Source organism: Struthio camelus, chromosome 2, assembly GCF_040807025.1.
Source record: "Struthio camelus isolate bStrCam1 chromosome 2, bStrCam1.hap1, whole genome shotgun sequence".
NCBI lineage: Eukaryota > Metazoa > Chordata > Aves > Struthioniformes > Struthionidae > Struthio > Struthio camelus.
The window spans coordinates 68,811,537-68,883,625 of NC_090943.1; the positions used below are offsets into that span (position 1 = coordinate 68,811,537).

The 72,089-nt window shown below is 43.2% G+C and overlaps 1 long non-coding RNA gene across 2 annotated transcripts; it reads right to left on the reverse strand.

The window, feature by feature from the left end:
* Positions 1-14,105: 14,105 nt before the first annotated feature.
* LOC138066381 (uncharacterized) lies at positions 14,106-34,227 on the reverse strand. Of its 2 annotated transcripts, XR_011139807.1 has the most exons (6): positions 33,946-34,227; positions 32,115-33,507; positions 23,554-23,822; positions 22,729-22,812; positions 17,333-17,435; positions 14,106-14,963 (listed from the first exon to the last, which is right to left on the reverse strand). It is a non-coding gene; the product is annotated as an uncharacterized lncRNA (long non-coding RNA). The 2 variants fall into 2 exon arrangements; XR_011139808.1 differs by lacking the exon at positions 17,333-17,435.
* Between the last annotated feature and the right edge of the window lie 37,862 nt (positions 34,228-72,089).

The following is a 72,089-nucleotide window of genomic DNA, read 5'->3' on the forward strand; positions in this document are numbered from 1 at the left end:
GCTTTCAGTCAAGCTGCCACCTTCCTTTCACCGTCGTGCTGCTGGCAGCCTCTCCCAGACCATCAGCTTTTCCCTGTTTCCACTGGCCTTTTCTGGAGGCTCCAGGTCTTTCCTCAGGTCATGCTTTGGTGTAGAAGACTCCTTGGTGTGCCAGCCTTGGCGAAGCTGGTGAGCACTTTCCTCCACCAGAGGAGCACCAGCTGCTTTGGAAGAAGGCCCCTGAAAGCCCTTATTTGTGTCCCCTTTCTTGCTGATCTGCTGTTGATTGTTGCTTATAGCTCATCTTGCCTTAGCTGTGCGTTCAGGCAGGCAGCAAGACGCAGTCAAGAGAGGAAACAGCCAGGCGGGGCAGTACAGACATGTGCCTCCTTTATCACATTGGTCTATTTTTTGGCACCTTGGCTGCCCCATTCCTCCTGTTCTGCTTTGGACGTCATGCGGGTGCCTAACACAGCTGCTGTGATCTGCAGGAGCTATGTAGGGACGTACAAATTGCAGGATGTGGAAGAGAGCTGGGAGGTGACCTTGCCTAGAAACCTGGATATGTCAAAACCAGCGGCAACCCCCCTCTTCCTCAGTGGGGCTGGGATTTCCACCTGCGGGTTTCAAAGCACAGCAAGCATCAGCACTTCTACAAAGACTCACTCCTTAGCCTTTTTATTTAACGCAGGCTTCCTCCTTTGCATCTTTGTTTTTGAGGGCTTTTTGGTTGTTGCTTTGGAGCCACTCAAACTTCGGCACACAAAGCAGAACTCAGCAAAACCCCCTACATATAAGTACAAAAGCCCGACTAGAAACGATTGTGGTTGAAAGTGAGCTAGCTTTTACTCCCTCAATCTATAACCCTTTCAACCAAGCTGAGAAGTGTTCCTGGTTTGCAGGAAAATCCTGCAACCAGTCCGGCCTGATGCAGAGTCTTGACAAGTCAGACCAAAACACAGCATCAGGGGGCAGTAACCGCAGCCCCAGCCCCTGTGAGCAATGCTGTGCTCTTCGCTACAAAACATGCCTAATGGGTGCTGCTGGGAGTTTTGCCTGAATAAAAGCTAGAATTTGGACCACTACAAATACAGAGATGGCCCAGGGGAATTTGCATGGATCTGAGAGACGGCTGCACAGCTCGTGCTCTCTGTAATAGGCACCAGTGTACTGCAGGCCTGGCACTTAAAACATAATCAACATTCTAGACTATGAGCCCACACCATTTCATTTTAAAATTAAAGTCATTTCTGAGTAATAGGAGCACATTCACGCTTGGGAACCATAGAGCACTTAGCTTCTTTTTCAATTTCAGTGCTTAAAAAAAAAAAAGAGGGACAAAATGCCAAGAAATACTGTTTCTTGGCTGAACTCTTGTAGACCAAATTTCAGTCCAGAGTGAATTTTTTGCATGACTCAGTGGTAAATTTCTGAACAAAGAGCTTTATAATATAGAGGCAGTACTGTGAAAAGCATTTAACTCTAGCTATGCTGGGAGGCAGTGCTGCTGGCATCTTTCCTTTCCTCTTCGTGGCAGTGCTTGTAAATGGATTGAAACCTTCCTCAGGGATTTCCGTAACAACACAGGTAAAAATTTAAGTGCTTTGTAATCTCTGTGGGAAGACTTAGTATCAGGTAGAGTAGACAATTTGAATTACTTATAGCAATCATGCCTTTGAAAGCTTTACTCCCTTCTTGCGGAAACTAGTTTGTAGCCAAATTACCTTCCAAATGTTTCTTTGCATGATCTCCTAATGAACTTTTGATTTGCATGTCATTTGTAGATATGAGTTCTCTCTGGAAAATGCAGTTTCCTTCCATTTATTAAAGGCAGATTTGTGTTTTGGGGGGAAATATTATGTAGTGTGGATAACTGCTGTGAAGGAATTTACTGCAAATATCTCATTTATAACACTTTTGTTCTTCCACTCAGAACCCCCACATTTCACTCCTTCGTGGAGGAGAGGATATTTTTTCTAAAGTATTACCAAGCCTAAAGCATTCCCAGGATTGGCTGCAAATAATCACCAAAAAGTGCCATTTTATTTTACAACTCTTGTGAATCCCAGACAATCCCTACTTCAAAACCTATTTTCCTTCTGATTTGTTTTGTTTCAAAGGTTAGGCCCAGGCTCATATGCCTTGCTCATCAGTATGGCTATTAATGTCAGCAGGACTAAGCACGTGATGACGATGACACCCAACAGATACCCAACAGTGAAACAATCACAGTACAAGGTTTGAAATCAGAATTTATCAGACTTTAGGCAAATAATTATTGGGAAAGCAGTTCAGATCACCAGAGACTGTACCTGGGATTAGTCTCACAAAGGCAGATGTGAAGCTGTCTCACAGCTCAGCCTCTTTCCCCACCCTGCTCTAGGCTGAATGTTGCACCACAGCACATCCCATCTTTGCCTCTCCCGATAAGGGTAGGATAGCAGCATGTTAGCTGGGCAAATTTAGTTTTCTTTTGACAAATAGTAATTTTATTATTTTTTTTCCTTTTTTTTTTTGGTCATGACAGCAATGCCACTCTAATCTCCATAATACGATCTACTTATTTAGAGTCCTCAGATTATAGAGGACTATGAGTTGGAACGAATATTTTGCCAAAGGACAATACTGAAGAAAGGGACGTAAGATACTGTGCTGTGATTTAGAAAACTGCCCACTAATATGAATAACAAGCCATCTTGAGTTACATGATGGAATAAAAGTTGCGTTAAAAAAGTAGTGAATTAAACTTGTGCTTCAGGGCATGAACAAGCTCTGTAAAAGCTAGTGAGAGGAATAGGACCTTCATGAAATTCAACAAGGGCAAGTGCAAGGTCCTGCACCTAGGCAGGAATAATCCCAGGCACCAGTACAGGCTGGGGGTTGACCTGCTGGAAAGCAGCTCTGCTGAGAAGGACCTGGGAGTCCTGGTGGACAACAAGTTAAACATGAGCCAGCAGTGTGCCCCTGTGGCCAAGAAGGCCACTGGTCTCCTGGGGTGCATTAGGCAGAGTGTTGCCAGCAGGTGGAGGGAGGTGATCCTGCCCCTCTCCTCAGCCCTGGGGAGGCCTCACCTGGAGTCCTGTGTCCAGTTCTGGGCTCCCCAGTACAAGAGAGACATGGCACTCCTGGAGAGAGTCCAGCGGAGGGCTACAAAGAGGATGAGGGGACTGGAGCATCTCTCCTATGAAGAAAGCCTGCGAGAGCTGGGCCTGTTCAGTCTGGAGAAGAGAAGACTGAGAGGCGATCTCATCAACGTGTATAAGTATCTGAAGGGGGAGTGTCAAGAGGATGAGGCCAATCTCTTCTCCGTGGTGCCCAGCGACAGGACAAGAGGCAACGGGCAGAAACTGAACCACAGGCAGTTCCACCTAAACCTGAGGAAAAACTTCTTGACTGTGAGGGTGACAGAGCATTGGAACCGGTTGCCCAGAGAGGTAGTGGAGTCTCCTTCCCTGGAGATATTCAAAACCCATCTGGATGTGATCCTGGGCAATATGCTCTAGAGGTCCCTGCTTGAGCAGGGAGGTTGGACTAGATGATCTCCAGAGGTCCCTTCCAACCTAAACCATTCTGTCATTCTGTGATTCTGTGAATAATATCCCCTTCGGACACATTACTTCATAATTATGGAGTATGGGACTGCTTGCATCTTTCTCTGAATGCTCTAGTGCTGGCACTCTTAGAGACTAGGTAAGTGATTTATTTAATTCATAGAGCCTTGAACTTCTTTCAGTGGAAATACAGGATGTCAAGGACATTTTACACACATCAATTGCTACGTAGAGATCAACAACTTCATTTTCTCAATTACATTTTGTGACCACATTAGGTGGGCCACAGATGCCCATTCGTGGCTACATTAGAGGACGTCCACAGATGCTCAGGGACCAATGAATGACATGATGAAAATCACTAGACTACAGAGATCAGGAGAAGGATTCTGTCTGACAGTTTTCTGACACTTAATGTCTCTAAATGGAGGCTAGATTTTTTTTGCAGAAGACATGCAAAGATTTCTTGCGTTCAGTAAGAAATTATGAGCTTGGGGAAAGAGCTTAAAAATCTACAGCAAGTCTGTATGGACTATTATACAACACGATTATCATGTTTAATTCTAAGTGGAAAAACAGTGAATCTACAAAGTTATATATTTCTGTGAAAACAAAGATCTAAATCTACATCCATATTGATAAACAATGTGCAGACTTCTCCTGAAGAATATTTGCAAAGAAGACCAATATCTGCCGGAAGGGTGTTCTTAGGATGATGTCACCTACTTGTATCATGAAGGAATTTTCTCCTTCAGTGCATAGATAGGAGTTTTAACGATCACCTCCCATTTACTGCACAATAGTTTCATTGCTGAGTAATGCAAGACTTCTTCACACTATTTGAGCTTGATAGCATGTACAAGTAATGCAGAGACCTTTCTTTCCTGAGGGAAATCAAGAAAATAGTTCATTCTTTTACTCACTAATTCAACTGAATCCAATTTGGGTTCGTTGTTTTATGAAATACACTTAACTAACTCTATCAAATTAAAATATGAAAGGAAGAATGTCAGTAATATTGACCATCTTGACATCCTGATCCTTAGTTCTCTTGTATCGTTGTTTTTCCATTAACAGTTTTATTTTGCAGAAGGAGAAACTGGGATAAAGTCATGGAAGGATTAAAGCACATGTACAATTTTTGTATGTTACTAAACACTACCGTACATTTATATATACGTGAAACAAAGCCTCAGTGATGTACTTGTCATGCTGAGCTGGCTCTTTGGTTTCTTTTATTTTTAAGTTCTTTACTTATATTCGTGTTAGTGTCAAGTTGCTAGATCTGTTGTAAACACAGAAAAAGGTGTAATAACAGGACTGGAGTGTCAGCTGCACTCTGTGTCTTTAAGACACAAAAAATCAAATATTATTTGGAAATTCCTATGGTACAGGGGCTTCCCAGCAGGCGCTGAGCTCAGCAGATCCCATCTCTATGCCTCACTTGTAGTTATTAATACGGGGACACATAAGGGAACAGCAGAGAATTAGCAAGGCCAAGACCAAAGTGAATATTGATTCCCTCCTTCCTCAGTGTGATTGGCTACTTAGAAAACATTGATCATTAGTGCTGCCTCGAGAGAAGATAGGAGAAACTCATAGAAGAGAAATCCACTGAGGGTGACTAAACACCCAGAAAAAAGTCTGGCCAGGATGCATCTGGGCCACAGATGGCTGCAGGATAAGAGAGTGCTTGGAGGGGAGGAGAAATACTGCTTCTGCCTGTCTGGTCTCATACTCCTCCTTTAAACATGCACTTTCGGGTATTCTTATTAGCCATTCTTATTTTCTTATGCTTTTATTGACTGTTGGAATGAGATAAGAATTGGAAGCAAATTAGGGCAATGATTGCAGGTCTTGGAGAGACCCCTCTCTTTTCATAGACCTTGACTGAAGCACAGATTATTTACCATAGTTCCAGCTGTCTAGAAACTATACCTAATAAGAAGGAATTTTCCAAAGTGCCTAAATGGCTTGAAATCTGCAAATTCTCTTGGCCAAGCTCGAGTGAATTGCCTGTACCAGAAAAACTGCATTCAATTAGCTTTCTAGTTGAGTGTGCATGTGTCTGCATCCGTGTTCTCAAATATGCAGAAATACATCATTAAGCTCAGCTTCTTTGTATTTAAGCAAGTGAAAAATAGAGGGCTTCAAACTTCTGCAGAACTGCAGAATAACTTGAAATATTTTCACTCAAGCCATTCTCTCCCTGAAGGTAAAACATATATTTCCTTGCTAATTCTCAGAGGCACATTAAATGGTGCTCTCTTGTGCCCGTAAGCATAGCATGCTAGATGGATAGACTGCAGCAAAGCCAGCTGCACACTGCATGTTTGTATTTAGAGGCAAGCACCACCTTTAAAAATGTACCAGTCTGCTAAACTTGGCAAAGCAAACAGGTAAGTTCAGGTCAGTACACAGAGAAGCTCCTTACTGCCTTACACTGTTCCTGGCTGCAGGGGATGCCTGGTATTTCATGTAACAAGAGCTGAGCAAGAACCAAAAAGCACTCCTTGCATGTAAAAATTAAGCAGGCTCTATCCTGAAAAAACTATTTATGGGATACTGGAGCTGCAGCTAGCTCTCTAGCTGTGCTGTTCAGCCATCATACAGAGCTCAGGGACCTGAGAGAGGCCAGCTTTAACCAGTGTTAGCTGATATGTGCATAACATGGACCTCTGCAATACTGAAGAACCAGCTCCAGCTGCCCTGAGCCAGCATATCTTAGGATTACCTTTCCTCACATCTTCCTTACCCAAATAAACGAGAGTGACACTAAACAAGAATTAACAAAATGCACCTATGCAATTATTCATAGTCAATTATTCAGGAGAGCTGCTGGGATGTCCTCTGCAGTTTTGACCTCCAGTCCTCCACTGAGTCATCAGCAACTCTATTTTAATTTTGGTTGTGCCATGCTGGTAGCATCCACAGCATAAATATTGTTGTCTCCTATTTGAACTGCAGCTGACTACCCCTCATGAGAAAGAGTATTGATTTTTCAAGGCTGTGCTGATCTGGTGTTGCTCACACAGACATCTCTCATGCAGAGGATATTCTTGTCTGTTTGAGACCTTTCTTGCTGAATTTCTTGTAACCTTCTCTTCTGGGATATGGGAGCGGTGGCTCTTGCATTGGCTCTTTCTCATGACGTGATGGCTGGTACCATCAGGCTGATGCGGTGGGTTATAATGGTAGATGGGTTATAAGTTGGTTTTTTTTCCCCAGCAATCACTCTCTGCATTTTGACTGAAACTGGAGAGGTTTTAGAAGGATCAGATAGACATGCACATATCCTAGCTTTAGGCTTTGCATCATGGGACTTTGTGCACAACTACCAATTATCAATGATCCCCCAAAATTCACATCAAGCTGTTGTATCTCCTGCTTGCTAAAGTGTGACCTATAGTTGCATTGTCGCACACTACTTTACACAGCATATCATGTCTAACATGACTGTAATCTGTCTTCAGTCTTACCCAGATCCAACTCCATCCCTTGCTATTTTAACTCCCCTCCTAGGGATGCTGTTTCTGTTAGACAGACTTTTCATTCTATCATTCAGGCTCAAATCATATTTTGTCACTATTCTGCCCTGTATCGAAATAGCACCCTCACTTGCTTTACACCCATGGCTCCCTAAAACTAGAAGGCTGCTCCCAGAAAGCCCATCTCAGGGGAGCTGGGCTAGCGAGCTGCTGTGGCTGTGTAAATTCCTGTTATTAAAGCAAATAGACATGTCCAGAATTTTTTCCAAGGGTCAGGCTGGGCTGCCTCCCTGGCAGCTTGCTGGTGTCCCTGCCTGACATTATTCGCTATGAGCATTCATGCTTGGCTTGAGGTAATGCTCTGTGGCTTAGCTCAGGCAAGGCTGTCTCCTGCATGTTCATTGTATGCTGGATAGATAATGTCAGATCTTTGCTAGGACTACTGGGTGGCTATTTAAAAAACACCCTGGGAGCTAAGAGGAGCACCTCCTGGAGCATTCAAGCTTGCCTGTAGTACTCGTCTTGTGCAGCGAGTTACAGCAGCCACGGGAGCCTCCCTTTTGAGCGGTAAAGGTTTTGCTGACAGGCATCCGTGTGGTGGTGTGCTGCAAAATGTGCCCTGCTCACAGTGTGCGTCTGCTGTTACTGGAGACATTACCGGGCAGCACCTCATTCTCACCTGGTAGCTCTGGAGCCCCAATGACATGTGCTACTGTTGTCTGAGTGCACTCAGCAGCAACGTCTTTATGATGCCTGCTAATTTCTCCAGGGCAAGATCTGTTTCTCTCAACAATTTCACTTGCAGGCTGGAATCCCACAAGCAACGCTATTTTTAATTAGGGGCTCCGTAATGTCTCCGAAGTCACATGGAGTGTCAGAGTTCTTACATCTGAAACATAAGGCTCTTATTTTTCTACTTGGTTTTGATCACAACTACTGCCTCCCTCTTTTAATCTGTCCAGGTCAAGTCTTCAAATAACTTTCTCAAAGGTTCAATTGTTCCAAATATTATTCTGAAAATAATCTCTCTGAAGTCACTTCTTGCCCTCTCTGGCCAGTGAGACAATCAAAAGTTTTACCTCCATTTTTTATCACTCAGTTTCATGGCCAGCTCCATATATTGATTCAGCTCTTCTTCCGCTGAATCCATACTGTGTGACGACTTTGAACCACCTGTCAGAGCTACCAGTATCCCGAGTCCCTTCCGGCTGCTTGTCTACTCCACTTGCAAGCTGCCTTTCTTTGCCTGGACGGAGGGACAGTTCGTTAGCTGGACTGCTGCTGCGGCGATGTACGTACCATACTGCTTGATGACTTAAGCTCTAATCTAACCCCTCATAAAGGAACAATTTATTTCCAGCTGCAGGTCACCCTCTCACCGGATACTTCTGGATGCCACCTCCGAAGGTTCCCACTCAGACCTTGCGCTTGTCCCTTTGTGCTCCAGGACTGATCATATAGAGTAAAAATACTTAAAAGCAAATTCTACTGTCCCTAATGGAGCACAACTGCCCCAATGTTAATAAGCGGGATGGTCTCTTAGGGCCTGTGGCAAACATCCCTCAGTTGACTATGGCAAATAGGAAGCTTTTAAAGGTAGGCTCTGTCCTAATACTATCTGTTCGAAGGGACTTTACATTCCATAAATTTCATATTATTGCCCTGAAAGACTAAATGAGAGAGCACACTACTAATTGAAGCGCTTGTGGAAATTAAATGGGTTTAAAATTTGTAATGCAAAATTCAGTGGCTAGAAAATTTACACTGACTTCTACTTAATGAAAATTAATAAGGTTTCAAAGAGTGTAAGTTGGCATAGATCAGGATAGAATTTGGCCTTAAATATGTAATTAAAATATAATTACATCGGGAGGAAGTCATTACTGATGTTTTACCTCAAGAGCATACATAATATGCTATCAGGAGAAAAGGTTTTTGCACTTGGGACATCGACAGTATAAAATATAAAAGGATGTAGTCACTGAGAGAAAGAGATATTAGCAAGATCATTTAAGTAGATAATGATAGTAGTAGTTCTTTTAAGGTCAAATCCTCCTGGCTATATTCAGTGAGAGATCTGCTTTGTCTGAGGCTGGGATGCAGAAGACACTGCAGCAAGTTTTCCTCCTGACATATTTAGTTGTTTCAGAGCCCTCCCCCTAGTCTTGTGGGCAAAGGAAGCATCAGCACACATTTCTGGACAGGAGAAATGTTAACTCTGAAAGAACTCAGTTGCCCACATTTACAACCGCTGACAAAGGTGGATTCGAAGCGAAGGACCTAGTCCAGCTCTGATTAAAATCAGGGAAGCAGCTCTCCTCTCTGCCCCTCTTCCAGTTTGCATAAAGCCCATAACGCACAACCCAGAATTATTGTATTAGAGATATGCATGGTTTGGCATTTGCAGGTTTTGTTTTCACTTTATTCCTCTGGCACCCCTACAAAAAGAAGAGCTTAACAGAAATAAGACATTCCACACTATTCACAAGACTTGAAGCACAAGCAAGTTTCTCCAGTCCTACAGTCACTGAATGGACAGAGGGTGAGAATAGGGAAAATATTCTCAGAAGACCGTTCGGGAATAAGGTGAAAGTGTTAGCGTAAAACTGAAGCCTTTCTGAGCGATCTGAAGCTGGGACAACGCACTCATTGGGTGGGGTTTTTTTGTTTGTTTGATTTTTTGGCAGTGGTGCAAAGTCTGCTGAAGTCAGTGGTAAGGTTCCTGTTGAGAGCGTTGAGGTTTGAACTAGGTTCTTAATGTATTATCTTTTATAATAAACAATATAGGTAGGTCAAAGATGAAAAGTTCATAGTCCTATCGGGATCAGCTGTTTTTCAAAGGTTCAGATCATGGATTTGGTTTGGAGCATCTGAGATATCTGGATACACCCTTGAATTCAAATTGCGTCAAAAGGATTTACTTGTAAGTTTTTGATTTAACCTAATCTCTTCACATACCTTTTTGAGCTTTTGCAGCTGTGATTTTCACAAGTACAGTGAGTCTTGTCAAAGAAGTGTGGAAGAGGAAGGGTGAACGCTAGACTGCTCAGCGTCCCACTTTGTGCAGGACGAAACCCAGTGTTGCCTAATGTTTTAATGAGCAGAAATATGTTCCTGGCAAAAGAAGTGAATTTAATGCTAAGTGAAAAACACTGTATTGAACTGGTGACATTCAGCTCATAATCAAACTTTCATTGTTACAGAGAAATCGCGGTCACACCTTTCATACTGAAGATTTAGTTTAATAAAATAAAATTCCGCAATAGTAATTTCTCTCTATTCCTAGATTCCCGAAGGCAGTGCTTGTTAAATGGGTAGGAGTCATGTAGAGCTTGACCTAACCTTTCCCACACCAAAGCCTAATTTTTTCAGTGTCTAATTCTCAACGAAGAGGTTCTCAAGCATCTTTTTTTCATTTTTAATACAATAGTGGAGATGCGCAATTATCAGCGTAGTGGTACTTTACTTCATCATCTAAAATGTTTCCCATATCAGAGTACTCAAAGGAACATATGAAGGGGTGATTCTTCAACAACAGTAGCAATATTTGTCAACAGGGCAGGACTGAGTGAAGTCAGCCTTCTGTGACTAACAGCATAAGCATTTCCTTACGTTAAATAGTTTCTCTTTTTTCCCCCCAGGGTCTTGTAGCAACTTACACCTGAAGACGCAGCCTTTATATCTTCCTCAAGCTAATTAAAATACAGAATCAAGTAGATGAGCAATGCAATATTGCTAAAGTAGATGAGCAATGCAATATTGCTAAAGTGTCCATTTGTTAACTTGTCAGTCTCTGAAGAGTTTTCCGTTTCAGTCGTGACTGAAATAAGTGGCACCAGATTACTCAGCCATAGAAAACACAGCTGAAAAAAAGCCTTCGAAACCACAGAACTCATGGGAATTATACAGTCCATGGGATGATATTAACAAATAGAAACAAATAAATGGAGAGAAATCATATTCCTAATTAGGAAGGTCACTGGAAAGCCAGAGAAATTTAGCTTATGGTCAATTTTGCCTTTTTTTCCCTAAACACAACATTTGTTTATGCTTTGAGGGGTAGATGGCGGGATTTAGCAAAGAAAATAATGGGCTGCAGCATGTAGCTGAGATAGGTAAGTGGCATCACCATACACGGTAAGCCTCCAACAAGTCGTCAGTGTGGTTTTTTGCTGCAGATCACTACCGTTGCTCCATTTTATGAGCAGGCACTGGCTGAGCAGGTGCCATCACACAGAAGTCATCATGATAATTGAGTCCAATGAGACACAGATAGAGGCAGGACAGAGGCCAGCAAACTCATTTCACTTGTATTTTACACCAACCTGGGAGCTACACAGGCATTCAGGAACTGGAGTGTATGGTATTTGATCCACAGGATTGTCCACCTCCTTTTGATTTATATTTTATGTCCTGTACACAGCTTAAAAGATACAGCTTCTGCCTAGGGTTGTAAGCTGTATAACTGGAGCGCACAAGCGTTTTATGTCCAAGAATTTCACAATTTGCTGTCAGTTTCAGATATGGACATGGGGTAACGTCTACCTCCTTTCTTCTTTCTTTCTTTTACTCATTAAAGGCAAAACACAAACCCATGCATTTTAAAGCCGCTCTCTGAAATTGCAAGGCCATATAATCGCAATCTATCAGACTAAAAATTACATCTAAAATTAGACATAAAAGTCACAATATTACCAGCCCTGGATTTAAGGCTTATGTTGCTGCAAATTTCAAGGAAAATATTTAAGAACCGATTTAAATGCTAATGAACTGGTTTGCCATAAAACTAGATAACAGTCGTACTCCATAGCTGCATCACAGCCATAGTACTGGTCTTTCCTGTGCTGGACTTCACTTGTGACATTATATACACAAATTAACAAGTCGTGCTGTGTACCGCAAGCCCTTTACCGTGAAAAAAAAAGATTTCCCTGAAACCATATGGGAACCAAGTTATCAAAAGCCAAAATTGTCCACATGGTCTTTGGCAACCTGACAGTAGAGCCAGTGCTGGACTTGTGGAAAGCTGAAGAAGAAGTAAAGGTGGGACCATGTTTCTCTCTCCCCGTTGTGTGCTTGGTGGCTTGCTGGGCTCCCGGCTCAGCCTACGGGCAAGCCCCTAAAGTTTGGAGGCCTTGGAACAGCCCTACGGGGATTCCCCCATCAGCTCCATGCAGCCCCTTTGAATTGCCCTTCTTTGGGGTCCATAGGCTTTTCCAGCTGTGGGGGACAGTAGGATTATACTGTGTTAGAGCCTGTTTTCGTTTAAATCTGGACCAATTGCATCATTGCCTTCAAAAGGCACCACAGCCGGGTCCTAGAGGCTGCAATATAGGTGCCTACGAGGTGAGTCCTTCCTGCAGCATGCAGCAGTCACCGCACAGAGGCTGAGTCATTACACATGTGGCCTAGGCACAGCACTTTGCCAAACACTATCTGAAGCAACAAGGAGCAGTAATGTGCAGGCAAATGACCCTGGGTGAGGCCATCCACGCAAACCTAGAGTATATGCCCAGCACACCCAGTCAGTCCTGAGCTAATGAAATCTGGCTTGTTGTGGGGTCACTTCTTGCAGCTGGGCACTCCAGTATCTGGAGAAGGTTGTACGCAGTGTGGATTCCTGCCTGGCTTCTGTCCGGCTGCCCGTTTTGATCAGATTTTTAGGCATTTCCATTTGGCCACTTCTATACTAGGAAACTAAGCAATGTCAGAGAACGTTTTAGGCACGGGCACTCTGTCATCTACACAGCTGTAACAATTGCTGTAGTGGTCCCTGGCCCTGTTTTGGCCTGCTCCAAGCAGCACCCTCCCAGCAATTGCTGGGCATGATCTGGGAGTTAGCATAGGCCCTGAAACCTTCCCAGGATGTAGTGCGAATGATGGTCTGTAGTCTGGAGGGGAAATGAACTGAATAATGCAGACAAGAACAGTTCTGCGCCAGAGAACAGCTCCAGGCATGTTTCATTTATTGCTGTAGCTGTAGCTTTTAAGGACACTTCCAGGTCTGTCAAATTTGTTTGGAAACAACCTAGCTAATCCAAAAGTTATTTGGGGAACTGGCAGGGAAGAAAAGGAGGAATGAGGAAGCAAACAGACACATCCGCCAGTAGTAGTATTTTGTTAAGAAACTGAGGGATGGGGTTGTACCATGCCATATGCAGTGAGGGAGAACAGAAAGCTTCCCTCCTTGCACTTGTGCTTTGGGTCAAAACCAGGCATCTACAAGCGTGTGCATGAGATGCGAAGTGCATGAATGAAGGGAGGGAAGGCCCAGGACTAACAAGTCAAAGGAGAGTCAGAAAATTGCCACGGTGGAGCTGCTGGTGGAGGAAGGCTGCTTATGATGTGTCCTAATACAGCAGAGTGCGCTTACTGAATCTGCTGAAATGTTACCTGGACTTTCTGCTGCAAGAGGAAACACGATTCTGAGATGCAGTCCAACCTCAAAGAGAGTGGAGGGGAAGGATAAATAGCCCTTTTGGAAACCTGATTGGAATATAATCCATAAGATAGATAAGACAGAGCAGTTCTGGAGAACCTGACACTTCCAGATCACCATAGCCGTACAAGACTGTCTGATTCATCATTTATTTCTACTGAAGTAGCGCCCAAGAGAGTTAAGTCATGGACGGAGCCGTGCTAAGCATTACACAACTAAAGTGCAGAAATATGGTCCCTGCATTTATACTGGGAGCAGCAAGGCCTCTTCCCTCCTCGTGTTGACAGGGAGAAGGCTGGGGCACTGCGGCACTTGCTGTTTCTGAGAGCTCAACTGCTCAAAGCAGGGCTGCAGTGAAGCAAAGCCTGCCCTGTACGGCTTCCAAACAATTGGAGGCTCATTCTCATCATGTTGATTGTTAGTGGATTTAGAATTTAAATATTAAAGGAGAGTCTCAGAATGGCAGGTGGAAAATCTTAGTCCTCATTCATTAAGAAAATGTCTGGGGTCTTTCCCCCCCTCCCCTTCCCTGATCAAGGTTTGAAAAGACAAGTTACCCTTCTAAAATCTTATAAACGCCCACAAGACAATTTTGCTCTGAAGTATCAATGTGACAGGGCAAAAGCAGAGCAATTTGATACTAATGACTTCAGTCACCATCCTAATGCTTCATGTTTTAAAGATCATTTTGCAATAAAGACATCATGATTTTGCAGTCACATTGGAACAATAAACCGCAGCACTTACGGAGTACTTTTCCTCTAAAGCACAAAATAAATGGGAACAATGAATGTTCTTCCCATTTTAGCGGGAGATATTGATGCCCAGTGACCTGACCTCATCACAGCACGACCCGGGATAAACTCGCTTGACTCCTAGTTCTGGGACTGCCCTTTGGGGCAAGCTATCCCTTACTGGCAGAAATACTGATGACAACTACCCACAGCAGACAACGGATGCTCTAGCCTCCTTCCATGTCACTTTAGGCACTTCACTACGACATCTAGAATAGGAGTGTTGAAACTCCAGATAGGAAAAAAAGTGGGAAGAAGAAGTGGCAAGACCTGTTCACCAAACTGGCAGTAGACCTGCTGATAATCTTTGGAAGGAGGAGGGTGGCCACAGATTCACCTTTTCCTCTCAGTTTTGCTGGCACATTCTCCATCTCTTGATCCAGGAGAGAAAAGCAGTGCTATTGTCCTGGGTGGCTGCTGCGTACTCGGATCAGGCAAGAGGCTCCACTGCTGGTGTTACCGAGAGGCACCGAGAGGTGGGTGCTGCACAGACACAGAGCATCCCTGCGAGAGCGGGGCAGGAGGCTGCTGTTATGTCAGGTTTCTAATTAAGATTCACCAGCCGCCAGCCTGCTTTGATTCATTATTCATCTTGAAATTTTCTTCCATAACTTTCTTCTTTTCTTTTGCTGTCACCCGCTAAGCAAAGGTAGGCATTTCCCTCCCAGAATTTGCAGCGACATCTCTGCTACTGTAAAACATGGCTTTCAGGCTACAAAAGAAAAGAAACAAACGGTTACAAACCCAAGTCCTGGAGCACTCATCAATATTTATAGACATCTGACAATGACTTATTTTAGACCATCCTCATTTAAACCACGGCAATGCAAATGAGGCTATGACTCCATTGTGAGTATTAACAATGGGATATTCTTACGTATGTTTGCTTCTGCACTGGTAGAAGGATGTTTCTCCTGCAAGAATATTTCCTTTTTGTGCAGGTCTGGCAAATTACTGTAACATATAGTCAGGAAGCCAGTCAGAAAAGGTAATATAAAAGACAGAGTAGGTTTCCTAGCTCAGAAACAGGTGTACCTCACTTAAAATTCTGGCAGAGGAAAGTGGTGAGGAAAAACTCTTTGCAGTTCACTGTCAGCGACTTCTCTGTTCTGTTTCATGGCCGTCACCCAGTGAGGTTTAAGTGCTGAACTGATTTAAAGATTGATCTTGATAAAATATTTAAGGATTCACTTGATTAAATATTCAGCATGTGAAATGCACATTTTTCCTTCCAGCCTGCCTCCTCAAAACAGAGTCTTTGGTGTTGAATACTGTGCAGAGGAGTTGGGGAGGGGGGTGGGGGAAACAGCAACAGAAGACAGAAGGAAAACCCCTAAACTGAAGCAATCACCGGAGGCCTGTGAATTGTCAGCTCTCGTGGTGAAACTTAAGAGGAAAGAAAACTCATCCTGACACGGATGCGACTGCTGAGATGAACTGAAGTTTCATTAAAGGGTGCGTGCTGCGGGCAGGGTGCAGCCGGAGGGGAAGAGTCCTCGTGCGACTGAGGAGCACGGTCAGGGCTGCTTTGGGAGTAGCGTGTGCTCTCATGAATAAGGAGAAGTCCCGTGAGCATAGGGATCATATCACTACCCTTTGGATGTGTAAGATGTGGTAGGCCAGCCCCCTTCGTTTTTTCTGCTTGCTCATGTTGCTATGTATGAAGAGATACTTCCAAATGATGAAGGCGTTTGCCGGCAGTAGATAGGTTGTTATGAATGGCATTGCTTTGGAGTTCTGTCTAGAATTAGCCTCCTTCCTTGTGCACTTTTTCCTCTTTCTGTTTTTTATTTTTAGGGCCTGTATCTAGTACATTTCTCTTCTTTCTATGAAAGACTTAACAGTCTGTTGCTTGATTTCCATGTTAATTAGGCACATGACTTCTCTAAATACCGGCCACATACCCACTTACTTAATATGTACTTTTGCACCCTTGTCAATGATCTGATAAAGAACATTACCAGAACAAAATACATAGAACAAGAAACCATGGGGATTGGATATCAAGGAGGACACTGTAGGGACCATGTTAACTGAGCTGATCAGCAGGATTAAGATAAGTCTTGCTGCTTTCTCTTATTGGTCTTAATGACACAATGCAGAGCCCAAAGCACTTTACCTGCCGTACAGTGTATTTAAGTTACTTTCTTCCCTGGGGTGAGTAATCTAATCTTTTAGATAAAACACTTAGCTAAGTGAAACCAGCTGGTGTTAAAAGCTGCATTTCTAAGATACAGCACCTGTGTAAGATTTTTAAAACTACTAAAAGTAGTGAAGGCCATATATAATAATGTGTATATGTGTACATGTATAGAGAGAGAGAGACAGTAAGTGTGTGTGCACACGCACGTACGTGTAAACACAACGGCTGGCCTGATGTCGTGTCGATGCTGGGCCAGCTTCGAGAGGGCTGACTAGGTGACTGCCAGACGTCTCTCCTAAACCACAGCTCTCTAATTCCACAGTACAAATCCATGGGAGTAGGAGAGTACACAGGGACACGAGGAGCCACAGTTTGACATTATTGCTTCAAAAAAATGATTCCCACTTTAAGATTATTGGCTTTTTCCTTACAATGGCTGCCATCAGCAATGAAAATGAAGATATGATTTTGCACAAATGGATTTTGAATAATGGAGCTATTTTCAAGGAAAAAAAAAAAAATTAGCCCCTGCCCAGACCTTTCTCAAATCAATTCCTGATGGAGTTCTTCCAACAGGGATACGCATTGCTAGTGTAATGATTTGCCACATGACCTTGCACTTGAAATGCTAAGCAAAGTGAAAACCAGCACATCCAAACATAAAAAAGTGCTGATTTTGATTCTCAAAATATTATTTTTCTAGTCCAGTCATGTTATAGGCTGGCATGTACACAAAGAAAGAAAGTTAAGACTTTTTCTGCAGCAATATGTGACATTTCCCACTCAACTAGATAACTGAGAGGCTATTCGGGCTTGCTAAAAACAGTTCTGTGCATCTGGGAGCAATATAGCTCAAAAGGAATTCAAGGGAAAGAGAGTTTTTCACCATTGAGGCAAAGGAGGACTGAGAATCAGTGTTCAGCTTGACTCTGCCTTACCTGACCTCTGAGCCCGCCTCTTCGTCTTGCAGAGCCTCCGTTTCCCACGGGGTTATGTCAACCAAGTGCGCCCTGGGCCAGAGACCTTGTCCGACTTAGTGTGCTACGAACACAACAAATCAGTGCCACAGGCTGTGAGGAGCACTTGTTTCCCAAGTGTTTACAGGCCAACATGAGGAGTTTAGGTAGCAAGCAGGAGGAACTGAAAATAATCACTGAGGGGAAAAAAACTGATATAATTGGCAAACTGAAACTGGGTGGAAAGCTTTGTGTTTGAAATGTTAAAAATCCCTGGACAGCACCTGCCTAGGCAGGGCACAATCTGTAAAAACAGAGGTGGCACATTATCTGCTGAAGCCACTGCTACTTATTTGGGAATGACTGGCATCTCAGAGGCAGCAAATCTCGCCTGTGTGTGGATCAGTGAGCTAGTTTATAAACTGCACTGAATTATGAAACCAAATTGGTGCACTTTAGAGAGGTGAGCTCTTTAGCAGCCCAGGCCTGGTACAGACTGATGATTTCCTTAAGCGTTGGTCTGCGGGGCGAGGAAAACTGTGTTATTCTGTTTGTCGGAAACCGAAAGTGCAGGTTGCCTAAGGATGGATATCATTACCTGACAACTTCTGTAAGTAAAAGTAACATATATATGTTGTACTTAAAAGTGCTGTTTTTCCAAACTAAGGAAAGTTACAAGAGAACTGAATGTGAAGGCAGAGGCAACTAGACAAATGTACATGGGAAAAAAAATGATCGTGAAGAAGCATAAATTAAATGGCCAAAAAGCCATTATTTCACAATGAAAGAGCTGAATAATATTGGTGAGAAGCTCATTTTCTTTTAGTGGAAGAATGGAGGCAGGAATAACAAATTAAAAAGCAATATGCAACATATGGGGAAAAGGGGAAAGAAATAAAAAAATGCATATAAATAAGAGCTTATGAAGTGTAGGAAATTGATAAAGGATACTAAAGATATCAGAAAAACATCCATGGCTGGTAAAGCTATGTATAAGAAGGGTTTTTTTCAGACCATATTAGCAACAGCAGAAAAACTATCAAAGCTATAGTGTCAGTACTAGGAGACAGCCAAGTCATTAATAATGATGAAGAAAAAAGCAAAATTGTTCAACAATTGTTTCTGTTCTCAATTCGGGGTAAAGTATTTTCTGGTATATTAATAATTAAGAAAGATATTGAACTACTTGTACTAGGGCTAAACATTTTTTTAAATCATAAGGCCTACAAAAGGGCCCTCTCCTCCCCCTTCTCTCCCCAAGAGTCATGAAAGAATTGGCTTGGGATATTATTAGCCTTTGAATGTGAATTTTTAATAAATCATGAAATAGAGGGGAAATTCTCAAAGGCCAATATTAATATTGTGCAAAAATTTCAAGACAAATGAAACCACCTAGGTAAATATGGTCCAATTAACTTGATATCAATCCCAGGCAGAATAATGGAGAAGTTGCCATAGGATTTAATTAATGAAGAATTAAAAGATAGGAAGTGTAATTAATATGGCCTTACCAAGAGGTGTTTTGTGATTTCAGACTGATCACTTGAGATCAGATGTTTGGTTGATAAAGGGCAACTGGCAGGTGTCCTCCGTTCAAAGCCCGAGGCACAGGCGTGCCAGACGCCCAAGACCTAGACACTGAAGACCAAAGCACCTCTTTCCCTGGGCGACCAAGCCGGATGCTGTAATTTCCACCCCCTCCAGCCTCCCTGACCCCTGCAGCTGAGGCCACGCAATGACCAAAGGCAACACCCTGAAATGGAAAAGCTGTGAGAACCAGGAATAGAGAGCCTGAAACATCGCGGGGTCGGTGCCCGGGCTTAAGGTCCGTGGGAGACGGAGGCGGCTGAGGAGCCTGGTGAAGTGGCAGAGGCCACAGCCTGGCCAATTTTGACCACTGACTTCTGCGAGCGTAGAGAGATTTTGAATGGCTTTTCTGTTTTGATTTATGGTTCTTTAACGCAGCAAATACAGTTGGATGGATAAATAAGGCAATTATATGATAGCCTGCATGAGACATGAATACATGAAAGTGGGGGGAAATGAGGCAGTACAGGCTGCTTCAGGAAGTGAGGGGAACAGCTAGACTGTGGGATGTTCGGCTAGCAAAGAAATAAAAGGTAAAAGGGAGAGACAGAAAGGGGCAAATGGTATAGACTTTAGAGGCTTCATCAAATGTCCTTAACAGGCTTTCATGAAATGATGAGTGTGTGACTGAACCACCCTCCTAAAGAAGTGCTCCAGCAGATTAGCAGGGAATACAATGAAGAGTCATTTTTCTCTTGGAGCTATTGAATTCCTTCTTTTCATTTTATCGGTGAATTACAGATTTTGCTTATCAAAGGTGCCTGTTCCTTTGGAGCTGTTTGATGATGAGCCATATTCTGCCTTGACTTCTGCTCCAGCCATCCCCACCAAGTTCAGTGACATCTCATGGAGAGAAAAGTGGGGCAGATGTTAGTCTGGTGTTTTTAATGGTGTTGTGGCTGCTAATGAAGCACTATCTGATTTAGTACATGTTCAGAGACGGTCACCAGCTTCTGCAGTGGCATAGACTGTCTTTAATGTGAATATGGAATTGATTCATCAGTAAGTTGTGTATATAGGAAAGTAGAACAAGTATTCTCATTTGTTTGGCTTTGTTCCCATTGAGGAGACATTCAGATAAAGGGTGCAAAACATCATAGCTTAATAATTTTTGGCAATGAAAATTTCCTCTCTCCTCCAGCCTCACCGCACCCCCACCCCCCAAATAATGGAGCTGTCTTATTTATTAGATAGCAAAGGCAAGTTTAAAGACTCCCATTATAAAATAAAGGATGAGAATGTCGCTTTTATAGGGAAGAATTGTAGAACTGGAAGTGATCCATGTTTGGGACATAAATGCAAGCTGTTATGCAGATCAAAGTATCTATTTGGAGCCGAATTACTCAACAGCATCTATCTATGGCTCTTCAACACCTGCGGATTAGCAATGCAATCTTGTGGAGGTTGCTATAGCTACATCTCCAGAGCAGGTGGAGTTCTTCGTGTCTTGGAGCACCATTATGTTCATTCCTTGCAAATAAACCATGTAAGAATATATTTAAAATGTCACCCTAGTGGTGTCAGCACCTATTTCTAGCTGATACTGTCATGTCAAACCTGTCCTTATCCTATTAGCCCTTATTGTTTTCTCTAGAAACAACGCTACTTCCATTTTAGCATGCTGCCTACCCTGTAAGTACACGCAAATGGGCTTCGGGGCCTTGCAAACCCCGATCTAGTAAGGTGCTTGAGTTTAAGCTGAGGAGGCCTGTTCAAGTTTATCTTGCAGATATGTAGGCTTGCTTCAGGGCTGAAGGCACACAGGACTGAGCTGGGGCTAGGTACCATATCTCACAGAAATACCAGCCTTTGGCAACAGCAGCGGTCAGGGTCTAAACGGCTGCTCAGATTGTGCTCAGGCAGGAGGAGTGCTGGCTGTGATGGTTTTCAGCTAGTTGTATGTCTAAATCTCTTCCTGAATAGGAGTTTCACTCAGTTTTGTATCAAATACTTCAGCCTTCCTGTTTGGGCTCCCCTGCTATTTACTATACCAAAGGGTTGTCAAGAAGACCTTCCCTTCTGGCTGTCTCGCCGCAGTGACTAGCACAAGCTGTTATCCTTAACCCTTTGCCAGTCAAACTCACAACATGCTAGCCCATGCGAAAACTTAGTAACAATCCCTACATGAAAAGCTGATAGTCTAAAAGAAGAGCCCTGACGAGTCAAAAAAAAAAAAAAAAGAAAAAAGAAAAAACAAAATAAAACAAGAAGCTAAGAGGAGCAAGTACCAAAGAGTAGACAATAAACAAATCAGGACACTTTGACTTGTCTAATTTTGTCATCCTCTTTGTTTGTCTTTCCCTTTTCTTCTACATCAAGTGCAAGCTTTTCATTCCTGCACTAAAGGTAGGCAAGGAGAGATTTCCTGCTAAAACTTGTCAGCAACAGCAATGACAACAGTAGAGGATTTGTTTCCCTTCCTGGCAAATTTTGATTTCTTCAGTAGAAAGATGAATATCAGAAAATGGTCCAAACCCAGCAACACTTCAGTATTCTCTTCAATAGAAAGCTCCAGTTTTCCCCAGAAAGCAGATAATTTTGGAAAAGAAAGGCATTTAACAAAAAAGTAGAAATTTCTGCCACGCAGTGGAATGACCAGCTTTAACCTCAGCATCTCTGTTTTCCCATATTCCCTTTTCCTTCGGTCTGTTTTTGTCCCTTAAGTAGTGTTCCTGCTGCGCTGGCTCTTTACTGTAACTTCTTCCAAGTCCCTGAAATGCGTGTGCTCCTCAGAGCCTACTAACTTTTGCCCACTCCAGAAAGCAGTGCCGTTAAATTTATCTCCAAAAGTTGGGCAAATAAAAAATATGCCATGCTGCTTTGAGACAAATCCATCTGCAGGTCAGCTGGTGCGTTACATGTCATAACTGTATTTCTCTCCCTCGCTCTTTTTAGACAGTTATCCTTGAGGCGGTCTCTCTTTATGTTCTCCAGACTGCTACTACCAATGAAAATAGTGAAGCGGCTACTTTTTATGAGACAGGCTGTTTAGTGACTGGTCTGTCCACTTATTTCAGAAAGGGCTGTTGAAGAGAAAGGTGAGTCAGACAAAGGCAGTCTAGAGGAAATCATGTCAGTCCTGCCTTTCCTTTCATCTGATGCGGTTGTAGTCCATAATCAAAACGGTGCCAAAAGCAGTAACGTACGTTCTGCCTTTGAAAAGGGCATGAGCTTAAAACACAAAAATGAAGGCAGCCACGTGTTGCAAGAAAAGGTTGCTCTTCTTTAGATGCAGAGCTCCCATTAGCACCAAGCCAGAATGGGGTGAGAATTAAGCTGCGGAAAACATAGTGGAAGACGTGCCCAGTTGATAGCTATGAAAACGGATGCGCTTTGTTTTTTCAGGTTTTGAGTCCAGAGTGAAGGGTTTCGCTCTGTGTGCTGCTTTTTTTTTTTTTTTTCCCTCCACAGGGCCATTATAATTTGCAAATTGTTAATTTTGTAGTACACCAAATTAACAGTAACATTTGTTCATAATTTAGCTGCCAGGAGCTGGAGTTTGCTCTTTGTGGTCTGCCAAACAAACAAACAACAAGCAACAAAAGGTACATACAAATTTACTGTATACCCACATACATAAACAAGGTTTTCAAAAAAGCAGCTAGCAGCTTGGGAGACCGTAGGCTGCCATGCTGAGACACCTTTGCTGGGCCTGCTTTGCTGAGGGCAAGTCTTCCTTACCACTCCTCCAATCAGATAAATAAAATTTGAAATACACTCCGTATCACTAGTCACTTTTGCAACGATTAACCTTAAACATCAAAAATGAAGAACGTTATTGTAATAATTACCAGTGTGTCCTTATTATCTATACTGCTTGCAGAGGTTTTCTGAAGGCGAGAAACTCTTGCCTGGAAGTCTCCTGGATGATTTTGCTATGGAGAAAATAAAAGAAAGTCACTCTGTTTGAAGTGATCGCAATCAGTTCTTACGCTGAGGTGTAATCTTGTTTCTTACCTACAAGAAAAGACACATGGAGAGAAGAGAAAAAAACCCTACAAAATAGGGTATCTTTTTAACTCTTTTTTGGAGGGGGGGAGAGGAAGTTCATCTGCACGGCTCAGTACAGCACTGTGCTAGCAACCCCTCAGTCTGGCTGAGCCGTTCACATAGCTCATGCAGTGCCCCGCAGAGCAGTGGGCCTGGTCAGCCAGAAAAAAATCCCGTCCTAACCAGGCACATCCGCTCCCTGCTGTGGGAGCGAGCCCTGGGCAGGCTGGCCGGCACCTTGCTGCAGGCGCCAACGTGCCCGGCCATTCCCACAGCTCTCCAAGGCTGGAGCAGCAGGCCAGGTCCTCCACAATTCACGGCACACATGCTGTCCCCTGCTCTCTCTATTCCCATTGCTATGGAAATTGTTTCTCTAGGCAGCTCTAATTTTCCTTTCATCAATCAATTAGGGGCAGGCTTTGGGTGGGTTGCTTTGTTTGTTTGCCCAGCACTGCTCTGTGTGATATTATTTTCTCCATGACAAATTAACCACAGCTGGACTTATCTTGAATTGCTAAGGATGCTCTTAGGTAAAGTGAAGAAAAAAAGCAAAAAAAGAGATAGGAGAAATGAGAAACAGAGAGAAATTGCTATTTCGAAGGGGCAGGAGTGGAAATCGCAGACACCTGAGTTGCTTCCTCTGACAGTTGCCCTAGGGGAGGGGATGTCCTCTCATTACACATCATCTCTCAGGATCAGGCAGGTTAGCAGTGTGCTACAAAACCAATAGCTCCTGGGTATATTAGTGGTGACACTCTGAAACTCCTTGTTACATCGAGCTGTGTAATCAGACAAGGGCTTTCTGGAAAAGTCCAGTAATGAGGCTCTTCCTTGTCCCGTTGCCACAGCCTCACTCAAGCCGAGACTTCCAGTGATCTATGTAGGAACATGTCATCTTAGGGAATAAAAAATGGAAAAAAAAATTAAAATGATTATTTTATGCGACTATAACAATCCTGTACCAGGACCTTTGAAATTCTCACATCATGTGCTCTTTTAGATCAAATAAACTTATTTTATGTTTTTTCTCTGCCTTCCCCCACCTTCTATGCTTCACTGCAGCAACAGTCTCCCATAACACATTGGCAGATTAAAAATAACCTTCTGCCACCCTTCATCTACTCTGGCCAATTTAAAACTAGACAAACTACCCCAGGCATAGCAGAGTAGAGGAAGCAATGTGTGCATGTGCAAGTGCATACGAGCTCTGACCTAAAGGAAACAATTCTGCTGGCAAGAGGCAAGAGGTTATTTGTATTTCCAAGATGAGTCTGATTCTGCACCCGTCTCCTCCTTTTTCTTTTTCCCTTTCTGCTAAGAAATCACCCAAAAGTCCAGCAAAGCAATAATTACAGTTACTGTGTAATGGGAACAATGATCCCTGAACAACAGGCCAAAAAAAAAGTCAATGCATTCATCTTTCCTGAAGCGATTGGATCCTAATGATTAGAGCTGAAGGAGCAGCAGGGAGAGTTATGCATGGAGAGCCAGACCTGTGTTTCGAATTGGCCCTGGGTGCAGATGTGTCTTGAAGACCTGTGTGAGAAAGGCTATTAACTGCTGACTTGCACCCGCTCCACCTCTGTATGCAGTGCTCTGAGAAGACCTTTGATTCATAGGCATCAGCAAGTGAGCTAGCACAGCAGCGTGTGCAGAAGCAGGTATGGCCCTGGAGCAACTGCAAGCTGTACCCTGGCTGTACGTGTGTGCGGGAAAAAATATAAGGAAACAGAGGAACACGGTGGCAGGGAAATACATCTTGGGAGTTCTTCAAAAGACAAAATAACTAGAAAGCCTATATGAGCAGGAGGAGGTAGAATTGGAGCAGAAACCTGCGGGGAAGTGGGGAAAGAGGAGCTGCCAACATCAGCAGTGGCCCAGCCTCACTACTGCCTGGTGAAGGGCTCAGGCTGCCTGAGGTCTGGCCATGAGAGCTGAGGAGGAAAACTGGGCACGAGCATCCCCAGAGCCCGCCCTGGCACAAGGCCCTCACTGACCTATAGAAAGAGCCGTGTAGATGGGCAGCTGCCATCCCACCTGATGGTCAGCGGAGAAGAGGAAGAGCTGCCGTGTCTCCACCACAGTGGAAGACCAGGAGTGCCGCGAGTGGCCGCGCTGCAGAAAAGGAGGAGGAGGAGGGAGAGCTGCAGCTGCGCTGCAGAGCCTCTGGCCCATGCCTCAGCTGCTGGGTGCTGGCTGTTTTTATTTTGTTTCTGCCACGGATGGGAGAACACTCAGAGGACAGGACACTCAGAGAGCTGCACAGAGGTGACGCCTGCCCTACCTGACTGAGGCAACGAAGGGCATATCTGCACAATGCTTATGTTACATCAAAGAAGAAAGCACATCTCCATGGAGGAGAGGGCCAACTTGGGAGAGAAGATGACCCTGACTTTTATCAGGGCTTAAATCCTTTGATTTCTCCCTTTGGATTTGTCCCCTCCAGTTTGGGGCAGCATCACTCTCCCACACCTCTGCCCAAGGCCACAGAGCAGGGGTGGAGGTGGTCTGCAGGCTCCAGAAATTCTCACTGAGAAATTCCTAGCTGTTTTGCAACTTTTCTTACGCTTAAACACAAATGTCTTTTTTCCAAGACCTTTTGGCAGTCCATCAGAATGTATTTACTGACCTGCTAATTCTTTTCTGCCGTCTCAAAAGCCTCTGTCCCCGATTTCCTAGCTGTTTTACTCCTGTGAGGTATCTCAGAAGCAACAGCGCTCAGATAAAATGTTTTGTGTAGTGACTTAATCTATGAACACCTTCACCAATGATTTGTAGCTGTTTTTCAAAGTTTTAATAATTTACTTCAAATAATATCTGTGCTCATTATTAGGCAGTGTTAAAGCAGACTCAGTCAGTCTGGGTTGGGACCTGGGCTGGATGGTAAATGACAGACATTTCTGCATAACCTGATCTGACCCCAAAAATCTGTTTCTCCATAGTGCTTCCTTGAATACATGTGAAAATCAATAGCTCAGAAAGCTCTTCATTACCTCTGTCCCTGCACAAACTCCCTTTTTTTCCAGCTGCTGTTCACTTACCTACCAAGGCAGTTGGATACTTTTCTGAGGATGACTCCCAATGGTGCACTGTCAGAGGTAGCTAAATTAATGCCAAGGCATTACAGAGTAAATGCTGAGAGACTGAGCTTGTTGGGGAGCCATGCTTTATTTCCCCAGATCTTCACGTACGTGTACACATATTTGCCCATGCGCACAATGCTGAAAGAGCCGCTTTTATGGGGAGAACCATCTCCTCAAACTACTACAAATCCTGAAATCTGTCTCAGTTTCACAACCTGTTTGCATCCTCGCCACACTCCACACTTTCTGCCTTCCTCCCTCTTTTGAGTTGCACCAAATTTCAGGGCAGACCAAGTAACCCTATTACACTGGACCTACCCAAGAGCTGAACTTGATCACAAAGGCATCCCACCCCAACCAGTAAAGCCAGGAGGGTTTGATAGGAGAAAACCAGGAGAAGGCTTACCTTCTCCTCTGACTTGGTAGGTAGCTGTTCTTAGCCCATGGAAAAATGTAACATCCTGTTAGACTTGTCCTGGAGCATCTACTCGCTCTCACCACTTCAGTGCTGCATCTCTGTCATAAATTAGGGAGCCTAAGCCAATCTAATATCCTTTTTATTTATTAAGCAGAGCTTTTAATGGTTTATTTAGTATTGTCATTATTTTTTCCCCTCATCTGAATTTGAAAACAGTTCCTGGCAACAGAGTACTGAACAAAAACTTTGAAGTTGATGGATTTGGTTGGTTTTGTTTAGGGAAGTAAAGGACGTTTCAGTTCTGACAATTGTGCTTTAGAATCCTTACTTAGTAAGCCAGTAATTTTCTATAAGATTTAAGTACTCTCCAGAATGGAAATACAATTGTACTTTTCAAATTTAGTGTACATTAGGACTTGTAAACTCTCCAGTGATATACTAGCTTACAGAAAATGTTCATTAATATCTGTTATTTTCTTACTATCAATAATTCTTAAGCCTTTCTCCGCAAATACTTTGGGTAAAAAGCTTAGCGGCAATTTCTTCAGAGCACTTAGGATCATTAAGGTGGCAACATAAATTAGTTATAGCTTTGGCTTTTTTTTCTTATCTACTCTGCCAAATGATTTAGCAAAAAATATCAGCATCAACATGGGAGCAGTCATCTCCCGTTCCCCTGCTTTCCAGTTCTGAACCAATAACCTGTTTCCTCTGTGTAGGAACCAATTATTTTGTGTTACTATATATTCTTTCAAAATTAAGCCTTTCGCTAAAAAAAAAAACAAAACAAAAACCACATCCAGCCTTTTGTGCACAAAAGTTTTGGCACGACATTTCTCAGTTTTCTGCATTACTGAGCAACACTACAGTTTGCAGCAATACCACTTCGCAGAGCCATAAGCGGGGACAGAACCAGGTGAGGGAGCTCACTCTTCAGCACTGCGGGGTGGAGGGGGAGCCGCGGTCACAGATGAGGGGACTGGAGAAGAAATGCCCGGGCTCCCCCAGCAGGGCTCCTTTCCTGAGGCCGACTCTCTGTGCGCAGGCAAATCCCTCAGCTTCACCTGAGATGGTGGGAACCGCATCTCCACGTCCACACAGATCATTCCACAGCTCTGTAGTTTAATTTTCTTGGGGAAAAAAAAACAAGGTTTTTCCTACTGTGCAGTGCCATGTTCTCTTTCCCCAGCAAATATGGGCACAGTCTCAACTCAGTAAACTTTTCCCACTGCTTGGATATCAGCCCACCCCAGGTACTAAAGAGCTGGATGGTGAGAAGTCTGACCTGTGGCTGTCCACAATGTGGTTATCTCTCTGAAATAATGCTCCAGCACTGACTTTCACTTACTTATAAAATCACGGGCTAACTTTTTATCTGTTTTCTCTAAGCTGCTGTGAGTTTTGTTTCCAGTAGGCGTATTACTTGATTAATGATCTTTTATGTTTCACTTGCTCATATTCCATATGGGATCTTCTTGTGTTATCTGAAGGCACAAATTACTTAAAACAATCTTCTTTCTCAATTCAGCTCTGTTTTTAATAGCACAATATCTTTTTTTTTAATTTTTGAAAAATGAGCATTTTTTAGCTTATCCAAACTTTACAGCTTGAATATTACTTGTGATTCAGGTTATCACCTTGTGCAGTATTCCAGGAAAACAGACCATGGACAGGCTCTGACAGGAAGGGTTTTATAATGTATTTGTTATTTCTCTTCTGCCTAAATTAAGGGCTAAATTCTGTGGAAGTAGATGAATTTGTAGACCCCATCTCTCTGAAATCACACCAGCTGTTCAAAAGACGGAGGCTGCTTTTCTTTCAGCCAATGATAATAGCACTTTCGTGGATGCAGGTCGAAAAATATTTACATCAGTATAAACAAGCCGTGTGTAACTATAAATAAAGAACATGGATAATATGTTATCATTGAAGTTGAAATTCAAGTTGAATCCTGCCAAACCCTAAACATAGATCATGACAGAAAAATCCAATACACCTTTTTCTTAGAGACACTGTAATTATAGACTAAGTAAAGAAAAAAAAGATTATACAGCAGACAATTTGTAATGAGCAGACAATTTGTAATGATTTCAGTGCCATTTCTGATGTAAGGCTGTAAAAAAGAGTGACTATTTGTGCATGCAACTCCATGTGCACCTACATCCCCGCACCAAGCAGTGCTATCTGCAACACACTGACCTTTTAATCAGAACTATTGCCATAGACTGTATAATGATGGGCCTATTTACAGAGAGGATGAAACGATGCCCTGTTGGGTGACTTCAGCCCAGGCTCTCTCCCATCCTCACCACTTGCAGCCCAATCCCCCTGCCCAGGGGAGCCCCTGATGTAAGACTCAGAGACAAATTGCAAAGAAGACCCACAACTGGAAAGAAGTTCTACATGGCTGGAAAATGGGTTGCAGACCACAGCCCGTGACAACGTGGGGACAGGAGATGTTGCACAGCAGGGAGAGGAGCGTGTGGACGTCCGCCGCCAATACCAGGGATGGTTACAGGGAAAGTTCCTATCTCATTTTTAGCTGTTCTGGGAGGAAAAGAGGATCAGTTTTTGAGGCTGCTAAACCTTTGACTAGAACTGAATTCCCTCCATATTCTCAGCCGCTCCAGAAAACATACTGCAAGTGCCATGCGGATGGAAACCGGAGGTTCTGTTAGCAAAAAAGAGCACCAACAGGAAGTAATCGTGTGGACACCAGAACAGCTGACTGCCCTCCTCTCCTTTCTTGCAGGCCGTTTCTCCATAACATAACTAACTGCTTGCTGGATAGCGATTTTCCTGAGAGAGATAAATAAAGAAGCCCTAAGATGGAGGGATATATTGACTGTGCCTAAAATCAAACCTTGAATCTCCAAGGAAGTTGCTTTATTGCTAGGGCTTGGTCTTAGTGCGATGTCTTCCACTAGCAGAACAGGAAACGGATTTGCATTTATTAGGAGTATGGATCGGTGCAGAAAAGAGCAGGTGGGCTGAGAAACACCCTCAAAGCCATTCATGTTGAAGTGGAAAACATTTCTTTTAAGTTACCAGGAGGAGAATCTCAAGTTGCCTTTCCGGAAAGCAGGGCTTCAGGCCAAAAGCAATTTCTTCTAGTTCGATGGCAGAAAATAAAGCGTTAGAAAATAAGAAGAACATGCCAGAAGATTAAATGAGAACCACAAATTTAGCAGGGCTAGTGATAGCCCAAGAGAATATTGAGAAGCAATGTATAGAAAAGAGCTTTTCTGAGACATAGTTAAGTGAATTACTGGTCCCTTCCATAACATCTGTTACACTCCTGGCTGCTGGGTATTTACTTTCAAAGAAATCTACTTCCACTACTGTCTCCTGAAGAATCCTAAATCAAGTGGGCAGATACAATTACTGAAAATGAATCTGTCAGAGAAAATCTCATGCAATCATGGAGCTCTGTTTGGGCTCTTCTCCTGACCCCACCTTTACCTGAGAGACAGTCTAAGTCAACACTCTTCAAATTCAATGGGAATGAGCAAGTTAGGCACAAGGAAGACTTACTAAGGTGGTGACTGAAACTCCAAAGTATTAACCACAAGCTGGTAATGGTGTTTGGGAGTCAACCAGCCAGAGGGAAAATCATAGGGCGTTGCTTTTGGATCCCCATGAAAAAGTCAGGACTACTTCAGCACCCGACAGAAGGCACAGCCAGGTGCCATTTCAGAAGCTCCAGCAGCCCCTGATGGATGGTGGCAAATTTCCAGAGTTTCCTGCTCCTCCATGCACTCATGGGTGCTTGTCGGTACAGGGTCTCAGTGCATAGTGCGTCACAAATGGTCTCTGAAGTGAGCACAGCTGGGAAACGGCCATGGGATTCTCATTTTGCTTCTCTGAGCCGAGCCCACTGACTTGGGTCTGACTCAAAGCAATGAGATCTGTCTTCCTTTAAGTAGACCTCTGTGTAATTGTATCTCCTTTTCGTAACACATGGGATCTCCCCCCTGCCTCCAGCCCCACTCTTGTCCTTTCTTTTCGATCAGTGCAAATTTCTGTAAAGAGTTACACACAAATATATCAAAGGTTATTGACAATACCAAGAACTGTGTGCTAATATTTCTGTTTATTGACACACAGTGTATACATAAATATACATATGGGTTTTTTTTTCTGAGGTAAAATTTCCAGAAGGCTCGAAGTTAGAAACCAGGGGGCTGAAACACAGGGACCAATGAAGTCAATTGCAAAATTCCCTTTGATATGTATGAGATGAGAGTTTCAGCCAGAATTCTGCATTCAGTTTCCACCTCTTCAGCACACTTTTACTGCGCTTTGAGTAAGTCACTTATAGCCAGGTACCCAGGTGCCTAAATTCAATAGCTTGAACATTTTGCTCAGGGGACTGCTATTCATTGAAACTCTGCAGCATATGCTTCTTCAGTCCCTATTCAGCACAGCAAAAACACGCCGAAGCCCACTGAACTGTGGCACACGATTAACTTTAGGCAAATGTTTCAGAGCTTTTCTGAAAGGGGATGAACCACTAATCAGAGCAATGTTTTGTCTACTATCCCATCTGCGAAACAGGCAGGAACTACACTATTGCCCTCTCACTGCCTGTGCCAGAATTACTCAGAATACTTTTGCCCCTAAAAGGCTATAGGGTTCAAATGAAAATGCTCACACAAAGGTTTAGGTTCATCAAAGATTTCCAACTCTTTTTTTTTTTTTAAGAAAATATTTGGGTTTCTTTCTTTACCTTTTTTCTCTTCCTTCAGGGTGGGGTAAGGAGGAAATTTAAAATATAGGATTTGAATTTTGAGAAAAGTTGTATTTTTCTTGCTTCTCTAAAAATCATACTTTCAACTTTCTAATTATTAATCCAACTATTTTTATTCCCCACTGTATTCTGAACATTTGGTTGGCATGAGACAACACTATGTTTAACCTTACTAGTACTGAAAACAATAAAATGTAAAATAGATAGGTGGAAAGGGGTAGTAAATCCCCACTGGAGAACTGTCTGGCAAGTTCTGAGTTATGGGAAGATATCAACAGAATGAAATTTATTTAATATTGATGAATGTGACAGTAGTGCATCTAGGGAGAAATAATAACAATCAACACAGACATAAAATGGGAGATTGCTATTTAGAAAGCAGTAATATAGAAAAAGACCTTGGGGTTGTAATGGATAATAAAGTGCACAGGAGCTCATGTTGCAAAACAAGCAATTGCTATCCCAGGGTGTACAGCGTAAAGAGGGATCCATCGTATGACCAAGGAAGCGATAAGTGCAGCACTATGCAGTCGGGGTAAGGCCTGAGCGGGAGCACTGCATGCATTTTTGAGCAGCGCGTTCTAAAAAGGACGTTGAAGAGTGGCAGAGAACTTAGAGAAGGGCAGTCAAAATGGTAAAGGGAATTGCGGGTGCAGCATGTGAAGAGAGTGATGGAATGCGATTTATACAGCGGGAGGGAAAGGAAGCTGATGTTAGGAAGAGCACTGCTATTTGTGTGGTATTAGAACGGACTTCCCCTGCAGCAGAAATGGTAAAAGGCTCTCAAATTAAAAGTGAAACAATACACTCAAGACACAAGAGAAATGACTTAATAATAAGGGCTATTACACAGGCAATAGAATAAGCTGTCTGGTGAGTAACTGAACACGAGTCACTATCGATAGAAGGTTTCCAACACAAGACTGGAAAAAGTACCAGTGGGATCACCGTGGAAGAGGCTTCTTGGCATCATTTGAGGAAGGCTGATCCAAAAGGTCCTTTGCCGTCATTTTCACCTGCGATTCTGGGATCTCAAAAGCTGTAAGAAAATGACTTTACGCACAGCAGAACAGATGATACATCCAGTTTATTAATTAAATCCATCTGCCGCACTCCATAAGCCTACAATGTGATTGGGACAAAAGGTCCAGCCCTGCAAGCCTCACCCCAGCTGTCCCATCTGCTTTATAAGCATTTGCAAGATCAGGTCCAGAAGCCGAAGGTGCTGCATTCTGAATCATCTGCAGAGGTGGGTTTTACCATGCGCATTTTCAAAGGAAGCTGGCACAGCTCCTGTCCATTTTGAAACGTTTGCTTCTGGAATTTGCAATGCTTGTACCAGTTAAATACTAAATTACCATAAATGTAATTTACATGTTTCCCAAATAAGGAAATGCAAGTGGAGAAGAGGATTTCGGAACATTCATATTTCCAAATTAAAGGAATGTAAATGAGCCTGCTGTTCAATTCAGTGTGTAATGTGCTATTTCACGGTTGTCTCTTTGATATTGCAGGCCCCTTTTACGTTAGGCAATGTCACATCCCGCCCAAATCACCATGAGATAAAGACGTTCCCCCATAACGTAATAAAGGACAATGACAATATTCCAACAGAGAAAAGAGCATGCATACTGATTTGTTACAAATACACCATCCCTTCCTGGAAATATTCTGTTATGTTCCCTCCGTCACACCATGTAGCATCTTTCACGAAAACGCACTTCATGGAACAGCTCCTGTTCACTCCTTGTCCCTCCTTCCAACAGCCCACACCTTCCTCAGGAAGCTGCCGCTTCAGCTTCCCGCACAGCGATCTGCCTCCTTACAGCGCACGCTCAACGCTCAGCAGCCCAGCTCAGCCCACTTCCTTCCGGAGGACTTCTGCTGTACTTGTTTGCCACGTGTCCTTATAACCACGTAGAGGAAAATTATAGGATGGTTCAAATTTCATTCATCAGGTGCTTTTGACAGCTGTCCCCTCCCACCCTTGTTATTTTTAAAGGAAAAGCGAACACTGTGCGTAGTGTGGTTAAAAGGCCAGTGGGAGGAGAGGAAAGGAATGATTTGTTAGACTTTAAGTCAATCATAGCTCAGTCCGGACAACCATAAAACATCTTTACTTCTACCAGTAGACAAAATTTATAGTGCTGCTCACTGGAAAGTGAAATGCTCCCACAGGGCGAAAGGAAGTCTTGAAAGTTTCCTATTCATTTAGAGGGAAATGTGTTGCTCCTTGCTCTTCTCTCTCCAGCTGAACTTTCCAGCAGACAGCTCCATAAATTTGTTTTGGTGACAGCCTTTCAGTGATATATTGAAGTACACAGCAATCCTAAAGACACAGTGCTTTTAGGGACCAGGCAGGAGAGCACTCATTGCTGTTAGTGCCAGCATCAGTACTGCAGGGCTGACGTGACCTTGATGGCTCTGCCATCCCTGTTGGAGTCTAAGGGTTTTGCGAGGGTTGCTGAGGGTGGCCCAGTCGACCTCTCTGGGCAGGGCGCACGCAGTTAGAGGCCATTTCTTTACCTCTGCTCTGAGCTGCCTGGATCTCTCGGGGTGTCTGCACACAACTCTAACATGATGCCCTCAGCACCAAGAGCATTGCAGCTGCCCCCCCTCCCCGCCTGTCCCCGGGTACTCCCCAGCTGGCTCTCTGCTGCGGTTACCAAGAGAGGCTCCCACAGAAAGCTTTTTTCCCTGAGAAAAGTGAGAGAGGAGCCTCAAGGGGCATCTGCGTTACGGTGAACGTCTCCCTCCCCCTACTCACATGGTCCTGATGGAAAAGATTTCTTCCTCCTGGATTCACCAGCTTCCTCGCACCCCTCCGCTGCCATACACCAGGCAAAAGCCAGACAAGCGGGCGTGCATATCCTCCTTGAAGAGACTGAGTTAGTGCGTTGGGCCCCTCTGCACTCCCACGGCCTCCGTAAGAGGCAGCATTTCAGGGAGGAGCATGGCTTCCCTGCCCAGCAAGTCAGGAAGCATGACGCTTTCACCCCAGCGGGCAGAGCAAACCCCTGAATTATTTCCTTCAGCCGTCAACACAAGAGGTAAGCTGAATAGGGTCTTTCCCTGGGAGGAAAGAGGTGGCATCCTGGCAGCTTCCAGGTGCTCCCTAGAGCTCTTAAATTGAGCTGGTGGAGAGTCATCCACCCGGCTTGTGGGAGCCAGGACTCCCTCACTTCTCAGCAGGCACCACCTATGAATGAAGCATTCCTATTACTGGGGATCCCTTCCAATTTCTAACACTTGCTTTTAACTGCATAAATAAAACTGTGCAAGGATACCATTCCTGCATGTGATCTTCCTTTGACCATATCTCCAGGGCATATAGCTAAATGGCAGGGAGGTGCTCAGAGGGCACAGCCTGTGGAGATGTGAAACTATACCACACACAAGTCAAACTCTGACCAGGTGACCCTTGTGTAAATGCAGCCCCATGACATCTATGTTCACATAGTCTTCACAGCATTATCTCTGAAAATGCTCACTGCTTTTAATAGTGCTATTGCTCTCCAGAGGCAAGGGTCAGGCAATACACTGAGGGGCTGAGCACTTACATCTTACTCCCAGTTCTGTCACTGGTTTATAACCTTGGACAAACCACTGGAGCTTATTGTGTCTTGGCCTTCCCGTCTGAGAAAATGTTGCTAAGATGCTGATTTGGGAGTTGACTGGTTCATACAATAATTTCCTCTGGATGTAATAAGGTGATATGGCAAAACTGAAGCCTTTCCTAGGAATGCTTCAGTCATAACAATTCTTCTCTGGCAGGCAAGTTTTCTTGGTCCAGAGAGAGATGTCCCATCTCATCACAGTGTGCTCTACCTCAGTAGCAGAGAGGTAAACTGAACAGAGCTGGGTGGACTCACCTGTTTGCTGCTCCATGCAAGGCAACAGGAAGTTGGTAAGTCTTCTAATTCACAAAGTAGAAGCTGCTAGACAGCATCTACCCTGCACAAGATCATTGTGATGGACAGATCGGGAGCATGTCCTCTTGCAAAACATGACAGGCCCAGCTCAAACCTGTATGAGCCAAAACAGGGATTTGGAATTGCACCTTCCACGTTCCAGCCAACTGTTCAGTCACAAACCCATAGAGCCCATCTCGTCCCGCTTGCTGCAAACAGCTAAACCTCCCTAGGCAAGAGCAAAATGACTGCATGTAATTCAGTAGTTAGGGCGCTCAGGTAGAACTTGATACATTCAAATACGTGACCTACTCTGGGCTTGAGGGCAAATTTCCCTCATCCTGGATGGGTTTAACACATAGTGCACTAATGGTCTCTGTCTGTTTTTATTAGCATTTTTGAAAGGGCACAATTTCTTCTGCTTCAAAATGGAAACATTAAAAAAAAAAAAAGAAACTTTTTAAATGAACCCTTATCTGGCTAACCCTCATTCTCATCAGAATGAAATGTTTTGCAATCTATTGATAAAGAGCATTATATAAGAAGTAGGCACTATTATTCCTCTGGCATCCTGGATGTTTTAAGGTTTACTCTGTGTACTCTACATTGCTGTTAGTTTGCAAATTTTAAATCCAAACTACTTCAGACAGAGCAAAGGCAGTTCTCCTCAGCAAGTACTAATTTCACAGGAAGTTTTAACTTTCAAGATTTATCCATATTTTAGCATAAGTCTCATTTGCAGTTATTTCATGCAGTTTTCTGCATGAAAAAACAGTCTTAGCTTTAGGAGATAGTATATCTTGCCATCCTTCATAACGCAAAAAATGGTTAAAACTATTACTTGGCTTAAATGCCTGGGCAGAAAATTTCTCCCCAAAGAAGAAGTTTCATGAAACTTAACAGAAAAATGGAAACTGAAGCTCAAAATAGAATAATTTTGTAACCTGAATTGCAATGGAGGTGAACGATATTTGGTGGAACATAAAATCCTTATTTCCGCTATTACAATGTTGGGAGACAGATGTTACTCACCAGAAAAGACAAACAACATAAGCTCCAGCTAGTTTAAAAAAAAAAAAAAAGGAGGGCTGATTTCTAAAAGGAGGTTCACTTTTATGAACAGTACTATCATGGATAAGTTATTCTGTTGCACTGATTCACTGAAGCGCTCAATTGCTCCGTTCCCTATGGCAGCATGAATGCCATTGGACAATCAGGTTAAAGTGAGCAATTGTTAGTCTAACCCATGAGCTGCAGTTAGCTGAAGCATTTTCCCACTGCAACAGAACCACCTGGAGAGCTGTGCCTCTGAATCCTATATGGGGGAGCAGGCCAAATCTGATTGAATCTGCTGGCCTTCATTCTTTTAACAAAATGGAAATAAAGATATCTAAATGGGAGAGTGTCCCAGGATTAATGCCTCTTGCTTTGAAAATAAACATTCCAGCTTTCCTTCTGTATTTACTGCATTTCCCATTCATGCAGCAGCAGGAGACCATTATCCTGTGACAATGTTCTGCTCCACTGACATTACCTCTTAATTATATCTTCATTAAAACCAAATTAGAAAGCGGTCAGGAAAGTTAAGCCAACTGAATTGCTCATTTGGCTGAACATTCTGACACCTTTTTTTTTTTTTTTTTTTTTAAGAAAAGTGATGCTGGCTCATGCAACAAAATGTTTAATGATCTACCTCACTGCTGGGAAGAGTTGATTTTCTTTCTAAATGGTGAACTTGGTGCTCAGTCACACTGCATTCATTCTGAGGGGCCCTGCTCAGCTAAATACTGGTATCATGGTATAACTTTTTTGGCTCGGACATTTAGGGTGATGACACTATACTGGGTTTGCCACTGCTGTCTCTTGCCTTCATTTCTTCATTAAAGCCAAAGGCAGAAATAATCTGCACCTGGTCAGTGCTGCCGGGCCAGCTGCAGTGCCATTTCCCACAGCCCCGGCTGCAGCCTCTGCTGCTTGCTACCCGTTGAGAGCTCTTCAGTCCCCAGAGAGAAGGTGCGATATGCTGCCTCTATTGCCCAGCAACACGCGACTCAGGACTGCCCGGACTGCCTGCACGCTCCCTGCACGCACACTGGAGCGGGCGAAGGGGCAGCCCGGCCTCTGTGACGTCCCTTTGGGCACCCACCATCTTCTGCACACGTGGGGAACCTCTCATGCTCGTCAGATACTGTGGGAGTCGAATAAAGGAGGTTCACGCTTCATGCTGAGACCGGACGGGTCTGTGCCATCAGCATTGGGCTCAGGCCTTGGGCCGCCAGTCCTTCAGCATTAATAATTTCTTGAGTACAGCCCCTCTCCTCCCACCTGCAGCGGCCTCTAATAAAGATTTCTCCATAGCCTACAACGGTCAGATCCTTTGGGTATGTGTGGCCAGATCCAAACATGTTAGCTCAGGGACTACCTGACAAGGGCGCTCACAAGCCATCTAACAAATATCAACAGCCAGATGAACCTCTCTTCCACCAAGATGCGAGTTCGACAGAGATAACACACATGAATCTACAGACACTGGGAAAAGTGTGAAGATAAGAAAAGATACTAAGTGACAAGATACTAACATTTAACAGTGAGGACACAGTCCCTATTATCCAGTGTTCTTGCCATCACAGTTAGTTAACTTCTACAGAACAGTTAATTAACGTTAGTTAAAACGTAAGGGAAAATGTTTAGGGAACAATGTACTTTTTTTTTTAAGAGCTATTCCACATGAAGGTAGATAGGAGAGAAAAATAAACAGTCCCCCTTAAGCAGACGGTAGAGGTTAGATTCCTTGCAGTAAGTTTTGCAAGTGAAGAGTTTGCAGAGTTTCAATTATGAAAGTCAGAGGCCAAGTCCATCTGCAAACCTGGACGGCTCAACATAGTTCATGCTTAGCAGCTTCAATAGCCAGAGGCACTCAGGGAAATGGAAATACTGGAATCACGGTTTCCTCCGTTCCAGTGATCTGGTATATATTTGCAGCTGGAGTTTAAATAGGGAAAAGATACTTTTTCACGTGTAAAAATTGCAATTGAAAGGAGGAAGGAGAAGTTAAGCACATGCCTAGCTCTGCCTCATTAAGATTTTAGAGTAGGGGAATTAGCAATGGTATTGCATAGATGCTACAAGGCAGACTATACAGGTGAAGAAACCTTGCTTAAAAAAAAAAAATCCAGCTCCCATTACACCTCTGAAAGGCTATTTAACACGGAACTTGTTAGAGACGATCAATGCTGGTGCTAACACTGGTAGTTAACAAAAGCACTTATGTCTGATGTAAGCAGAAATCTCTGCAGTTTGGAGCACCTGGCCCAGTCCCGTGTGGTCCCTCTGCTCCCAAGACACGCAGCTGCAAGGAAGCAGCTCTGGCTATTGCCGAGCACGGCAGGGGAAGTCATCTTTGAAAGCTGATGATCTGGCGTCTGCCTAGGATGCAGTGAATGGATTGCGCTGCATCTGGTGGGGGGAAATAACCAGAATTAAAATGAGCAAATGGAGGACAAACCTACCAATTAAGGGGTTATAATGACTCTCTTTGGTTTGGGTACACTAAAGTAGAGGAGAAACACTTTGCGTACAGCCAGGCTGCTCTTTCTGTACAGGTTGTACCTTATGTTTAGTAGCTGGGTTTTTATAGACAATCTATGATGCTTCCTTTTCAGTTCAAAATAAACATAAATTAGAAGGAAAAAAAGAGAGCAAGACAGAGAGAGAGAACATGCAGCAGAAAGGAAGCTGATGTAATCATTTCCAGTTCTAAAGCAGGACAAGTAGGACGAGGATGCGTCTGGTTTAGCGATCACTGCAATCAGCACAATTGACTGCTTACAGATGACTAATCTTTAAGTTCGAGGGAGGTAAATTGAGACTTGTATTTCGCCTTTATCCTAGCACTATAGGTAATATAAGACAAATGGCCTGTGAATTCCTAATACCAAAGAGATTTGTGGATTATAAAAGAGCACAGGACATAGGCATGGGGTAAAGTTACAGAAATACAGATTTAGATTCAGACATCATTTTAAAAAAGCCTTGAGGTGTGTTCTCTTTCAAGTTCATTATTCCTCAACTCCATTCAGGCCCACCTATATTTTAATCAAAAGTGATCATGGCAGTTTCACGGGTAAACAGCAAATGGATCTTGATAGATGCTCATTATACCTCATTTTGTTAACAGCTGAAGAACCAATGAGAGGAATGAACTTAATACAGCAAGAAATGAGGTTCTGAAAAAGAGAAATGAAGAGCAAGATAACAGATGATTAAATTAAAGGAACTAAAGCTGTGCCGGACGTCCTAATTAAAACATACAGAGGAACGATACAGCAGGGGAGGCATGAGTAGCAACAGACCTGGATAAATAGTACAGAGGAGGAGGAGAGCGTGAGAAGATCTGAAGGTATCTGAGGAAACTGAGGAAAAGAGAGGTAAGGCACAACACAGAGAGGAGGTGCCTGGACAGAACCTATTTCCCCTGTTTAACAGGAACAATGATGCAGAGAGCAGAAAGACACAGGAAGGGAAGCAAGCCCCACTTACGTGACCCTCAGAATGAAAGGGTAGGTGGCCCCTTTTCAGTCAAAATGAGGCAGGTTGGAGATAGGTCTACCGGCAGCTTGCAGAGTCCTCTGACTGAAATAGAACAATATAGCTATTTTGCTGTCGTTCCACACCTGACTTCACAACCATCTAACAAGGAGAGGTTGCCACAGATTCATCCTAGTGAAAGGAAGAAATTCAGCTCCGTGTTTTGCGGAAGTACTTCACAGGAAAATACACCAATGCATTTTTGTATACCTTTCCAGAGAAACCACACTGTCGCAGAGCCAAACGCAATTCTGCTAACAAAGAGAAACGTGACCCTCCCTGCTGGACGATAAAGGCCCCAGTCACTAGGCATCTACATTGCGTTTCTAGGTGGCCTCTGCATAAGCACATGTCAAAGAAAATTACATACGTATAGTGTCATTTACAGTCTCTCCCTCACTAAGGCAATGTCTCGCCTTAAACAACAACACTTCTAGGCCGAGGTGAGGCTACATGAAAAAGGACCCACCACTTCAGCCCTTACCGGTTGCTGTGACTGCTCGCTGACAACAGACAGTCGGCTAGGCTTAGGCACCAGGGAGCTGCAGAGGCACACAAAATATGGCATTTCTGAGCTCAGAAACTCACTTCCAAAGAGGAAGGGTGTCATGTGCTACAACAGTAGCGGCAGAAAGGGCCACAATACTAACCCTGTGCCAGAAAAACACAGGCCAGCATGGAGCTGGGGGCAGGAGGAAATGGGCATTTGCCTTACAATTGCCATCCTTACTTTGAGATCCTGGGGGAAAAGAGCGATTCTAGCTGAGAGGAGAATCCGTATCAGGCAGCGCTGAACTTTCAATACGATGGGGAACGCTTCAGAAATAGAGACAAAATCCACAGAAGAGACAGGATGCAGAGAAGCGGCAAAGCAATGAAAATGACACATAGCAGTTACAGACAAAAGAAAAATTAAAACAACTAAGTAAAATTGTTGCAAAGTGGTGTTTAACGAGTTCATCTTTTGAGTCGAAAAGGAAACAGTCTATGTGCAGCTAGTAAGAAATACATGGATGAATAAACTTGAACTATCAGCACATCTTTAGCAGGATGGCTCTGTGAAACCCTTTTTTCCGCCCTTTCTGTCTTCCCCAGAGTCATAAGAATACCGCTAAATTCCTAGCCCCCAGGAAAAATAATTAGGCTGCACTGCTAAAGCACATGCCTAGATTTCAGCTGTTGTTAGCACTGATGTCACTGAAGTCAAAGTAGTTATTCTCACAAAGCATCTGGCTCTTGAGGCTGAGCAGCTTACTTCCTACACTGATTCTCTCCTGTTTTCAGGTGAGGTGTTCGAAATATTGAAGATTTAAATCAAAACCATTAGTATATTAGTACCTTTAGCAGTGATAAATGTCTACATTATCCTCTCTCCTGAGGAAAGCATTGCAGACATGAATTTTTCATGTCAAAGCTAGTATAGTCATCCATGGATTACATTACACTGTTGACAAAAAAACAGATTAAAGGAAAAAAAATTTTCTTTTTTTTTCTTTTTCTTTTTTTTTTTTTTTTAAATAAAGCTACCTTCAAAATCATGGTGGTGCTGAGTGTTGGACTGCCATTACAAACAGTTCTCCACACACTGGACGACTGAGATAACCACTGCTACTATTATTGTCTTTATTTACATGGAGTATTTAACCTATAAAGAACTTCATAGAGAAGAAAGTGGTGGCAATACCATGACCATCATCCTCTGTGGCTGGCACGTAACAGCTCTATCATCTGCCTTGGGTGCTGTGCAAGATGAGGAGAGAAAGGATTTCCTCTCAGTAGGCTCCCCTCTGCCTTCAAACCCAGGAGGGTGGTCCACAGTACTTGGGGAGTTGAGGGCTGGGGCAGAAAAGGGACTGTCTTTGGTATTGTCCTTGCTTCAAGCCTGCGAACAAACCCTGTTTCAGCGGGGAGGAAAGCCAGGGCTCACAGCAGGTTCATAAGGAAACTCTGTGAGCCTTGCTCTACGTCAGCTTTGCTTAACTCACGTGGGCAGAGCGGACCTGAGTTAATAACTGAGTGGACCTGATGGTCACAATACATGTGTGAAGGAGATGCAGTCCTCATTTCTTGGCTCATGACTGCAAGCGCAAGGGAAGAAGTAGCACCCCACAACCTGCCCGCAAAGAGGGACAGTGTAAGTTGTCTTTTCTCAGCCCTATACTATTCTCCTCACAAAGCCTGCCTGCCTAAAGTTTGGGGCAAGGTTGACAGAGCAACTCCTTTTTGATTTTTGTCCAAAATAGATCAGTTTAAGAGTAGAAAGTTATAATTTGTATATATGGCACTTCTGTGCCCTCTTCTTCCCGTTTCCCACCAACCTACCACTGCCTCTTCAAACCAGAGCCCTGGGCCTCTGCAGCGCCATCAGTCTTGGGACAGGCCCATCCAAGGCTTCCTATTTTTCAAGCCTACTCCACCTCGACCTCATTCTTTGCTCCTTCATCACATAATAAGAACTCTCTTCCTACTGAGTTCCTACAGGCTTATTGGTAAAAGAGTCTTTGCACTATCTGGAGGCAAGATACCACCAAACAAGTAATCAGTGCCAGCTTTTTTCATTTGACACTATTCCACAGGGCCTGAAGGAATTCAGCAGGACCTAGCTATTCAGACTGCATCTTTTTTTCTGTATTAGGCAGAGGCCCCTGACTGTTCACAAACATACTTGCAAGTTAATCCATTGCTTTATATTTCAGTAAATATGTTGCATTTTTAGCCATGCTGCAACCTAACGTTGTTGCTTGCAGACAGCAGGTGCTGTCATATTTCTGCACACATTTTATTCCTACAGAATTAATTATAGCATCAAATCAAATTAGACTCTCCTTTGACACCTAATTTGAACCCATAATTCAGCAGTGACACATGACAGCCCAAGTGAAGGGACAAAAAGCCCAACTAAAGCTTGAGCTGACAAACAGGAACCTGCATTTTTGACGCGGCGTATCGCAGCCAACAGCGCTGCGCTCCCTTTGGCGAAAGAAAGTCCTGAGAAAGAATTTCTCTAGTGATTGACAGGCAGCAGTGTGCTATGAGCCTAGAAGATAATATTTTGGCTGCATCAGTTTCTTCTTCTCAGAAAGTCTCTTCCCAACAGCTCTGTGCTGCACAGCACTTACAAAGGTAACCAGTAATGAGGTTGCATTTTGATCTTATTTATACTTTGTAGAGTTCTTGCCTGTAAATAAACCTACTTTTACAGGCTACAGAAGGCTACCGCTCTCTGATCATTCAGCTCAGAGGATTTTCTTGTGAAAACTGAGCCTTCCTGTGGTGCTCACACCACATCTGGCCAAGACCCAAATCTGACTCCGTATCCGGTTGCCTCAGAATATTCATGCCTTAAAAATTACCACATCTGTATGTTTGTTAATCCTGCAGTTCTTAAGAGGTTTTGTTTGTTAACCTAGTTATAACGGTGGGAAAACTGAGGCTTACCCAGATAGCGACAGCGGATATCTTCATATGAGCTTATTTTGAAACACTCGCATTAGAGATTCAGATGTGGTGACTGTTCACCAAAGCCTGCTGACGAGCCAAGAGGAAGGCGTCACAAAGGGAAGGGAACCAAAGCAGGACTTCTGACAGCAAAGCGCACACCTCTGCCAAATGACATACCCTTTAATAAGAAACGAAGCTGTGCGTGATTGGTTAGATGCCAGTAACGTCATATGGGCATGACTTTCTCTGGGCTCATGACTGGTTGCTGACCTGGACAGCAGCAACCGTCTATTGAAAAAACACTGTAAGTTATAACTGTCTGCCCAGTTTCTAACCAAAATATCGCAGAAGTTTAGTGAAAACAAAGAGCTGGGAGTAGGTATTCTTTTACTGACTCATTGCTTAGATCTGAGCTGAGGGGAAAACCACTGCCAGCACAAGTGAGCTAAAATCTAGACTGGTGTTTCCGAGGGTTACATACCTGTTCAACTACACTTTCATATCCCTCTTCGTGCTGAGGCCTGAACAGAGCCTGTGAGCATACAGGTGGATGAACTCTGTGTCCTGTGACCCAAGCAAAATTAGTTGAGGAAGCTGAAAGAGCTGGATCTTTTATTTCTGTCAAAGTGCTAAATTATTAGTGCGGTGCTAATAAAATCCATTAAGCTTATCTGAACAAATCTTTTTGTTACTTCATAAATGACTTAACAAATGTGTGAACTCAACTGTGGTATTAACTGTTAGTTAAAACATATAACAGCGGACCAATACGCAGGCAAGTAACACTGCTGGTTAATGTAGATTTAAATCCAAAAGGCATGTGGGTAAAGAAGTCAGCTGAGGAGCAGAGGCATTAGAACAAAAGATGGCCATCAACTGATGTGAATTTATGAAAGTGCGGGAATAGGTTAAGAGAGGGATTTAGCCCCTTCAAATATCATCCATTAGCACAAAGTAAAGCCTCTGTGAGAGGGCACCACAGCAGAATCTAAACTGTCTGATCTGAAAGCACAGCTTCCTCTTAGCTGTCACTGTTTCCTCTAGCTTTACCTCAGCAGCAATTCAACAGTGAGCACATCTTGACAGCCTTTACTGAGTTCAACTCCGTATGTGTATGTGTGTGCGCGCATTAATCATGGGTTTTCTTCAGTTTGCTCCAGCAGAACTGCCATTTTGGGATCAGGAGCGGAAGAGGAGGAATGTTTGACAATACTGAGGGTGCTGCTGTGCTAAGACCACTATTTCCCTTGCTGTCTCATAGCACCTCATTGCTTCTTTGTACTGCTCCCAGTTGCTCCTCAACAAAATTGCCCCAGTGTGGAACAACTTGACCTGTAGACTGTGGCAAGTAGTTTCTAGGTGAGGTTCAGCAAGAAGAGATTTAAATGGGGCTTTGGCCTATAGGATTAGCTCTAGGGAAGAGAAAAGGATAGTTAGATGAATTTTACCTATCCCTTGATCTCTTCCTCTTCTCTATCCCCCCCCCCCCCAAAAAAAACTGTCAGAAAACTCCATGCTGAAATAAAGAATCACAGAATGACAAGAGTGGGCGGAGACTGCCATGCTGAAGCAATATTTCGCTTGCCTGACGTGGGCACCAGTCTCTCTTAACAGGAGAGAGTATTATCTCAAAGGTGAATTCAACTGTGGCAACATGCAAGAGAGACAGCTTACTGTCATCTGCCTGATAAAATAGAAAACACCTTCTTTTAAGGACTCTTCTTCAGTGTTAAATCAAGGAGAAAGAAAATCTCTCGGGGCGGGGGGGGGGGGCCATCATCTCAATGTGTACAAAGCCACTGTTAAAAAAAGGTGATTTTCCAAGTCTTACTTCAAGATGACGTGAATAAGTCAGGGGAGACATGCCTGGATACGCAAACACGACATGGCACACTTAGCGCAAAACTAGATGGCTAGTTTCCTGAGGAAAGTCATTACATTGGCAAGAACAGAGTGATAAGAAAGAAGGTATTTTAATAGCTGGCAAGGGGCATGTTGATAGGCAGATAGATCCCTCAGGGCCTTACAGCAATGTCTTGGTGACCAGATGGTCCTGGGCTGGCATAAAAAGGGTGATACGCTCTGAGGCAGGCTCACATCCATCCTACACCTTTCTGCAGCCAAGAAGCTGCCTCATAAAATTGTTTTTATACACCTGCATAGAAGTAATTCTGCATATTATTAAGAGGCTGACTTAATCACCAGGATTTAGGGCATAGCTAGGATTTCTCCAAGGTGATAAGTCAGAGTGTACCAATTAGAAAGAATCATGTGTGGCACCAGCTTGATTTAGAAATCACCTTAAGTGAATCAGAAAGCAGATGTGCATTTAGTTGATAACAGCTAGGAAATTAAGTCTCTAAGACCTCAGCTAGGGAGGGCAGGTGGGGAAGCAACAGAATTAACCAGCAGTAACACCTTATGGCAAATCTCTAACGTAAAAACTCTTCTTGCAAAAATACATTCAGTTACCAGAAACTGAAAGCAAAGAAAGTCTGGGAGAGGCCAGTGTGGGACCTGAAGTCTCCTACAATCCAACAAGTATTTTGTCAGGCTACCTGAACCCTGGTACAAGGACAGAAGAGCAATCCTCCTGCAATGCATGCACGCACGCACACTCACTGCTACCTCTCCAGAAAAACAATCAGATTGGACAGCAGCTTAAATGCACGGGGCTCTGCCTAGGGATGGATGATGAGCCAGTTGAGCACTCATGGTCAGGATCAGCAGGCAGACCAGCATCGGTGACATTGTTGTGGGTGTCTGCTACAGATCGGCTGATCAGGAAAAAGTAGATGAGACCTTCTTCTGGCAGCTGGAAGAAGCCTCACATTCACAGGCTCTAGTCCTTATGGGGGACTTAACCCCCCTAATATCTGCTGAAGGGACAATGCAGTAGAGCACAAGCAGTCCAGGAGAGTTCTGGAGTGCATTGATGACAGCTTTATGACACCGACAGATAATCTGATGAGAGCAGATGCCCTGCTGTACCTGATGCTTACTAACCAGAAGGACTGATGGAGATGTGACAGTTGAGGCAGCCTTGCCTGCAGTGACCATGGGATGGTGGAGTTCAGGATCTGGAGAGGGGCAAGACAAACAAATAGTAGCTTTGCAACCCTGGACTTCAAGAGAGAATACATAGGCCTGTTCAGGGGTCGGGTCCAGGAGAGCCAATGGCTTTTCAAGGATCACCTTCTCTAAGCTCAAGAACTGTCTATCCTGCCATGCAGAAAATCAAGCAGAGGTAGCAGTAGGCCTGCATGGGTGAACAAGAACTTTCTGACAAAACTCAAACATAAAAAGAAAGTGCACAAGAAGTGGAGGCAGAGCCAGGTGACCCAGGAGGAATGTAGAGGTATGGGGTACTGGGTTAGGAAAGTCAAAGCCGGTATGGAGTCAAATCTGGAGAGAGACATGAAAGGCAACAAGAGCTTCCACAGATACATCAGCAGCAAGAGGAGGACTAGGGAAAACGTGAGGTCCACTGCTGGATGGGGTAGGTGATTTAGCGACAAAGGATATGGAGAAAGTCGAGGTACTCAAGGCCTTCTTCATGTTGGTCTTTACTGGTAAGATTTGTTTCAGGGGGCCTAGGCCCCCTGAAACCAGTGAAAAAGTCTGGAGCAAGGAAGACTTACTGTTGGTGGAAGAGAATCAGGTTAGGAAACATTTAAACAGATTAGTGATACACAAGTCCCTGAGCCCTGATGGGATGCACCCGTCACTGCATGAAGGGAACTAGTCAATATCATTGTGAGGCCACTCTCGATACTCTTTGAAAGGCCACGGCAATCAGGAGAGGTTCCTGAGGACTGGAAGAGAACAAACATCACTCCTATCTTCAAGAAGGGCAGGAAGAAGAATTTGGGAAGCTACAGGCTGTCAACCTCACACTGACCCCGGGAAGGTGATGAAGCAACTCGTTCTGAGAGCCATTTCCAAACATATGAACGATAAGAAGGTGATTTGGAGCGGTCAGCATGAATTTATGAAGGAGAAATCACACTTAGTGAACCCAGTAGTCTTCTACAATGAAATGACTAGCTCTATGGGTGAGGGGAGAACAGATGTTGTTGTTTATCTTGACTTTAAAAAGGTTTTTAATGCCATCTCCCATATCTTCTTTGATATACAGATGAAGTACAGCTAGAGCTTTGAGTGGGACAGCTGGACTCAGACAATCTCCAGGGGTCCCTTCCAACCTCAGTGATTCTGTGTCCTCAGGGTCCTGTCAGAAGGAAAGCTGACACAGCCCTCCAGAGCAGAGAGAGGCTTAAGGAAGAGTGATACTTGTTTTCTATAGCATTCTGCTAAGTGATATTCCCAGCCGAGTTATTACAGCGGTGGCCTAATTAAACCACCTCCTTTCCATCTTGTTCTCCTTCCTTCATGATTATGAAGGACAGTGCTCTCATCCGAGTACTACCATTCCAGTTCTACATCTGCTCCCTAAATCTTTTCCAGTGCTATATACAATACTCCCTGCTGCCAGAGGGAGCCACAAAAATGGGATTTTAATTAGCAGAGTTCATTTCCTAGGGTACTCATTTCCCTAGTGTTTGTCCTGCATCTCTAAGGGTGCCCATCTATCCATTATTTACAACCATTCAGGCTCAGAGACATCCAGTCAGGATCATGATTCCAGGGAGTTCACAAAACCTTTGATGGCAAATCAAGAGTCTTCAAAGAAAAGATCACACTTGAGATGACCCGAGAGCTTTAGGGCCTGCCTTTCAAAACAGGGAGGCCAGCCTTGCGAACACAAAAAGGGTTTGAAAGGGCCTGATTCATATGAGCTTGGATCCACGTTTGCTATATGTCAGTGTGACTTCACTGAAGGTAACAGAGCAGTGACGATACACAGGGATCTGCTTGTTTTCCCATATAACTTATGCTTTATGTTAATAACTGCACCCACTTTTACAGATTTCAGTTCTACCTGCAAGTTGGAGGCCAAGATGATGCCTCTTTGTAGAATACAGCTTCCGACTTCATCAACAGCACATAGCAAAAAAAGGGGAAGAATGGTGCAGAAGGTAGTAACTGTTAGAACGTGCTAACTGTTAATAACCAAAGGACACACTTCTGATCCAAGGTGGAAGAAGCCTAGATTTGACTGGCAGTTTTTCCCAAAACATCAGATGCTCTTCCTGGACACAGCACTCTTCCCACCACACCACAGGACAGACAGTTGTGGTTCGTGTGGAACAAGCAATTGGAAAATGCACAGCCAAAGCAGCACTTTCTTGCCTGCAGGAGGGCAGTGAAATTACGTGTTTGTGTTAGATCACAGAGCTGGCTCTTGAGGTGGGTCTCACTTCCCCGCAAACTTTCACAGAGGCTGGGGGTTGGGGGTCTTCTTGACTCATCTTGGGTAAAAATGGCAAGGCTTCCTGCCACACAATAACATTTTCCTTTGAATGCCTGTAAGCAATACCCTCCTCTTTTGGTGAGCGCCGTGTACTTAAGCAGCATTTGCAAGCAAACATGAGAACGCCAGGAGCCTTTGCTTCGCAGGCATTGTTTCATCAGTTCATTATCTATTTATAGCTCTTGCCTTTGATCAATGTTTGTATTTAACCTTGCATTTCTTAATTTGTAGGTCAGTCTGCATTTAGCATGGTTAATTTATTAGGGCAGATTCTTCTTCTCAGTCAGCTTGTTAGAGGAGGAAAGTGTATTTAGGAGCTGTAAATCATTACAAACAGATCTCATCTAGTAACCTTAGTAACCAAGTTATATACTGGAACAAGCAATATTTTTATGGTGATATTTTTTTCAGTGTGAATAATACGAAAATAATGATAAAATAACACATTTGGGGATGGAATTGCCACTAAAAGTTGCTATACAAATGCCTCCCTCATTTCAGAGCAAAGTCCTAGCCATTCCTCTTTAGAGAATCTCTCTGAACTGTCCCAAAGTGAAACTTTTCTGTAGACACAGAAAGAAAATTCTTATATTAATCTATTAATGCAGAATCCAAGCATACCCTATAGAACCCTGAGTCACAAGCTTCATTAAACTATAATGCATACTGCTTTGATTGAAAAGAACACTTGGTTTGTCACTTTCACTAAATATCACTTTCTATGACAAAGTGGCAGCAAATGTTTTAAAAGACACTAGAACACCTCCTTGCCGTATCAAGATAATTCTGAAAGGCTGGATGGGTGCCAGTTTTCTAAATGGCACCAACATCTAAAACTGCAGTTAGAAAAATCCTCATGTAGCCTGGAGGCACTCAGATTTCTGACTTTGAAGGTCTGCTTACTTCCTCACTTGAAGGTCTCGGATGCCAAAAGCTGAGTTTTTTGAAACTCTTTGGGAAAACGGCTGTAGCCATCACCTCTGGGACCTCTGTTCATTTTCTGGAGGAAAAGCCACAGGCGTTTAGAAGCAGCTTCTGGGCTATGAACACCAGCACCCGCAAGGGATGGTGGTGCCACCCTGCTGCCCCAGAGACACGCTCCTATGCTCAGCTACTCTTTGGGTCAGTGTAGGCTCTCTGCTCAGCACACCAGCCTGAGAGCCAGCCAAAGGCACAGGACTTCCCTTGCACATGGGTATTTAGCACAGGGCTCCAGGTCCTGGATCGCACACCTCTAAGTTGTATGCTGCAACATACGACTTTTAAACACATCAATGCCTTTTGGGCATTTGGGATCTAGCCTCATGAAGTTTTTCCTCACTTTACTGTGAGGCTTTGAATGCAAACCACAGCCACTGTGGCTTTTCAGAAACACAGGTATTCTGCTACATCAGTGCTTAGGCTAATGTTTCATCACCAGTCCTGCTGTACTGTTATGTCTGGCATGAAACATTCCGCTATTCAATAGCGCGGATGAAGCAACTATTTGGGGCAAGAACAGCAAAATGCCATGGAAACTGAAGTGGAACATTATGCGTTCACACAGAGCAAGAGTCATTGGCTTTCGCTGCACAGAAAGTGCCATCAACTCTTGAAAAACAACAGGCAGCCAGAACTCGCCTCATCTCCTGCCTCATCAGAAAAATAGACCCTCAAGCAGCATTAGCCTCTGAATACCATGCTCATCCAGGCACGCTGAAAGGCTTATCAAGAGAGCACAAGGAGAGGCTCAAATATAGTATTGATAGCATAGGTACTCTGCATAAAGTTCAAGATTATCCCCTATGTGAAGATCAAGTCACTTGCGACTCATGCAGCAAAACATCAATTATGCATTCTCTTGGTCACTGGCTTTTGCCTGTTAGCCCATACGCCCTGGGCCAATGTGCCTCAGAAAGACACTCAAACCCACTTATCTTCTCTGATAGAAGATAACTAGTTCTTCCAGGCACATCCTATATGAATCATAACTATAATGCAAGGTCTCTGCTAGCCGGTGAGATTTCAGCGGCTCAGCTGAAGGACTGAACTTTCCTTTGAAAAGCCATCTCATGTTCCAGTCACTTTCTAGATTCTTACCTGTTATAGCCGGTGTGAGAACGTCAGTAGTGTCCTAGACACTGTCTGCAGCAGAGGATATCATCAAACCCTTCCAGGCCTTTTTTCCTACCTCAGATTTACAGAATGCCCTTTTAACCTTTTTTTTTTTGCGCTAATTTCATTTTCTATTCACATCTATACGGTTAGTCTTTGTGGTCTTCTCTGGGTATGAAATGAGCATCATTTCTGAAAATTGAAGCAGGTAGCAAGCTCCATGTCCTATCTTTTTAAACAGACAGCAGGTGAGACCAAGGAAGGCAGAGACAAAATAGCCTCAGAGCTAATGTAGGCTTTCTAGTTTGAATAGGGTGGCTTGCTTCATGGCAGAAGCAAGCAGATACATCTAAAATTTCTTAGGTGCTACTTAGGAAATGATACTTGAGCAAAGAGAAGTCTCGGGAGCTGCGGACATTCTGTATCTCAAAAAAATTGATTCTTTGAGCTTTAAAGCCAGGTATGTAAGTCTGTCTTTGCACCAGAACTGAAATCAGGGCGTTCTCTGAGAGAACCACAGCAAAAATGAAGGTGATCACAGGTAACTTCTAAATGTTGGTCATGGGCAACAAAACTTCCTTAAGAGGTTTTCTTCTATGGTTTTCTTCTATTTACTTTTTCTTTTTTTTTTAAATACTGGAACCACCATTTAAATGTCAGAAAAGTCTTACATCAGCCTTCTTGAAGCATAGCTCTCCTATGCTATCAAGGCTGTGAAATAGAGCTTGCTTTTGGCTAGCTCACAAAGTCTTGGCCCATATCTGCTAAATACATTAGGATTCCAAAGAATTTCACAAGCTGTTCCAGATAAGCACACAGTAAGTAAGCGAGGAAAATAGACTTATCATCTACGTCTTTTCCCAGCCAAGCTCTTCATCAAAAAAGTTACGCCACAAAAATCACTTGGACATTTCTGTTACCAGCAGCTTCTAAACTGTGCTGCTTTTCCGCAACAGGCCAGTAGATTATTACAGGGCAATTCAGTGTTGGTGTGGTTGGTCTAAAGTCACAGCACCACAGAAACCAGTAATGCCCTCGCACAGCTCCTATGGATGGGCCACTGGAGACATTTAGTCCGCCCCCCCAAAGCTCACAAGACAGGCTAGAATATTGATAGTTATTTAATTGCTACAGCTGGGGAGTCAGAGGAGGGGAGGTGCAGATCAATGGAGGGGTCATTTCTGAATGCGAGCTGACCACAGCTGTTGGCAGTTTCCTTCTGCCTAGAGTACAGTACACTAACAAGAGCAAACACCACTGCAGCCTGGAATTTTTAATTCCTAAATTCACTCACTCATGATAAGCCCCGAGAGCACAGAGGTTACATTTATATTAGTTTAATATTTATGAGCCATGAAACAAGATGTTTCCGGTGAATAAAAGGTGAACTTTTACGTGAGCATGTAACACTGAACTCTGTTTGGCCTCGATATTTCAAGGATAAAGTGGTGAACTTGAACCCAGAAGAGGAATTTGTGGAGACCTTCCTGACTAGAAAGGTGACAGACACTTGCCCAAGTGAATTAAATTACAGTCTTTAACCTCTTGGTGCTGATACTGACACCGACGTCACCGCTGCGCTCCAAACCATACATCCCCTTTGTCAAGAAAGTCCCGCTCCTGCCATCAAGGGGTACATTAGTCTGAAATGAGGAGCTCTGACCTGGTTCAGGCTTCTTCATAACCCCGACCCCACTGTTCCCTGTGAAGCGATCCCATTCTTTTAAGTGCTTCTTTCTCATCAAATTGCCTCCCCCGTTGCACTGACGCGCCTGTTTTAAGACGTGTCCTTCGTATCAGGTGTCAAATACCTCCTGTTAATTTGGACACATACTATGATCTCCCCTCCCCTTTCCTTTTCACATCTCCCAGAACAAGCAAAACCAAAGGAAAGCAAAATCAGTTTTACCTGGCACACAGCTCTGTCTCCCATCCTAAGTCTCACTCACCTTTAGCGAGGGAGAGTAGGGTTTTTCCTGCCAAACGCTGGCAGGAGCACACTTCCTCCTGCCCGAAAGGAGCTGCACAGTAGCGGTGCGGCTGGGAGCTCAGGCTTCCTCACACAGCACAGCGGTGCCTGCTGCGGGACTGACTGGGACTTGTCCGCAGACAGCTCAGGAGCATGTTTCCACAGCTTCTGTGCCAATCTTGGCTTGCTGAAAGGAGCCAGTGACAAAATGTAAAATGAATGTAAGCCTCGTCTTATTAAGACTGGATTATTGATTGCTACATGTTTCTCCTGCTATAAGATGAGCTTAAGGCTACCAGCCTTTACTCCTCATAAACATAACGCTCAAATAGACATGGATCTCCCACTAAGCACACTGGTGCTGGCTGTCAATGACCTGCAGCCCATACCTCTTTGCCCAGCTAGCGTGGCAACTAAGTATTTGTGCTCAGCGCTCCACAGCTAATAATACTTCAGCATCTCTTTAACTGCTTTATCCATTTTTACCCATTTGCAAGCCTCAGGCTCCCAATGACAAGTAGATGGTAAGTGGAGCTTGTAAATTAGAAACCTACACACTGCAGGCTTTTAGCATTAAAAGACTCAAACGTTCCCTTAGTTCATCCCCTGTCTTCCATTAACATCAACTCCATTCTCAGCAGGTATATCTACCGGTATTATTTGCCTGTAAAAAGTCTATTGCAGGCTTCAGCTGACTAGCACCAGTGTCAGAGAGCGGGTACAGAGGCCTGCAGACTTCTACAAGACCTCTGCCCACAGCCAGGTAAGTATCTGTTTTCAAATTAATATTTGGTGACAGAGAACTAGAAAGGGGATAAATGCGTTGCTCTTAATGGGCTTTTCCGATAACGCAGAAGAGGTAGTCTTGTCCAGTCCCAGGAGGTAAGACCATATTCTAATCTTAAGGCATCTGAGGGTTGGCTGGGTCGCCTGGAGGTACTTAACTTCTCTAACTCCCATGTCAGGAATCAGAACAAACCCAATGTATTTAAACAGCAAGGACAGCCATCTCAATGTGACTGTCTTTAAACACAAATAAAAATCTTTTTCCAGCTTCCTTCTGGACTACATCATTCCCTGAGAGAGACCGTTTTCCTTGCAAGTATTATCCAAATAAGTTTATGATGGTGAATAAAATAGTGATACCATTTTATTTCTGGTCTTGCTCGCATTTTTGAGTGAAACGGAGAGAACACTTGGAACAGTTTTAAAACTATGAAAACCAGGGTCGTACCGAATGTCTGAAATGTAAACAAGCACTTCAGAGCTTTCTATTTTAAATCTTAAGTTTTCTGACCAGCTCCATTGGGAATATTACGTATCTCACAAGAATATTATGAAGACTACCTAGACCATCTGGGACTGTCAACAATTTTTACCATTGGGCCATGTTTTGTTAGGCACTTTGAACATTTAAATTACCATGCATGTACAAAGTACTGTAATGTAGAACAGGTGTGTCATTTTAGACAGGGTGGACTGATACCAAGGCACAGGATAGAACACTTCTGGAGCACAGAAGTAACGTTTCCTGCTTAAGGGCACGTAGAAAGTACAAAATAAAACCCAATTCAAGTAAATAAGATCATCTTTCTTATGAAAGAGAAAGTGATATTTAGTGTTTCTCCCTCAAGGCTTAGAAACAGCTGCCACTCAGGCAGAACAGATAATACAACTTTCAGACTAATCCATGAAATCAAGAATTAGAATATGAACCTTTTCAAGCGTTGTTTTTCCTTCTGGGTACCTCCACTGCTCAGGCTGACTGCTCCACTGCAAAAGAGGGCTGTGAGCTCTCTGCAAGAGGTGTTCATAAATTACAGAGAAAGTCTATCCAAAAGAGGGATACAGAAGGATATGTTAGGTAGCTAGAGATGCAGACACAAAAATCACTGAGGATCAGTTTCTGAATATGGTCTGATATTATTAAAGCATTACCGGCATTAATGGCATCCCATGCTAAAATTGGCTAGATTTTATCTTTGCTGACAAGGATCAGACTCACTTACTGAGTAAATTAGGAGGCTTCAAAAGCCATGCAGATCTTTCCCCAGTAATATCACACACGGTCCAGAAATGGTCAGAAGCCTGCCCCAGGTAAGAGGGTGAGCTCCTCAAGACTGAGGAACTTCAGGGATGGGCACAGGGAGCTCCGTTCAGCTGTGCTGAACCATCTTCCAGGGCCTCAGGGAGGTTTCAGGGTTTGCTTGGGATCAAAGAGGGGGGATGACAAAGCTTAGGTACCCAGCGGCCAGTCTGCTTCTGTGCATGGAGACGGACGCACCGTGGCAGTGACAGCTGGGAACATCGTTGTTCTGGTGTTCTCACCAGGGCATCCGATTTCTGGATACATATCTGCTCTTGAGAAAGGTACAAACACACAGAAAGAGAAAGCAGCTTGTGAACTTCCTCAGCTGACTAGGTAGCTAAACTAATTGGGCTTCAGAGAGAATCACAGCCTTCAGGGTGAGCCTGAAGAGGTGAAGGAAGATTTTTCCGTAAGAAAACTAGCTTACGGTTGTGCTGTGCTGTGCAATAATGCATAGTGTCATTGCAACATTTGTTTAAACTGCTTCCTCCGACTCTGGAGCATGCAAGCAGGAAAAAATTTGGTCATCATTTTCATTGCTGGTAGAGTGTTTTCCCAGGTCAACTTTGAAAGAACTGCAAAAGAGGAAGGTGGGATAGTAGAAGTGAATTCAGGAGTCTATATTTGGTGTCACAGCAGCCATTTTTGTTCTCTAACTTTCTGTCTACCTAATATGCAGCAGCTCTTGCTTGACTGCGAGTTGTAAACATGGATATTTAGATAAGTTTGGGTTGGGTTTTGCAAAACTTGTACTTATGTAGGACCCAGACTACTTGTGCATACACAATATCATTCATTAAGTGCCGTTCATTTATCTCATGACCAAAACCAGCAGCCATCCGCTGAGGGATGTGAAGACACACATTGATGCTTAGGTGACTCATCACAGTCTGGGAAGAGCAAACTGTGAATCAAATAAGTTTGCAGAAAACGGCCAGGTGAGACTTGATCAGACTTTCCAACAAGGAGAGACTACAGATAAATTTATAAAAATAGGTCTTGTGCATAACTCATGAACAAGAGGAGAAGTGAATTCACTCTCTCCCTCCCCCTACCACCTTCAAATTGATAATTCCTGGATTTAACTACTGCAAGGATAATAAAATAAATTCAGAAACCAAGGTGGCATGGAAAAGGAGAAACTTTTAAGATTAGCATTGTACTTTGCATATAAAGTTTCAGGATCTCCACATTTTTATTTTCTTGCTTTTTTATATTTGGCTACTAAATTTTTTGGCTTTGTTACCTACAGCTTTGTTACTGGCAGCCAAAAGAGCATCACTGCAGCAGACTTTAGAGGGCTTCCTCAGAATATGCTCCTGTAAGTAAGGCAAGAGTTCACTTATAAGCATGAATTAGCAAGGCCCAAGTCCCATGGAGGATCTTTAAAAAAAAAATAAAAAAGTAAAAGCCATTAACACTAGAAAAACATTTAACACACACTGGTTGCAGCTGACTTTACATATTATCCTTTAAGCTGCACTTTAACGTGCAGTGTGCACTGTATTAAATACACATTGAGAGCACGTCAATGAACAGAGGCTCCTATACAGAAATCTCAGCACTGCATTGGCAAAGTGCAGCATTATCAGAAAATTGGAACAGCTGTATATTGACTCCAGACAAAGGGTGCCATTCAGAAAAGAGAGCAGTATTTACTTTTACTCAGGAGGTTTACCCTTAGTTGTTCTGAAGAGGCAAGGAAAAGAGAAATACAGTGGCAAATTGAGCTACCACAGGTAGGCCAGTTTTTAGTGCTGTATGCGTAACATTGGCTTGGCAGTTCCGTCTTCCTGCTGTGTACAGGTGTTATGCATATTATTCCTACAGAAGATTGCAGCTTCAGGAATGCAGACTGCAGATACCCTGGAAATACACTGAGCCCAGAGGAAGGGAAAGCCATTTAGCACCACCGGAGCAAGCCCTCAAGCAGGTGCTCACTGGCAAATTCTATTCCTTAAAAATGACTTCCTTAAATAATTAGCTATTAGAAAGACAATCACACTTCTCAGATAAAGATTATCAGGACCCAGGGGCTGAAACCTTGTCTTTCAATGAACCTTGCTCGTGGAAGTTCCTAATTATCGCAGGAACGGCGGTGACTGGATCGGATGTGCTTAAAGAAGGAAGTGAGAGCATGCTAACTGCGCAAGCCTTTCTTTTCCCCGTCTTAAATCAGTGGGCCACTACTGTGGTGTAGTTTTCCTTTCCTATTTGATATTTGCTTTTTTAGTGCTAAGGTTTTCTGGGGTATCTTAGAGACTTTTAGAGACAAAGAGCACTCTTCTGGGCACATCGGAAACTGCTAGGCCTAGAAATAGAATAACTAGGACTTGTTAACCATTGGCTTCTCTGCCAAACATGCGCTAAAAGTTGGCATGCTGTTCAAACAGAAACACATAACTTATCCCAGGCTTACAAGACTGGGTTTCTGCTTCTGTTTTACATGTTTTGATTGTTTAAAGATGATCCCAGACATAGCAGTAGATTAAACAAATATTAAAACTGAAGTATGTGAACCTGCATCTCTCATAGCTGATGTTTCAGAGACCTATAATTACATGCCAGCAGGTACTCTGCTCATGACTGCACTATTGCTCGTTACTCTTCTGATGTGTCCTAACTCCATGATAAAACTATATACACATACACGTTATATGTACATAGTATTTAGAAAGGCCTAAATACCCTAATACATTATACAGGGGAGATTTTTCTCAACATGGCCAAACATCTCAAAACTGCATTCTTATATAACTTGAGATTCAGAACCACATTAGATTTGAGATTATCTTGCATTGGACCAACACATTCTAACATAATCTATTTTAAACATTCAGAATTGTCATCCTTATTATTATTACTCATTACCTAGACTAGTAGGAGCTCCAAGCTCCTACCACAGTTACAGAGCCAGTACAAAAAGAACTTTACAGTTCTTTTTAAAGGTAGTTTTGAAACTACCTCTAAAACAGAACAGTCCATTTTCTTCTAATTCAGCTTTTTTGTTGTTGTTGTTTAAGAAGATTAAAGAGTTAGATTTCAAAAGATTTTGAAAACAGACCAAGACCAAAACTGAAAACAAATGTGGGATTGTAGCCTGCTGTGAGACAGCAGGCATAAGAAATGTTTTTTCTGAGCAGCGTTATAACAGAGACCAATTTTGAATATGATAAAGAACCACCTTCTAAAAATTAAACAGGACTACAGCAAAGTTTGAATTACCAGAGTTAGCCTGCCTTTCCTCACCTATACACATTGTTAAAGCCAAGACTGAGGCTCAGACAATTATATTTGGTGTGGAATTGTTCTTTCAGGCAGACCATAGCTACAGTGAGAATTAGAAAGGTAGGCACAGGCGTACCAAAATAAAACATGACACACTTCTGTATGGGCCATACACAGAGGGTCAAATGGACTCAGTATCACTGTATGAGTGAGAAAGTGCTGCATGAAGGCATCTCCCTTCAGCTGTAGATTTGATTGTGCAGGGTTCTCCAAAAAGGGCAGCAATCTCCAAAAGTGAAACAGCCTAAGGGCTGCTAGGTAAGAAGCAAGACTGAAGGTCTGCAAGAGTAGCTGAAAGGAGCTGCTAGCAGATGGGACAAGCCCAGGAGTAAGGAGGTGCCTCAGGAGCTGCAAGGGGGGAAAGAAGCATTTGGGAAAGGATATCAGGAGGAAAGGAACATCAAAATGTCTTGTACTAATCCTTCTTCTCCAAAAATCAGAGCATGGAATTTCATCCATGAGGGCCTATGCTAAATCCAGCTGTACCAGCAGACATATTTTTAGAAAATCTGCTATCTGGGTTTAAAGTGTACGAGCATAGCGAACTCACGACACATATGAGGCAAAGGTATCCAAATGGTTAACTGCCCTCATTGCTAGAAATGTATTTCTTATTTCTGATCTGAACTTAACACAGTTTCACCATCCCACTACTGGGTTTCATTTATGATTCCATGTACTAAATTTAAGAGCCCTCTGCTATCAGCAGTCTTCTCCTCAAGTACATATTAACAAACCGTGTTCAAATCACATCTTGACCTTCTCTTTGATAACTAAACTCTTAGAGGATGATAAGTGTTTCACTTATGGAAGCTGGAAACGTCATGGTTTTCCTTTCCTCCCTCTATTTTTTCTTTTCTTTCTTTTTTTTTTTTTAATTTCTTTGCAACTTTTCATCATCCCTTCAGCAGCAAGGACAACAGATCCAGAAACAAAGGCCAGGGCTGTCTTTCACACCACCGCATGCAGAAGTAAAATGCAGCCTCCATGACACTGATGCACTTCTACTTACCCAAAGACAGATTTGGTTTGCTCTCTGAGCCGCTTCATCTCTTTGGGACGTTAAGTTCCTTTGGTCATCCTCCGTAACACCTCACTCATTTCACGTGGGAGTATTTAATGACTGCGTATTTTTTGAGCATATCTGATAGCTAAGTACAAGGCAACTTGGCTGGTATTAATTGGGAGCCTCTTCTTGAGCATAAAACACAGCAGGGAATAAAGAACAAAGTCAGAATGGGCAAATTGCCTGGAAGTAAAAGATGCTGCCACTAAGTACAGCAAACCTCCTACTGTGCTAACATACGGGACTTGCTTTTTAGTGGGAATTTTTTCCATGCATAAAAAATATTTTCAGTATTGCAGGAAAGAGGAAAGTGCACTAGCTCATCTGTTCTTTTCATGACAATAGAGATGCCACCTGATGCTAATGGAGCCCTGCTTGCAAAATCGCTGAAAAGCAGAAGCTTGGAAGTCTGGCTAGGGGCTGTCATAGAGCAGCATGGCTAGGGACCCCTTTATCAGGGTCATGAAACACTCAGCTTCCTCTTGTGGGTAGTGATGAAATTTGAGTAACGTGAGAGGAAACGTCACCGAGTATGGAGAGCATTAACTAGGGAAATGCACCTTTTGTCAGGGGAAGATGCACAACCTGCATAAAATAGAAGTATGACAAGGGTAACACTGTACTTCTGGAGCAGTACAACTAAAGGAACTACCCAGAAAGATCAGGATAGTGTACAAAAGAAAAATCTGGGGGCCTGGGTTTTGTTGTTTTGGGTTTTTTTGTTTTTTGTTTTTTTTTTTTAAATTAAGCACCTTGTTCCAACTATACCATCTGTGGTATCACATTTGGTCTTTGTGAGATACTCTGAGAAGAAGAAGAATTATGAATTTAGTAACAAGATAGTACATTCAATATTCCCTGTAATATCATTCTAAAGTCTTACCAATATGTTCTCAGAAGACCTTGTCAGAGATAGTCAGTCTGCAACCAGGGAAGCGGTAATAAAGATGTGTGGTAGAAGAGTTAATCAAAGGATCTTCAACAGAAGAAAAAAGGAAAAAACAGCCTTACCTCGTGCTCCCCCTTTCCTATGCTCCCCTCTCCCAAAGAGGCAGTAAGTTGTGATGTCCACCTATCTGCTCGCAGGAGCAAAGACAGCAACCTCCCCCACAAAGAAAGTGAACAAAATAGAGACATATGAACATGAAACAAAATTAAAGAAGAGAATAAACTATTTTCCCTCCATAAACTCATAGTTTTAGGATGAGAAGCGAGGCACGAGCGCTGCCCAATATGCTACTTAGAGTACTACAAGACCAAAATGATGACCCAGCGTACAAGCTGCACCAGCAAGTTTGAGAGACAGTTTCACAAGGAGCAAGACGGGAAGAGTGACCAAAAGTAGCTGGGAAATTTCTCTGGCCTGCAGCCTCTGAATCTGGAAGGAGTTTGTGACAATTATCTATTCAGAAATACTTCAAGTCTGACAAGAATAGCATTCAAAGCGCAGCTTTTAAACTGCCATCATTTGTTAAAGTGAGGGCATTTTGAGAGCTAGGAAGTATAAAATTGAGCCTCTGGGAAAAAGAAACAACCAAGAAATGAAGGAGTCAGAGAGAGATGCTGTAAAAGGAAAACCATTTCAAAGAAGTCAAAGATAGAAAACTCCTCTTAGGTCATACAAGTCAGTGCCGCTACCGGTGCACGAGAAAGAGACAACAACCAAAGAGCTCTAGGCTCCAACATCATACAGCAGACCGTGTTCACTGCTACAAATCACAGAGAAAACAGACAACCACTTCCAGAGGTGTTCTCTGCCTTAACCTTACAGGAACTGACAACACAAGGTTTTCCTTTATCTTGGCACCTGCCTATTACTTTTCTTGACAGTGTCTTGGAAAGTCAGTCATAAATGTCTACCCCTAAGCTATCCCCAATCCCTTGTTGAAAAAATAAAAGTGGGAAAAAAAATCCAGGTACGAGAGGACACAGGGTCAACATGGGAAATGTGCAACAAAATTTGGTGATGGTTTGGATCTTCTGGGGCATAGTTACATTTCTAATTATTTGTAGCAATAGGTCAGTGACAGTGGTGCAAGCTGTCTCATTTAAAGGTAACAAAACCTAGAACTGAGCAGCAGAAAATAGAAGAGAAATTGGAGAAAACAGAGGAGAAGTGACAAGGACAGCAGAAACATAGCTGAGTTCATGCTAACCCCAGCAGTATTGGGGAATAAGAATGGCTTTCACAAAGATATTAGAGGGGAAAGAAAAGCCAGCCAGAAAAATAGTTTCATTAGCAAGCGAGAGGAAGATGAAACCACCAGGATTCCTCCAAAGGCTGAACACCCCCCTTACACTTTTTCCTGAAAAACAGGGGAAAAAAAAAAAAAAAAAAGAGATGTGGCAACTGGGAAATAATGAAAATACTATAAAAATATACATTAATGTACTGCAGGTTAAAAGAACGGTTGGAAATTTTGAATATCCACTGTACAGATCAATCAGCTGGTCTGGTTGCACTCATCCAAAGGTGATGAGGGAATTAGCCAATTAACTTACTGAACCATTGGCCGTTATTTTTGAAAGTCAGGGAGAACTATGAAAGTCCCAAAGCAAATATAGTATTGATTTACACAGAAGAGAGAATGATCTTGACAATTACTGCCCAGCACTTTTATCTTCAATCTTCAGTAAAATAATGGACCAAACAGAACAGAAGGAACTATTAGAAAAACTTCAAGAGGACATTGGAAACATGAGCAACCAGTGACATGGGATAAAGAAAGAATCCATTCTAGAGAGAGGCTTATTAGTCTTTTATACATACGAGACTACAATCAAAAGATAAGGGATAAAGAGAATGAAATATAAGTAGAGGCCTCCCTTCAGCAGAGCACTCAAGTACATGCTTAAATCCTTCTAAATAAGTTTTGAGCAACCACTGGATAAAAGGACAGAATTGTTTGCATACTTAAGGTTAGGCAGTGAGCATAAGTGATTTGTTTAGAAGAGACTTACATGAAGAATGATAGTAGAACGGAGACTTGTGAAGAGCCCTATGCAAAACTGCAGGAGAGAGAGGAAGGAGGAGCAAAACATTCACAAGGCTCCTCGCAATTTTGGCTCTGAGTGATACCTTCATTAGCGACATAAAGAAGTTGTAAAGTGCACACTCAGGTACAGAAGGAAAAGAGCAGAAACACAGCAACACAAATGGATCTAGAGATTTACAGTGAATTTCCTTTTTATTTCTTGCCTGTAAAGCAGAACCTGTATTCTACTAATACATCTAGGGGGAAATAATCCAAACCAGAGTCATCCAAGAAGAAGAAGCCTGGAGTAATCAGTGTTAGACACTTAGGAAGAACGGAACTGGACAGCAAATCGGATATTGCTTGCAAATGAGATAAAAAGCCTCAGCAAAGCCAGCAGGTCACAGCAAAGAGGGGTAACAGACTTTGTTGCCTGCTCCATACTGGGGGGGCCCACACTGAGAACTCATTTTCTGTGCCAGACAACCTAATTAGAAAAACTGGAGAAGGTTCAAAGAACAAAAGGTAAAAGTGATTAAGGTGCCAAGGTACTGCATTTGAGGAGAGGTTCTGACATTAAAATTGCATTATACAGCTTGGCTATTTTACGATAAGACTTCAATCCTGCCATTCATCGCGTGTCCTACACAGATGAAACTGCAGAATGGAGGCTGGCGGTATACAATCACTTTCCTGATGCCCATAGCTCCACTAGTGGCACAGAGGGGAAAACTTATGGTTTACTACAGCCCAAATATAGAGGGGAAAACTTATGGTTTACTACAGCCCAAATATGTCCTCTGGAAACAAAAAAGAGCAAGGAGTGAGACTCAGTGCTGCACTTCTTGAAAGAGTACAGCTCAGACAAAAAGGGCACTAACACAGATTTGAGCCACTTATTTCTGCTTCTAAATCTGGATAGAAGCAACATTCATCTTAGGTCTACATAAGCTAAAACTATTTTGAGATTGTTGTCATTTGGGCAAATTGGCACATAATCTCCCCAGTCCTACACAATGCCACTGCTAACGACTCTTTGGATGTGTCCTTGCATCAGGACTGGGGGTAGACTTCCCCAGAGGACAGCCCCGGCCTCATGCTCTTTGCAAACTATCTGTCAGCATGCAGCATATGAAGGACCTTTGCCATCCCAGCACCACCAGGAGTGCCTTTACCGCAGCCCCACCACTGCCCTTGGGTCCACGGTGAACCTAGGGACCCTTCTACAAAACATCTTCTGCGAGAAATGAGAAGCCAAGGTGACCAGTGATCTCCCTGCTACATCTACATGCACCTCCTGTTCACAGGGGTTAGCCAAGCCTGGCTGTCTAAGTGAACCTGACCCGCCTTGCCCAGTGGCAGGTACCATCCCGAGCTAAATGGCAGCCTCACAACCCAGACTGCATCATCAGGAGCACACACCCTGCTAGGGCAATCTAGGAGAAAGCTGGGACGTTTCTGTCCCTGGCCTCACCTCTACACTGCAACATTGGTTCCAGAAGAAGGATCCCTGCTTTCAGGGGCTGAGCAATGAGCTAGCAGAAGAGAAACAACTACTGTGTAGTATAAAGACGAACGGATGTGGTAGAGGTGTCCATGTTTGACTACTGATTTAAAAATAAAATAAAAAGTTACCCTCAAGAATATTATGCATAACTTCAGCAATTTTTTTTTTTTTTAAACTTTACCTCGTCTTACTGATGGCATAGCATTTTTTTCCCTTAAATTATTTTCTTCCTTTTTTGCCATCTCTCCCTCAGATCATCCCATTTATTCATCGTTACTCTTTACTATTTTTAATGCTTAACATCTGTTTAAAGAGTGCTTACTCCAGCCTTGAAAATGAGCGAGAAAGTAATTTTGCCAGTTTACTGAAGAAAATTATAAGTAGATAAAGTGAGGAAAAAATGACAGAATAACACAGAAATAAGGGAACATATATGTTTGGAAAAATCTGAAATAAATTAAATGCCGACATCACCGCTTGGCATGCAGTAATAGAGGTGATCAGCTCTCATTTCGAGACCACTAATTTAAATCAGACACAGGTCGGAGTTGACTGAAATCTTAACATCCACTAATGACCTTTATGCTCTGAGCTCAGCTCGGTTTATTAGTGGGTAACCATCCAAAGGAGGTGCGGGCTCATATACAGGAAGAAAGCAACAGATTGTCTGGTTGGCTGCGGGAGCTGAGAACTAAACAGTTCGGAACAGGTATTATGTATTGTTTTGAAGGCTAAACGATTTACCAGAGACACCACAAAAAAAAAAAAAAACACCCAAAACAGCACCTCCATTTGTTTGCCATATCGCCATGCGGGGCAGAAAAGCAGCTGTGCTCTTGCAAGTTCCCCTAGCCCCATCGCAGCTGCCCATCCCATTTTACCTCTTTCAAAAGTACTGGCAATCCACCAGCTTTCCTAAATACCTACCTGTATCCTCCCACATAATAACTAAAGCCACAGTAGCAATGCACAGTTATGGCTGCCACAGAATTATCTTCCCAAGATCCTGTTTTCATTTTCTCATAAATGTCTACATCTTGGGCCCAAACTTCCCAAGGCCGCTTTATCCCTAAGGGAGAATTTTATTTTGTTTTCTGAAAGTTTGATCAAATTCTCTACAGCCAGGTTTTTAGAACAAGGAGGTGAAAAGAAAAAGACATGTTTTTTATAGCAAAAAGAGATGCAATTTTATTAGAGTTTTCTTTATAGTTTCGGCACCAAAGGAAAGCAGCAACGAAAAACTAAAGTTTGACAAGATGGTAGCTTTTATGGAAGATATTATGAGATTTTAAAAATCACATTTAGGGCCGATGCAGGGAATTTTGTGCACACTCTTTCTTCTTTCAGTGACATAACTTTTAATGACACCACTTTTAAAGAACATTTTCTAAGTGTATTCCTTATCATCACAATCTTTTTCACTTTGCCTTTTTTAATTTTGAAACACTTCATTTTCAATTCAGACAGCTTCTGTGAGCTAAGGCAATGCTCATATAACCTACCAGCATTCAAAACAAAGGGGTAAAAATGGGAAGAAGCCCAAAAACAGCATCTCATGGAATTTGTTGAAATCCCCAAACACTTTTAAGGTAACATTATCCCAGTAGGTTAACTATTTACGTATGACACTTTTTGGCTTACTCTTAGCCTAGAAGAAACACTAGGTTTTGACCCGTTATAGTTCTGACCTATTGCTTGGGGAAAAAAAAAAATATATATATATATATATATATATATATATATATATATATATCAGGCAATAGTTAATAAAAGCAAGCAATGGGTTATTTGCCATCATCTCAGCTACAGTATTTCTTCAAAAATCAAAATGCCTAACACAGCAGTCATCACATTTCTGAGAAAAATCTCCGAAGATTTACAGCAGTTTATTCTCCCCAGAATTAAAATCCAAAGAAACGGATTCTGATTTTAGGAGCAAGAGATGGGGGAAATACTACCTGAAGGATTAAAAGAAAAAAAAAAAAAAAAAAAACACAAACACCTCACTGAAATTCTGGGTAGTAAAGTCAGAGTCTTTCAGCTTTGGCCATTCCTTGGTGGCACACTTAAAAAAAACAGTAAAAATATTAAAAATATATATGTATTTGAAGGTATTACTGATTCTGCCATTGCTTCGCATTATAGACGCGGCTCTCCTGAAGAAGCAGTCTCAGGTGCCAGCAACAGGCTCCAGCTGCTACATGGGGAGAGCTTCAGATGCACAAAGGTGAACTAGACCCCTGACAGCAATAGTCTGAAGATCCCCCTTGAAAACCCACCCTTCTGTTATAGCTATGTAACACTCAGGAACACCTTCAGACTACCAGACTGAAAATCCCTAGGCAGTCCTATTTCCTCACGTCCTTCTGAGCTGGCTACTTCCTTCCCTCAAACCTCCTGAGAGGAGCATGCAAGCTCCTTGAGATGGCTCTCAGCCGAAATAAACACTTGGGATACCTGCTCAGCCCAGCAGCCTCTGATGTGCTGACAAACAAGCAGTGCTGAAACAGAAGATGAAAAACTGGTAGTTGTATTTGATGAACTATCACGATTTTGAATCCTTTTTTATATCTTAAGCAATGTTTTACTAATGCTGCTGTGAGGAACAATTTAAAGGAACAAGCTGTTTATGGATTCCTTTTGGCATTGCTCTGATTTTAGGGCTGAGCTAGAGCGTTATCCCTACGGCCAAATCACAGAGGACTACAGTTATTTCCTACCAGATTTCCTTTATGTTTAGAACAGGAAATAACAAGGCTATTTCATCCCTCTTTACCTGGCACTTACAAGACTGCATCGGGAATCCTGCAGTCAGTTTTGCACCCTCAGATACACGAAGAGGTGTTGATCAAGCGGTGCGAGTTCAGCAAAGGGCCACCGAGGTGGTGAGGGGGCTGGAGCCCTTGCCCTGCGTGGAGAGGCTGAGGGAACGGGACTTGCTGAGAGAGAAGAGAAAAGGCGGCTTTGGGGCCACCAGTTTCCATCCTCGGAGATTTTCAAGACTCAGCTGGATAAAGCCCTGAGCAGCTCGGTCTGACCTCAAAGCTGACCCTGCTTTGAGCAAGGAGGCTGGACTAGAGACCTTCCCTCCCAACCTAGGCAGTTTTAATAGACACTGTACACTACGGACTGGTGGACGCTGACATGGTCATTGCAGCCACTGCACACGGTGATTATACACAGGCGTTATCCTGACGGAGCATAAGAATGTGGAGGCAGGGGGAGATCACCTTTTGTTTGCTGTACATTTGCGAGGTTTAAGGAACATTGCGTTCAAGACCTAGTGCTCCTAAGGATATCCTGGGCAAGTCCGAATCCCTTTGATCCTCAGATTATGTTTTGTAAAGCAGAAGCAGCCACAAAAAGAAACAAAAAACTTTCAGGAATTTCTTAATACAGTATCTCACAACAGAAAGCTGCTTTGTCCTCCTTTTAATTTATCCAGCCTATCTAGCATGCACACCCTCCGAGGCATGGTGTCCCATGAAGATGCACAGCTGGGGCTTGTACTACCTTTTCTCTAAATATTTGCTGCTGTGCTTTATTGCTCTGTTTGAAACCTCAGACCATTTAAAAATACTGTTATTACAATGAGTCACTTATGCAGTGAACCAGTTCTGCAAAAGGTGCTTCTCCAGCCATAACAATTCTGCACTGAAATATCTAATGAGCCACACAACATTTCTATGGTTACTAAGCTGACACAACAACACACCTGCCTGAAATGGCATAGTGAAAAGCTGGAGATTTCCTCTTGATTGATTCTCTCCTTTCATGCCTGCTTTGGGGGAGGAGGGGAAAACATCAGAGACTTCTCCATTTAAATTGGGAAAGTTATTTTCAGCACCACCACTCTGCCATACTTGAATGTGGAGGTGGCAGCGTGCAGGACTTACAGAATTAGCTCCTCCACATTCTCCTCCATTGGACCGGACTCAAATATTTTAGCATCCTCCCCTCCATTTCAAAGCTACTGTTTCTCCACATAAAAAACACACAGCATTAGTTTTAACTATGAAACTGTAGTCCCAAGGCTGGGAAGACAGTCCTAAGGACCTCAGAAATTGCCACTGGTTCCTCCTCACAGGGCGTGGTGAGGTTGAGAGCAGGAGGACCTGAGCACCAAGGACAGACAGATGTCACCTGTGAAACCCCCGCAGCAACACCTGTAGCTCTGAGGCAAACTTTGACAAAAGTTCCTGGTGTTTCCTACTGTGGTAGTCTCCCTGCCAGGGAATAAGGACAGAAATAGGCTTGGACCATCCTGTTACAAAATTTCAGGCCAGATGGGACCATGAAATTGTTTGCTTTAACCACCCATATATCAAAATTACACTTTCTGTACAAAATATAAAGTGGACTTGGTTCAAAGGGACCTCCTTGAAAGGCCCACGTGAGCACAGACATCTCTGCTCAGAGTCCGGGCATTCAAACCAGGAGCTCTACCCCTGCTGGTCTGGGACAGAAGATGGCCTGCAATATCTGAAGGAGGAGGGAGCAATCTCAATCTTTCCTTCCCTTCTGCTGGCAGAAAGTAGAGACGTATTATAGCCTTGGGCTCACTCAGTGCCTGCAGAGCTGGATGCCTCATAGTACCTTCAGTAAAGGACATGTAGCTAAAAACAGCCATATGGATTTTTTCTCTTACTCACTTTTTTTTTTTTTAAAAAGATTTACCTCCTTTGACAGACTCTTTTTATGCAATTGTTTAGATTAGAACAAGTGTTTACAGCCCAGTTATATACTCTTGACAACATGATTTTACAATGAATGGATTTGACAGACCCCTAACTATTGACTCTCTCATTAAAAAGAGGGGGTGAGACTTCCAGCAGAATAATTATACACATGTACATTCAGTGATTAATGAGCTTTTTGAGGAGAGCTAAAAACCACTGAATCATAGCATGCGACTTTCATATCAAGGGCAACAATCACAGCTTCTGGAATTTGTGGCCCTGCATAAAAACAAAAGGCCAAAAATCTGTACTCTTTTACAATCCACGAAAGCCATCAGTTTCTCTGAAGTGGCATGGGGTGTAAGTCGGGGGAATTTATCCTACACAGTTTCATATCACTTTTACTCTTATATCACGTCAGCATTATGAGGCTGCCAGTTGGTGTGGCTGCCCCTTTATAACTAAGCCTGCTCACATAAAATAGTTATTCACCCTCTGTGTGCTTCATCTCCCAAACTCCAAAAAAGCCCCAAACGTTCTTGCAAGGCTTAAAAAGGACACTTGGCTGGTTGGGATTGTCGTTGTTTATAAGTCAGGCCCTTCAATGTGCCATTAAGAAAAGACAAAGGGTCCCACTACTCACATTAGTTGAAAGAAGGGGGAATAGGGAATCTGTTCCTGCCTATTTAAATCGCCAGGCACTTCTGTGAATTCTCATTCATATTGACTAGAAATGGAAATAAGGAAATAACGTAGGAAAGGTCATTCTCAAGTTACTTCAAATCCAGCTGAAACTCTGATCTACCAGATGTCTTACAAGTGAGTTGGTTTTTTTTCCATGAGACTCCATCTCAATTTCCACACTAAAGAGGTTCAGATAAGGCTTACGCCTCTGTCTGAACCTCTGAACCTTTTGAAGCTTGCCATTACTGTCATTTTCCCTGCATACCACTGGCTTTTCTTGCACTGACTGAACTCTTGCAGAACTACCAAGCCCTGATAACCCACAAGGAAATGATAGGAAACGCACCTCCAAAATAGAAGCAAAAGTAGCATTTTCACAAATTACAGGCTGGTACATAGAGAAAAACAGTGAGAGATTCCAGGGCAATCCTAGCATAGGATATTTGGTAAATATGACTCTGAATACATATCATTAAAACCACAAAACTACAGTTCTAACCCAACACAGACATTCATTTGTGTTATTTTATAACTCAGCTCACACTGACCTGTAGCACTCAACCATCTAATTCAAGATGACAGAAGAAAGAGCTGAAAGCAGAAACTTGTAGGCCTGGAAATCCAGAAAACTGCTTTCTACTTCTGACTCCATCACCAGCTGCCTACTGCTCTGGGCAAGTCTCTCACCTCTCATTTTTCCCACCTGTAAATAGAGGAATTGGAGACCTCTCTGCTTCACAGGCCATGGTGAGGCTTGGTTCATTAAGATATGGAAAACAGCTGAGACCTTCGTGGCCTGACGGTGTTTGCTCTCTATGAATGTCTGTTAGTGTTTATTATTAGTGCTCATGTTTGGAGAAAGGTGAAGGTGAGTATTTGGTATTCTTACGCATTTTGGAACTTGGGGAGTCCTATTTCCACCCCACCCCCCCCACAAATCGAGGCATATAGGATGGGTAGAATCACCACTTTTTCCCTTGGGATTATAAATGGCAGGCTAAATTGAGAGGACATGGGTCAAGTTTTATATTTTCAAAATAATACAAGAAGTCGGATGACTGCCTGTCAACCGGAGGCACATTTCCCTACACTGTCTTTTACTGTGACTGGGGACACAGCAGTTATTTGTTATTGGTGATGGTGTTCTGCTGCCAGAGTAATTAAAACAGACTGTTCCTTCCAGCAGACACAAAGCACGAGCGATTTTACCAGGAGGGAGGGCTAGTCAAGTGAGGGAGAACAGAAAAGAATCATGCAAGCTACAGATAAAAGAACCCACCTGGAGCTGAAAGGAGGACGTCATTGCTTTCAGCGTTGCTCCTGGAGGTGAAACAACAAACACAATAACGCTACTGGTGACAGATCAGCAATGGCTATTTTCCTATAGGCAAGCCACAGTTTTCTTTCCAAAGGAAAAGCGCTTACCTGTTTGCTCACAGAGCTCTCCCCGCAGGCTGACAAGCTTGGCAATCACAGGTTGGTCCCTGTAACGATTTCTGCCCGGAGGTATCTCCTGGGGTAACGTGGTGAAGCAGCCCTTGTGTCTCCTGAGGTTCCCTAGCTCTGTAGTGCCCAGCTACGGCTCTGTCTCCAGTGTCGAATTAGCTGTGGATCATGAGCAAAACATGTTTGGGTGAAAGACAAAAGACAGATTTGCTTCTTGACCCCTCTATGGCCAGGGTAAAGTTTAACAGTGTTGTGTTGCTAACACAGGGGTTTTTTTTGTTCTTTTACTATATTCCCCAAATTGGTGCTCTGTAATTTCTCTCTTTGTAGAAACGGGCTGTAGGTTTCCATCAGCTCTTTACTGATATCCGTGTAAAACCACTGGAAACATAAGCTGGTCTGGACTGAGTACCAAAATACGCACTCTTGACACTTTCTTTTCTGGTTATTAATTGGGACTGGTGTTACAGTACAGTATCCCAGAGGCATCCAAAATGTGCTGTTTGTTGGGCAGCAAGAAGCACAAGCACAGCTCCAGCTCCAAACGAGCACGGCCCAGGATGATTGATAGGCAACTGCCTATGATCTGAAACTCAGAATTGGGTTTTGATAGGTGATTTGGGTCTCTCCATGGAGTTGGCTGTACACTTCATATCTCACAATATCCATGTAAAAAAAAAAAATCATGCCTGGGATGGTCTGACCAAAGAAATAGCATCAGATAATCTTAATTTTCTCAATACTTCATGAGATCTCGGAAGAGGCCTTGGATGCCAAATTCCCATTTCCCTAACAAAGGCAGTTGCAGGAAGGCATTGGTGGAGCAATGATGAAAGAAAAGCAGTTCACGTCATCATTTGGACTTCCAAAGTGGCAATAACAAAGCTCTGAGCTTCTGTCGCACAGCAGCTCCCAAGGAACAATACTTGTTTTGCAGCCACTGAGCTGGGGATTTGCTGCCTCATGCTGCTCTGGAAACTCACCAAGAGGTTGAGAACCAGTCCGGGTTTTTCCTTCCTCTCACATCTTTACTAGTAACAAATGTTTGACAGGCGAAATTCAGGACTGCTACAGCCTTGCAATCACACCACGCAACCCCACATCTTCCACGGAAGTGAGAGGTCCATGCTGCTAAGAGGCATCTTAACTACCAAAGGCAGAGCACATTCGGAGGATAAGTCCAAAGTCTACTGATCTCAGTGGAAGTTTTTTTCCACTGACCTAAGCAGGCTTTTGAGTAGATCTCCAGTTAAGAAACATGATGCAACTACTGCTTAACCACTTCTCGCTGTAGGCTAATAGGCCGCTGTGTTTCTCACTTATCTCAGAGTTGGCCCACTGACCAGTCCGGCCAGAAACTCTAGCTCTTTGCCTGCTGTGTTCAGGCTGTCTTTTACATCCTCTCTCAATTTTCTCTGCTGCTGTTTCTGGCTGCCCTATGTTGTTTTCACCGGCTCCCAGGAGAAGAGTTGCACGTTTTACAGTGGAGCAATGAAGTCGAATGGCTGCTAGGGAAAAAGAAATCCCTCACAGCAGTGCAGAGCTGCCGAAATGTACAATCAAGATGAGAGCAGTGAAGGATTTATAAAAATGGAAATGGCTTTGAAGGGCCCAGCAGGCTGAAATTGCCCCTGAATCAGGAGAGACCACCTCTATCAGTGGCACCGGTAGCGAGTTTCTCCACCCTCGAGGAGCACCCTATCCTCCCCAAGGAGTCTGCAGGAGACCATTTCTGTAAATTGAGATTAGAAAGCCTGTCAACTGATGAGACTCAGGGTGGGGGGGGCAAAAGCCGCATTAC